Source organism: Sminthopsis crassicaudata, chromosome 6, assembly GCF_048593235.1.
Source record: "Sminthopsis crassicaudata isolate SCR6 chromosome 6, ASM4859323v1, whole genome shotgun sequence".
NCBI classification, from domain to species: domain Eukaryota; kingdom Metazoa; phylum Chordata; class Mammalia; order Dasyuromorphia; family Dasyuridae; genus Sminthopsis; species Sminthopsis crassicaudata.
Window position 1 is genome coordinate 256,377,788 of NC_133622.1, and position 68,084 is coordinate 256,445,871.

At 59.7% G+C, this 68,084-nt stretch overlaps 1 protein-coding gene and 1 long non-coding RNA gene across 9 annotated transcripts; one reads left to right on the plus strand and one right to left on the minus strand.

The window, feature by feature from the left end:
* Positions 1-12,873: 12,873 nt before the first annotated feature.
* IGF2 (insulin like growth factor 2) lies at positions 12,874-38,234 on the plus strand. 8 transcript variants are annotated; one of them, XM_074274899.1, is made up of 5 exons: positions 12,874-12,952; positions 17,221-17,415; positions 26,017-26,173; positions 32,211-32,371; positions 33,473-38,234. In XM_074274899.1, the coding sequence occupies exons 3-5, from the start codon at positions 26,017-26,019 to the stop codon at positions 33,707-33,709; spliced, it is 555 nt and encodes a 184-aa protein (XP_074131000.1). In that variant the 5' UTR covers positions 12,874-12,952; positions 17,221-17,415; the 3' UTR covers positions 33,710-38,234. The 8 variants fall into 8 exon arrangements, with proteins under 8 accessions (XP_074131000.1, XP_074131005.1, XP_074131001.1 ...); XM_074274900.1 differs by lacking the exon at positions 12,874-12,952 and adding an exon at positions 16,575-16,731; XM_074274904.1 differs by lacking the exon at positions 17,221-17,415 and having other exon boundaries at positions 12,929-12,952.
* LOC141546804 (uncharacterized) lies at positions 37,445-42,057 on the minus strand. The gene is made up of 3 exons (XR_012483424.1): positions 42,017-42,057; positions 39,661-39,824; positions 37,445-39,061 (listed from the first exon to the last, which is right to left on the minus strand). It is a non-coding gene; the product is annotated as an uncharacterized LOC141546804 (long non-coding RNA).
* Positions 42,058-68,084: the final 26,027 nt, after the last annotated feature.

Sequence of the window (68,084 nt, forward strand, 5' to 3'; positions counted from 1 at the left end):
TGGGCTTGGTGAATTCCCATTCTAGCTAGGAAGGGAGACTCCTGGGCAAGGGGGTAGAAATAAAGCTCCAAGGCCCCTGAGGGCCTGGCACTGTGCCTGGCACTGCGGATGCAGACGGGCTGAAGGGACAGGACCTTTCTTTAGCCTAACCCCTAATGAGGGCACTGAGAAAGCAGGCGGGAGCCCCGAAGCATCAGAGGCCGGACTGCAAGACTGGGGTAGGCAGAGACCTTTCCATCCAGAGGGGAAACCGAGGCACAGGTGAGAGGGGGATTCCAGCAGGAGTATGAGCGGAGCTGGATCCTGAATCTGGCTCCCTGCAGGATGTTGCGCTGAGGCGGGAGTTCAGGTGCAGCCTCCCACACTCCCCGGCTGTGAGCATTTACCCTGTCTGCCTCAGTTTGCTCATCTGCAAAAACAAGGATGCTAATAGCACCTACCTCCCAGGCTACTGGTCAGCTGCGGCTGGACAAAGAGGGGGCCGTGGAGCATCGTGGTCCACTCTCCTCCCTCCCTCTATGCCCGGGGCAGGGGCAGTCTGGTCACTGGGGGGGGGGGGGGCTGCCAATCCTGAGCAGGTCTCAGGAGCCCGGAGGCTGCTCGGTGTTTGTCCCCTCACTCCCTGCTTCGGGGTCAAGGGAGGCAGAGTGCCCCAAAACCTTCCTTGCTGCTCCCTCCAGAGGTCCCATCAAGAGCAAGGAGGTGGGGAGCTGGGCGGAGGGATGGATAGCAAATAGAGGGATGGGAGGGTGGGCCGGTGAATGCAGGGATGCAGGGGTGGATGGGAGGGTGGGCCGGCAGAGGGAGGGATCCACCTTGCTAACCTGGTGCTGCAGCTCCGAGGGTGGACAGCAGAGGGCACCAGGATTCCATCTTTACTCCCCCCTCACTCCTAGCAGGAAGCACAGAGCCTGGGCTGGGCCGGCGGGGGCCCCATTTGTGGGGGTGACGGAGTCACTGACTCGGGGCTCTGAGGGATCCCCCAGAAAGCCTGAGGCCGGAGCCCGCTTCTCAGCCTCCTCCAGCCCCCCAGGCTGGGCTCATTCTCCCGCCCCTCGCCCCCAGGCCTCCCTCTTAGGTTGGGGTGTTCAGCTTGGGGAGGGGGCTGGGAGAGGGGAGCGGCCTGGGGTTGCGAGGCTCCCCCTGCGGGGCCGGCTCAGGAGCGCCCGGTGGAAGTGGGCAGCACGGGGTGGGGGCGGGAGGGCGCAGGGAGCTCCAGGTTTGCTTTAACCCCGGGGACCCCCAGGCAAACCTCATCTGCCTTGGGATTTATTTGCTGAAGCCTCATTGTAACCATCTCAGCCGTGAGGCGCGAACTGCCCGTCGGGATCGCGGGGAGGGTCTGGGGCCTGCAGGGGGGGACACTGAGGCTGGGAGCACTGGCCGGGCGGGGGCTCAAGCTCCGGGGGCTCCGGGCGTCCCTTGGGGCCGTGCCCCGCGTCCAGCAGGCACCTGATTGACCCTCCTAGGTCCCAGAAGGGAGGGTCCCCCAGAGGAGGGGGTGCCCGGCACTGTGCCAGGCCCTCAGGGAAGTGCCCAGAATTGAATCAAATTGACTAGATGGCCTAGAATGTGTGGCTGGGAGCGGGGCGGCCATTCACTTCAGTCCATTCCTCGGACAGCAGGAGAAACTGAGACCCAGAGACCGGACGTGTATCAGCATAAATCCCAGGACCCCCAGAGCCTCTTTCAAAGGGCCCCTCCCTCTGGGCCCACTGACAAAGAGCAGCCCTGTTCCGAGGGAGAGGTCAGCCCAGAGCGGGCGGGGTGGGGGAAGGATGAGCAATGATAACAAACAGGGGGAGCGGACCCCTGCCCTCCCCCCCGCAGGACGTCAGCTGGTCTCCGGCCGCCCCCGCGGCATTATTGTTTCTGGCCCCGGCCGAGGGAACAGTCCTGCGGATTCCTTCGAAAGTGGTGTCTGGTGGGCTGTGGGGCCCCGTCCCCCGCCCCCCCTGCAGCTGGGAGAGAAGCGGCCCGGCCTCCCGAGGTCCCCTTGCCGGGCCGGGTATGTGGGCTTGCCAAACAAACAAACAGGCCGCTTCCTGCCGCTCTTTCCCTGGCCTCTCTCCCCTCTCCCAAGGCATTCTGGGGGCCCTGTTATATAAGGTCCTTTGGGTCTGCCCCTGCTGGGCCCCTTCCCATACTTCCCATATTTCTCAGCCTCAGTGTGGGGGGGGCAGCCGGAGCTGTTCTGGGAAACCCCCCGGGGAACCTGGAGTCTGAGCCTCGAGCCCTTCCTGCTCTCAGCCCCTTCCCGGGTCCCCATCGAAGGCCCTTCTCGTCAGGCCGGAAGGTTGGGACGAAGCCCTGAAGGGCAGGCCCTGAGTCCGGCGGCTTGGGGTCTGCCCTTGGCTTGCGCCCAGCACCGTGCCCCCTTGGGCCGTGAGAGGGGCAGAGGCCATCGGGGGCTCCGAGAGCCGGGCTTTGAACCTCTGCTCTGTACTCTCTTCTCTGGACCTCGGTTTCCCCATTTGTACACTCTCTGCCTGGCCCAGGCCCCTGGTCAGTGTGTGTAGTTCGGGGCAGACGAGGGCCCGGGCCATTCCCAGGGCATTGCTCCCCTCTCTGGTTCCCCCTCGGGGCTCTCCCCTGCCTCCCCTCTGCACCCCCCAGCCCAGAGCCCGACACCGGGACTCCCGCCAGGTCTCCCCCTGGGGTTCAGCAGCGCCCGTGGGCCCTTTCTCCTGGTTAAGGGTTAGGGTGAGGCTGGGCTGTTTGGGGGGACACCAGAGACCCCCAGCTCTGGGTGACTAGCTTCTGTGCTCCAAGGGGCCTCCCAGCTCAAATGGTCCCCGGTGGGAGTTCTGAGCTCCAGCCCAGAGTTTTTCGTCCTGGTATTCGGTGTTCTGAGGGCCTCCCATTCGGTTCTAGGTTCCGAGCTCCTGTCCAGCTCTGAAATCCCCCGCCTTCAGCTCTACATTTCTTCTTGGGTCTGAATTTGGCATTCGAAGGCCTCTCTGGGCCCCGACATGCCCCGCTCTGGGGACTTTCCTGGGGCTTCCTTCCCATGATCTGTCCAGATCATAAGATCAAGAGAAGGTTCTAGGTTCTAAGCTTTCTCCCAGCCAGGGTGCGCCACATTCTAGGTTTGTGGGTTATTCTCCTCAGACTGGGCTCCCTCCCGGGTTTCCTCATGGTGCCCTCAAGATCATGGATGGCATATTTTGTGTGCCAGAGGCCAGAGGGCAGCTGCAAGTTGGGTTCTAAAACCCAAGGGACTTTCTGTGTGCCTAGAACAGAAGGAGTCGGAGCCAGGTTTGGAAGGAAGGAAGCCGGGGTTCTAAGTGACCGAGGAAGGGAGGGGGGGTCTTGTCCAAAGGTCAGCCAGGAGACTGGGGCTGCTGGGGCACAGGTGGGGAGGAAGGGCAGCGAGAGCGCTGAGGGAGGAGGCCCGAGAGCGAAGGCTGTGGAAGGTCAAAGGGGTTTGTATGGAGGCAGTAGAGGCCGCGGGGTTAGAGAGCAGGGGGTGACCCCATCACTTGGGCAGCGGAATGGTGGGTGAACCCCAGCAGGCTTGAGGGTGCAGGACATGGGCACAGAACGGGCTTCCTCCCGGCCCCCAGAAGAGGTGATGGAGAGGAGGCTGGGTTAGGGGAAGGGACCAGCAGGCCTCCCTCCCTGTCCCCTGACCCCCACTCATCTTTCCAGGGAAGCGATCTCTGCCTTGGGGCTTTAGTGATCCTGCTGGGGCAGGGAAGCCCCACGGTTGGCGCAGGCTCCCAGACCTGAGCGTCGGCCCCACGATCCTAGTGCGCAGGTTTCCCCTGAGCTGGGGGCCGAGCGTGGCCCTAGGGCGCAGCCAGACTGGGCAGACCACCAGGAGACCCAGGGAGGAGGCTGGCCCACTGCCCGCCTCAGGACCCTGGCTCCAGACACTGGCGCTGACCTGAGCTTCCTTTCTTTAAGCTGGCACTACCCCACGAGCTGTGCCAGGCTGCTTGGCTCTGGGGAGCTGGCTCTGGGAAATGATCATCCCTCTGCCCCTGCCACCCAGGCCTTCAACCAGGGCCCTTTCAGCCTTCTCCTTTTCCTCCTTCATGCCAGTTCCTGGCCTTGGTCCTGGGGGCACCAGGTTGGTCTTCCTGTCCTCTAAGATTCTCTCCAAGGTCTCGTCTCAGGGTCTGAGGAGGAGGCTCCCCTCCCTGGGTCTTCCCAAGCAGGAGCTGGGCACGGGGGGCCTTCTCTTCTCCCAGTCCTGGGTCCCCTGACCAGACCCCACCGTCCTGGGCACTCTCCCGCCCTCCCGGTCCTGACACATGCAAACTTTTGTTTGTGAAGAAAAGAGCTGTGGCTCCTCCTTTAATCAATTTTTTTAAAAATTAAAATAGCCCCCTTTCCTTGCCTGAGTGTTCGGCCCCAGACTCCGCGGGGCTGCCTGGCTTTGGGGTCCCCGCTCCCCACTCTGAAGGCCGAGAGCTCCCCGCAGTAGGAGCAGCCGTGGCCAGCCCGGAGGCCCGTCTGCCAGGGGTGGTCCCCCCTCCCTGGCCCCAATTTAACAGGTCTCTCCAGGAAAAGGAAGAAAGGGTGTTTTTTAATTAAAACCAAGACTCGCTTTCTCTTGAAGCTTCTAAATCACAGCGGCCTCCGTCTGGGGCGCCCCCAGGCCCCCGGGGCCCGGTGTTTACACGGGGAACCAGTTAGGATCTGTGGATCTTAGCACCTCGTAAAATGCCTATTATGAAATTTCTGTGCAGAGCAGGGCTAGGGAACAAGCAGGGGGTTCCTGAGGTCATGGGGCTTAGCCCTGGGAACGGCCTGCTTCCCCTCCCCCAGCCTACCTCTCCTTTTTTGGGGGGCCTTGCATGAGCTCTTGGGCCCCTCCCTGCCCCTGCCCCTCAGCTTCCCACCCTCATCAATGGGATGGATTATTCCATCCTTCCGTCTTTCCTGGGAGGGACACAGAGATCATCTGGGGCAAGGCTGCTGGTGCCCCACCTGGGCACAGAATGGGGAGCAAGGGCAGCCCTCCCAAGGGCTATAGGGCACAAGCACCGGGCAGGGCAGGGAGGTTCTGCTCCCCCGCCTTCAGAGGGGCCCTCTTGGGGTAAAGCACAAACCCCCCCAGCCCCAACTTGCCCTTCACACACTCAGTGAGACTCCCCTTTTACATCCTTGTCCTTTGCACACTCACCCCTTATAAAGCATCCTCACATTAGGCATGAACCCACACTTAACACCGTTCACCAAGATAGGATCAAAATGGGTCCAAGATTTAACCATAAAGAACGAGATCATAAATAAATTAGAGGAACATAGGATAGTTTTCCTCTCAGACTTGTGGAGGAGGAAGGAATTTGTGACCAAAGGAGAACTAGAGATCATTATTGATCACAAAATAGAAAACTTTGATTCCATCAAATTAAAAAGTTTTTGTACAAACAAAACTAATGCAGATAAAATTAGAAGGGGAGCAACAAACTGGGAAACCATCTTTACAGTCAAAGGTTCCGATAAAGGCCTCATTTCCAAAATATATAGAGAACTGAATCTAATTTATAAGAAATCAAACCATTCTCCAATTGATAAATGGTCAAAGGATATGAACAATTTTCAAATGATGAAATTGAAACTATTTCCACTCATATGAAAGAGTGTTCCAAATCACTATTGATCAGAGAAATGCAAATTAAGACAGCTCTGATTGGCTAAGATGACAGGAACAAATAATGATGAATATTGGAGGGGATGTGGGATAACTGGGACACTGATACATTGTTGGTGGAGTTGTGAAAGAATCCAGCCATTCTGGAGAGCAATCTGGAATTATGCCCAAAAAGTTATCAAACTGTGCATCCCCTTTGACCCAGCAGTGCTGCTACTGGGCTTATATCCCAAAGAAATACTGAGGAGGTGAAAGAAACCTGTATGTGTCAAAATGTTTGTAGCCGCTCTTTTTGTTGTAGCTAGAAACTGGAAGTTGAATGGATGTCCATCCATTGGAGAATGGTTGGGTAAATTATGGTATATGAAGGTTATGGAATATTATTGCTCTGTAAGAAATGACCAACAGGAGGAATACAGAGAGGCCTGGAGAGACTTACATCAACTGATGCTGAGTGAAATGAGCAGACCAGGAGATCGCTGTACACTTCAACAACAATACTGTATGAGGATGGATTCTGATGGAAGTGGAAATCTTCAACATAAAGAAGATCTAATTCAGTTCTAATTGATCAATGATGGACAGAATCAGCTACACCCAGAGAAGGAACACTGGGAAGTGAGTGTGAACTGTTTGCACTATTGTCTTTCTACCCAGGTTATTTTTACTTCTGAATCCAATTCTTCCTGTGCAACAAGAACTTCAGTTCTGCACACATATATTGTATCTAGGATATACTGTAACACATTTAACATGTATGGGACTGCCTGCCATCTAGGGGAGGGGGTGGAGAGAGGGAAGGGAAAAGTCGGAACAGAAGGGAGCGCAAGGGATAATGTTGTAAAAAATTACCCATGCATAAGTACTGTCAATAAAAAGTTATAATAAAAAAAGCATCCTTCACACTCTCACCCTTCACAAATCATCCTTTGCACACTCTCCCTTACATTCATACATTTATATGCTCCTTTATACATTCTTCCTTTGCACCTTTGCCCAACCAACCATCCTTTACACACTTGCCCCTTACACACCCTCGTGCCCTGTAAGCCAAGGGCAGAAGGGGCTGGCGTTTGCCTTGCTCTGCCCTCCCCAGGGAGCACTCACACCCAGTAAGCTCCTCCCTGTCAGAGGGCCCTGAATTGCTGGGAGGATGGCAGGAGGTGGGAGGTCCGGAAGCCCCCAGGGAGCCAGATAAAGCAGCACAGGCTCCTGGACCTAATCACCTGCCCCAGAATCATTAACCTCAGCCTACATTTGCATATCATCCTGATGGGGACCTGAGGGGGGGCTGCCAGGAGGAGGCTGGCTCCCTGGGGCTCCGACCACACCCTCAGGGCTGGAATGTTCCAGTCTCAGTCTCCAGCCTGGCACTGAAGGGCCCCTCCCCCCATTCCCCTGAACCTCTCTAGGCCAGCCAGGGGCTATTTGCATGGCCTCCCCCCAGACCAGTCCCCTCCAAGCCCCTTCTTTCCCTGCCACCAGCCATCCTCCTGCAGGAAGTCCTCTGGGTTTGCAACCTGCCCGGCGCCTGTGGGGCCCCTTCCAAAGGAATTCTGCTTCCCAGAATATCCTGCCATGGAGACCCTCCTCTCCTAGTGAAGGCAGACTGGGGGGGGAGGCACCACGGCTGGGGGGAGGGGGCTGAGGGAGCACTGGCACTTCCTGACCACAGGCTCGGGCTCTCGCTGACTTAGGAGAAAACTGGGGAAGGCATTGCTGCCACAGGAAGGGGGGGCTCCCGCTCCTGAAGACCCTTGTCCAGGGTGTCAGGAGCTCTTCAAAGGGTGTGAGTGTGTGTGTGTGTGTGTGTGTGTGTGTGTGTGTGTGTGTGTGTCTGTATGTGGGGGACCCCCCAGGGCCCTCTGCCCCACCAGACCCCTGGCCCCCCCGCCCGGACCTCCCGGACCCCAGTTAGCTGTGTCCCCTTCTCTCAGGGTGTCAGACATGGGGGGGCGCAGCAGCCAGGGAGTCTAACCTGCTCGGAGGGCACAGAGGCAGGCAGCGATGCTGGGGCCCAGCCGTGTGAGGGGCCCGCTGGGCCGGCAGTCCTGGCTCTGTGACGCCTCCCTCGCCGTCTCCCCCCTCCCCAGACTCGGTTTTCAGGCAGGCTGAGGGTGCAGCCTCTTCCCTTTGCGTTGGGAGCCGCTGTGACCAGCGGTCCCTCTGGGGGTCCTGGGATCTGGCTCCTGATCTCAGTTTCCCCTTCTGAGCCACCGGGGTCAGCCTAACTGCTCTCGTGGGGCCTGGCTTGCCCAAGGGGGTGTTAGGGGGCCGGTGGGCTTGGGCTGCTGGGACTTTGGGAGCACAAGGTTCACCACCAGGGGGCAGTCTCTGACCACTGTAACACGGCTAGTGGACAGTTCTGGGAAGCCCAGGCTGTCCTCAGCCCCTGACCACCCGCCTGCCCTCAGGAGTGCCCTGCGGCCCTGCCCATCGCCCCCCACTCTCCTCCCCTCTTCCCCGTCCCCAGCAAGAACCCCACCCTCAGGAGCCAGGGGCAAGGCTGATGGGGAAACTGAGGCCCTGAGAGGGCCACCCCTCTTTCTGGCCCAGCCCTCTCCCTTCCTCTGAGCACAGGCCAACAGCATGCCCAGGGGAAGGAATTAACTGAGAGGGAGCTGACTCTGCCTCTCTGAGGGCACCAGCCGGAGATGGCCGGTCCTCGGGCCCTGGGCTTGGGGGCAGAGGGATGTCCTGCTCCTCCCCCATCCCAAGCTGCGATCCTGCCAGAGTCCTTCATCTCAGGACCAAGTCTGTGTCCGGTCCATGGCATTAGGCTCCCAGTCTACACTCGGTGAATGTTCAGAGGAGAGCTGAAGGATGGGAAGGGCGCTGAACTAGAAGAAAACGAGACTCCAGGTCCGGTTCTGCCCCATGGAGGCATAGCAGATCCATAGCAGAGGGTTCTGATCCATAGCAGAGAGGAGGCCTGGTTCTGATCCATAGCAGAGGGACAGCCTGGCTCTGCTTGGACACAGGACACAGGACACAGGACGAGGGGCAGAGAGGGAGATCTAGGCTGGATGGCGGGAGCAGACTTCTTCCATCAATGCCAGAAGCAGCTGCTCCCCAGGACAGGGGTGCCGGATGCCCCCGGGCGGCTCGTTCAGGTGGGGGCTGTGCTCGGGTTCCGGGTCCCCTCCCAAGCTCCGGGCTTCCCGAAGGAAGGCGTCCCCAGAGCCCCTCACTTCACGGTGGAGAAGCCCGGTGGGCAGGAATTTCTTGGCGGTCCCCTGGCAGGATGGGGCCCTGAGCCCAGGCCCAAGGGTGCAACCTCCGTGCTAGCGGGGGCCTCTCTAGTGAGGGCAGGGAATCTCCCCCCCACCTGCCCTGGCCCTCATGGAAGGTCCTTTCCGGCCCAAGCTCCCCTGAGGAGACCCTTGTGGAGCTGCCACCAGGGGGCAGGCCATGGTCATGCTTCCTCTCCACCTGGCTCCTTGGGGTCCTGAGGCGCGGCTTGGGGAGCTCTCCACCCCCAGTCCCCCCATCCTGGGTGTTCACTTGGTTCCGTCCCAGCTCCATGACCCAGGTCTCCGCTCCCGGTCCGTCCTGCCCAGAGCCTCGGCGCTGACCACCAATTCTCATTTACTGAATGAAGGGCTGGGCCAAAGGCCTCTGGTCTCTTTGCTCTCCCCAGACTCTTTCACTCTGAGGGAGGCCGGGGGACCCCTTCCCTTGCACCTTCGGGGGAGGTCGGCCCCCTCATCTCCTCCAGGAGCTCCTCGGCTGGGAGCGGTGCATCCGAACCTCAGGCTAGTCTCAGCCGCACGGGGGCGGGAGGGCAGGGCCAGGCCCCTTATTTCTCTGCTTCCAGCCTCGGTTTCCAATAAGGAAACACGATTTATGACTCCTGCGCTGAGAATCCTGGGCTGAACAGAGTGCTGGGGACGCCTGGATCCCGCCGGGGACACTCTGGGGGCGACGGAGCCTCTGGCCCTAGAGCCGCTCCTCGGGAGACGCCACTGCCTGGGCGCAGATTCTGGCCTGGCCGCTGGCTCTCTCTGCCTGGCCTCAGTTTCCTCCCGCTGCCATGAAGAGAGAATTGATGCCTCAGTGGGGGTGCCCTCCCCTGGGCCATTTAAGGCAGCTTCCATCTCAGCCTTCCCTTCCCACTGGCACTCACGGCCCTTTCCCCACCCACTGCTTCATGTCTGGTCATCCCAGAGCAATGCGTGAGAGCAGAAGCAAGCTGAAGGGCATGGCCAGGAGGGAGAAGGGACTCGGCCAGTCCCTTGTCAAGCCCAGGCGGGGGCCAGGAGCCACACGCCACGCGGTGCAACCTGCTTGCCAGCCTTGCCACAAACCCCAAGATGGCAGATTTCCTGGGTCTGGGCCAGAGGTCAGAGTGTGCTCACTAACGCAGACTTGGACCCAGGAGTAACAAAGAGAACTGAGGGGCTTGTCTCACATACCCCTAGAGCAGGGAGCACCCCCACTCTGCTGCCCAACAGCCCCCAGACCTGGGGCAGAGAAAGGGCTCTCCTCTTACAGCTCAGGGGAGAGAGATTTGACCCAGATCACAGGAACCTGACACAGGCAAATCAGTCTCCCAGCTTCCTGGCCCAAGCCCCATCCCTTGTCCCTCAAAGCCCTTCCAGCCACCTGGGCCTCCCACCTGGCCATTGCCACAGGTGAACAGGTCATGTGCCTTCCCACACCCACATACAATCTCCCTCCAAAGCCCCCTGAACACTAGGTGAAAATCTAGGACCCAGTGTCTTCAATAAGGCAGCTGGACCAGGCGATCCCTTAGGCTCCTTCGGTCATCTTTTGACCCTCCAGAGCTCTGAGATCCAGCTGGGACATAGCTGGGAAGGTGCTGGACTGAAGGTCGGTGCAGCACAGGGCTTCAGATTCTGCCCTCAAATAGACAGAGGGCTGGATGGGAAGTGGAAGACCCGGGTTTGAGGACAAGCTCTTCTGCTTGCTATCTCGGTGCTTTTGGCAGATCCCCTTCCCTGAAGCCCCATTTCCTTGTTTGCCTCTCCTCCGGGGCTCTCGGGAGGAAAGTACTTTGTGATGGCCAAAAGCTAAGGGCAACGGGGGCCAGGATGCTGGTGCCCCAAAGTGTGTGAGGTGGGCCCCCGCTGCCTCCTCAGGACTGGATCAGCCTGCCCATCTGGGAGAGACTGGATTTATACTGAGCACGATGGCTGGGAAGGAAAGATGGCTGGCAGGGCTTTGCCACAGGTCTGTTATCTGATAACAGACAGACGGGCGGACAGACGGATAGATGGATGGACAGCTGGACAGACAGGTAGATAGATAGATAGATAGATAGATAGATAGATAGATAGATAGATAGATAGATGGATGGATGGATGGATGGATAGGACGGTGGATGGGTAGGAGGGTGGATGGGTGGATGGGTAGGAGGGTGGATGGGTGGATGGATGGGTAAGTAGTTGCACAGATAGGTTATATGGACAGGCCCATAGATGGATGAATACTGACATTTCCCAATGGAGAGGTAGACAGAAACTGACCCATATGTATGGCAGCAGAGAGGTGGTGGGGGGGAATCGATGGGTGGATGGGCAGAGATGGCAAGTCGCTGCCTAAGGCTCCTCTCTGTGCCAGACTCAGTTATAAACACATTGCTCCCCTGTGTTGCCAGGGAATTTCCAAACAAGGTTTTCCCTCCACCATGAAATCCTGAATCTAGGCCCAGAGACACCTGATGGTAGTCATCCATCACATGGAACTTGTGTCCACACTTGTGGGTCCTGGAAATGAACAGGACTCAGGACTAACCAGCTTTACACACTCACACTCACACACTTACAATCACACACATCATGGGTTGCAGGCTGACTATCGTTTGCCACGCTCTTTATACAAGCAATTTCACTTGAGTCTCAACCACCTCACTAGTTGGGCAAGCCCGGTCACTCCGCCTGCCTCAGTTTTCTCTTCTGTGAAATGAGTTGGACTAGGAAATAGCAAATTCTCCAATCTCTCTGCCAAGAACACCCCAATGGGGCCACATGAAGAGTTGGTTATGACTGAAAAATAACAGGGGTCCACTAAGAACGAGAAATTCCAAGGCTTGGGGTAGAGCTCTGGAATGGGGGCTCTGGGCTGCCCTTCTGTTGCCTTGGTGGGCTAGCCCCCACCCTTCCCACTTCAGCCCTGGTGAGTGCGCAGTGTCCAGCCACTTCGGGCATCTGGGAGGTCAGCCCCAGGGCCAAGCCCCGGCGGCATTAGCCCAGGACCCCCCATTGAACCAGGGACCGGCCCCCCAGAGGTGCTTTGGGGAGTCATGGCTCCTTTTGTTTTTTAGCAGAAAATCCCTATGCTCAAGCCTCTGACCAACCTCATTTGTTGTCACTCAGTCATTTTTCAGTCTCGTCAGAGGGTTTGCCATTTCCTTTTAAAGGTCATTTTACAGAGGAGGAAGGAAACTAAGGGGGAAAAGGGTGAAGTGACTTGTACAGGGCCACTCAGCTAGAAAGTGTCTGGGGCTGGATTTGAACTCGGGAGACTCGCTGTGCACTAGGGTGCCCTCTAGCAGCTTGTCCAACCCAACTGGGACCTCTTTAAAATCTTCTGGGACCCCTAGATGAAGGGGATGGTTTGGTGTCAGGTTGAGAGCAGGGGGATTTGTGAAAAACACAAGTAGGAAAGGCCGACGAAGAAACGGACAGTGGGCAACTTTTTCCTGAGAGAGACTTTAATCATCACTTTGGACCACAGGTGGGCAGTGCATTTGGGTCTTCCTGCTGCCAGCTGGAGGAGGACAGAAGGAAGGGTTTCTCCTAATCAGGCAGAAGGGAAAACCAGGATTTCAAAGGTTCCTATCTGAGCTGCCTCGGTGGCCACACCCTGATTCCCAAGCATTCCCAGGGTGGAGAATGGGAGCCTGGGGAGGGGCCCTGGTTCCACTTGGTCTGGGTTTTAATCAGAAAAGTCACTTCCCCCTTCCCCCCAGGTACTGACCTGTATAAGATAGAGCCAAAGCAATAGACAAGGAGTTCCCTCCCTCCTCTCGCCCCGGGACTCTGGGGGGGGGGGCACAGATCTCCACCCCTCTTCTCCAGTGAACCCCTCTAGTCCAGAGCAGGGTTAGTATTTACTTCCTGACACTTTGTTTTGGAGAAAAGAAAAATTATTGGCCATGGAGAGAGTGGAAGGAGATGCCCTGGAGTCTGGGGATTACTGGTGACCCTCCCTCTGCCCTCCCTTTTCCAACCCCCACCCCAAGCCCATCTGGAAGGGGAGGGGAAGCTCAGGTTTGCAGATAAAAGCAGGGAGAGTCTAAGAGTCCAGCTGCAGGAAGACCCTTGAGACACTGCACATAAGGCCACTAGGACTTGAGTCCTGGAGACTTGGGGAGGCTTGAAGGTGAGCAGGGGGCCCTCTGGGAAAGGAACCATTGGCAACTACCTGCCCACACATCCCACACCTGGGAAAGGCCTTCCACCGGGCCTGCCCCTTTCTTCCTAGCTTTGCTTTAATCTCTGGCAACAGTTACCACAGAGACTTGGGTATCTTTTGGGGTTGTTTCTGAGCTTCTCCACATGGCTCACCTGTGTGGGAGGAGGAAGGGGAAGTGGTACAACTGAGGGAATGGAACCTCTGCGGTGGAAGGAACCTTCCTGTGGGGGCAGGGCAGGGGGCTAGCATCCTCTTTTCTAAGCAGGAGGAATTCGTGAAAGTTTGGAGACCAGAGTCTCTGGGACTGGAGGAAAATCTGGGAGACAAGAAAGGGACAGGAGGTCAAAATGTGGGGACAGGAAGGGAAGAGAAAAGGCTTCGAGAAAGGTCACTCACAAAGCACGGAGTAAATGCCCATTATGTGCCAGGAACCACACTAAGTGTCGTGAAGGGCAAGAATGAGAAGAGGGGAAAAAAAGGGCAGAAAGTCTGGAGAGGGGAAGAAGTAGAGAACAAAAGAAAGGGAAGGAAGGATAAGAGAGAAGGTTGTGATGGGCAGAAGGAGAGGAAGTCAAAGGGGACAAGACAATGGAGAAAGTGAAGCTTTGTGGAGGGGGTCGGCAGAGAGGTACAGAGTCAGAGATGAAAGGAAAAAGGGAGAAATGGGAGAGAGGAGGAGGAAGAGGAGGAAGAAGAAGAAGAAGAAGAAGAAGAAGAAGAAGAAGAAGAAGAAGAAGAAGAAGAAGAAGAAGAAGAAGAAGAAGAAGAAGAAGAAGAAGAAGAAGAAGAAGAAGAAGAAGAAAAGAAAAAAGAAGAGAAAGAAGAAAGAGAAGAAAAGAAAGAAGAAAGAGAAGAAAAGAAAAAAGAGGAAAAGGAGGAAGGAGAAGGAGGAAGAAGAGGAGGAGAAGAGGAGAGGAAAAAGGGAGGGAGAGGAAAGTAAGGAAGGGGAGAGAAGAGGAAAGAGAGGAGAGAGGGAGAAAGACAGACAGACAGACAGGTAAACAGAGTGGAATGGGAAAGAGGAATGAGATGGGGAAGAGAGAGGAGAGGAGGAAAGACATTCAGAGGAGGGGAATAGGAAAGGGAGAGGGAAAAGCGTGGGGAGGGGGCAAAGAATGGGAGAGAGAAAGACAGTTTGAGACAGAGATATAGAGATAGGGTGGGATAAGAAAGGGCAAGACAAAGAGGAGGAAAGGGAGACAGAGGGAAGGAAGAATAAGAGAGGGAGGGTGAAGGACAAAGGGAGAGAGAGAAAAAACCAGGGAGGAAATGGAAGAGAGAGAAACTGTCACAGAAAGGGAAGACAAAGATAGGGAGGGAGAAGGTAATGGGAGAGGGAGGAGAGGAGAGAGAGAGAAAAAGAGCGAGCCCTGCTTGACCCCGTGTTGCTGCGGCCTTCCCAGGCTGGGGCAGCGCGCAGGGAGTTCCCCGACCATCCTGTACTCTCGGGGCGCCCCCGCGCCTCCCGCTCCCCACTCCCCAGCCTGGCTTTCGAAGGCTTGCTCGGCAAGACCGAGGGGCACTAGCTGGGCGGTGGCTCGGAGTTCCTCCCGCGACTCGCGAGCTAGGTTCTGGTTTCTGGGGTTCAGGGCAAGTCCTAATGGGCAAGAGAAGCTGGCCCAGGTGCCCCCAATCTTCGGGACTGGCTGCTGAGAAGACCCGAAAGACAATGCTAGAACCTGGAGTGGGTGAGGGGGAAGCTCCCCACTTCGCGCAGCGCTTTGGGGCTCGGGCTCCAGTTTGTGTCCCCACACTACGAGGCAATCTCAGGCCCTTCACCCCCGGCGTGGCCGCCCCCAGCCGCCCGGTCCCGCAGGACGAAGGGAGCGCGCCTCCGAGGCCGCGTGGGCTCCGAGCGCCGATCCAGGCAGTGGCGCAGGGCGGCGGGCGCGGCATATTCCGGACCCCTGGCCGCGGGGGGAAGGGGCTCCCGAGGAAACTGCCCGCAAGGGGCGAACTGCCCCCCGCGCCCAGGTCCCGTCCCAAGCCCCCGGCTGCCCGTTTCGGCCTGTTGGGGGCCCAGTCCCTTAGTGCTCCTCCCGGATCCCGGGCAGCTCCCTCCCCGGCGCACGATCCCGGGCAGCAACTTCCCGGCGCACTCTGCGCCCGAGCGGCCTCTGGGAACCAGCCGCCGCGCTGGTGCTCGGGGAGGGAGACCGCCGCAGGTAAGCCGGCCCCGAGCGGGCTGCCGGCTCCGGGGTTCCCCAAGAGTGTGACTGAAGGGAGAAGGGCCAAGAAGAGTTTGGAAAGAAGGCTGAAGCTGCGGGGTCTGCCGGGGGCTGTGCGGGGCTCCGTTCCCCTCCTCGGCTCCGAGATGCCTCCCCAGCCCGCTCACCCCCACGTAGATACCGCCCAGACTCCGGAGCCCCGGGGCCACTCGCTACTGTCCCTCTGCCAGCCCCTTAGGGGGTTCCCAAATCCCTAAGGATTTCCAGAGCTGGAGCTCCCCGGGGCCCAGTATCAGACCGTGACTCCTGTGTCAACCTCCCAGGCTCCCCCTTTCCCCATCCATGGATCTTCCCCAAGTGGGCTCAGCTCGAGTCTGGGGGCCCAGAGCAATGAGTGCGGAGGGGAGTGAGCAGGGCAAAACCAAGAGTCGGAGGTGACAAAAGGGGGGAAAGGCCGCCTAACTGGGGGAGCCGCTGAAGGGCTGGAAAGGAAAAGGCCCAAGTCGGGTCAGGGAATGGCCTTCTTTTCCAGGAAGGCAGAGGAGGGCAGGAGAGAGCCAGGCAGAGCGAGAAAGGGAACTAAAAAATTCCAGCAACGCCTAGAGCCAAGGCAGCTTTGGGGATCTTGGGGAAATCAAGGCAGCAAATTAGGGCAACACTGAGGGTTCCCAGCCTGCTGTAGCTATAGGAAGCTTCAGGAGAGGGCCAGGCCCAGGGGAAGGGAGTTCGAGTCTGGTCCTGGGGGGGGATTCATTTATTTTGGGTGAAGGCGCTGAGGCCCCGGGAAAAGAAGACTTAGGGCTGCTCTGATATCACTGTCCTCTTGTCTGCCTCCGAGGCCCCAGTAGAGGGCAGGATGATGAGTTTTGGGGGTGGAGATGGGGTGCGGGGATAAGCACCTCCTTGTAGCCCAGGGATCCCCAGATTCTATCTCGCCCTCCGTTCTGGGATTCTTTCCTTTGCTGGAGAGTCGTGACCCTTCAGCTTTTGGCTGCTCAGGAAACACTGAGGTTGCTTTGAGCTCTCAGCCACAGGGAGTCAAGCCCGACTCAGAGCCACAGCTCGAGGGAAAAAAGGGCTTTGGTAAGGAGCCCCGGGAGAGGGGAAGCGACTGGGGAATGTGTCTGGCCCCACGGGGTGCAGCCAGCGCCCACCTCCCGGGACAGGCAGAGCCTGGGGAGAAGGCCCAGTGCGGGCCGTGCCTCAGGAGCAGATTTAGCAGATTTAGCAGATGCCGGGGGAAGGAATGAAAAGGAAGTGTGGCCCAGCACCGGGCAGATGCAGTGAGATGGGGGGGGGGGTCGGAGAGGGAAGTCTCTGCGAGCAGGGTCCTGTGGGAGACCTGGGAGAAGCTGGAGGAAGGGGAACGTCCCTGTGAGGGAGCGCAGTTCCCGTGGGAACGCAGGGAGTACATCTCCAAGCAGACACTGGCCCTGCCCTCCCCAGAACCGAGCTGTGCTTGAGACATTTGGGGTACGGCTTTCCACAGGAGCAAGCCTAGGCTAGTGCCCGACCCTTCTGTGTGGCCCACAGCCCTCCCTGGAGATAGGCGGCCCTGCAGCCCTGTCCAAGGCAAAGGTGGGGACGGGAGAAACTGACTGGGGGGGAAGTAGAGGCAGGGATGGGGAGGGGGTGAAGCCAGATATTCTCGGAGCGGGACATTGGCTTGACTGAGTGCCCCGCCGAGATCCAAAAAGAGGCAACCGGCTCGGGCTCTCCTGGGTGGAAAATGAGCTGCGTTTTATGGGGGAGTCACCTTCTCCCTTGGAGACGTGTCTACACAGCCGAGTCGCCAGAGCCCTTGCGTCAGTATCCCCCCCAGGGACCCGTGGTTCTAGCTTTGTGACCCCAGGGGCCTCAGCCTTCCCCTCAGGGAGCTCAGGGGCATCCTTATCTTCCAGGAGGACCCCAACTCCACCCTCAGCCAGAGCGCCATTCCCCAAGCGCTTTGCAGCCCTCCTTCCCACTCACTTCCATCCCGTACTCCAGACTCATTTCCATCCCCTGCTCCCCACTCATTTCCATTCCCTTCCTCAGACTCATTTCTATCTCCTGCCCCAATCCCAGCTGTTCGCGAGGCGCTTTTAGACACGACCTCAGGTTTGCCGCCGCAAAGGGAAAGTTCCGAGGCGCCCGGAGAGCCGCTGCGCGCTGCCCCCCTCCGCCCGGCCTCTGCCCCGCCGCCGCCGCCGCCGCCGGACCCGGCCGCCCGCTCCCGCCGCCAGCCCCCCAGCCTCCCCGGGAGAAGCCAGCGTGGCCCAGGTCAGTTACACAATCCCTAAGGTAACTTTGGCCCTGCTTTCGATCGCGGGCGCGGGGACTGCCTGTGCCTGGTTGAATATTTGCCTTGAAAGCGGAGCCTGGACTTTGCCCCGCTGCCCTTCCAGTCCATTTCCTCAGAAAGGCTCTTTTTGCGGAGGAGCAGGACGGCGTCCCGAGGTACCCCTTCCCCGCGGCACCCCCGGGGCCCCCCCGCGCTTCTCTCCCCAGGTCTTCTAGGATTTTCTGCAGGGATAACCCCCGACTCGCCCGCAGCCTCGCTTCTCTCTCTAGAGGTCAAGCCAGCGTGACCCCGGCCGCTCGAGGTGCCTGCGGCCAGGAGCCCCGGGGCTCCCCCGCCGGCCCCCCGCCCCCGGGACCCGAGCGCCGTCCGCGCAGCGAGGCGTGGATGGTCTCCGTCCCAAGCGGGCAGCCCGGCTCCCCAGCGCGCGCCTCGCCGCTCCCTGTCCCCTGTCCCCGAGCTGGGTCCCCGCGCCGCCCCTCCACAATTCGCACACACGCACACACGCACTCACACACTCACACACACATACACACATATTGCGCTCTTATTTGTCGCGGAGGAGGACAACGAAGCAGCAATTAAGCGTTCAAAGCTTGGCCAGGACAGCTCCTCGCCCCGACCTTCGCAGAATCTGGGGTATGCTTTTTCCTGGCTTGGGGGATAGCGGGGGCTCTGGCTGCGCAGGGATTCCCATAATTTCTGGGGGGCCCTTGTGTGCCGGAAGGCGGTCCTCCGCACCCCGGCAGCTTGTCCTCTCACCCCCCGGGGGCTTTCCTTTGTGTCTTCACTAAGAAGGGATTAGCTGGGGGCGCTCCCGGCGCTGGGGGGCTAAGGGGAGCGGGCAGTTTCATTTGATTGTCCGCAAAGCTTGTGTGCGTGTGGGGGTGACCCGCGTCATTTTCGGCCCGGTTCCTCTCCCCGCTCCAGCGGGGGACGCCCCGGCTCCCGGCTCCCAGCCTTCTCGGCTCGCCCGCTCAGTCCCGAAGCTGCACTTGTCCACCCTCCCGGCCGGTGGACCGAGGGTGGACGGTCCGGGCGGCGGCTGCAGCAGGTTCGGGCCATTATTTGGCTTCTCTCTGGAGGCCCCAAGCTGCCTCTTTCTCCGTCCCCCTCGTCGGCGTCGGGGAAATTGGCTGCGAGAGAAATCTCCGGGCTTCTTTTCTCTTGAGAAAAAGTTAGCGGCTGCTGCGCCCAGAGCTGGGGACCTTCGGAGCCCCTCGGGAGCAGCCCGGGGGGACTCCGGAGCTGGCCCTCGGAATTGCCGGAGGCCACGGAAGAAGGGGAGCGGTATCCCGCGTCCTCTTCCCTGCCGTGAGCCCGGTCACCCGGCCGACTCGGGTCTGCGCTCTCTGCGCGCTGCCCGGCTCCCCGACTTCGCGCCCCCGGACCATCTCGCCACCATACACAGGCACACGCCCCGCTTTGGCAGCTTAGGTGCCGAGCCCACAGCCACGCGGACAGAGCGGGGAGACGCGAGGCTCCGCTGGGAGGTTAGCGAGCGGCTGGGACTCTGCCTAGAACGCGCACGTTCACAAACAGGCAACCAGAGAAGGTAAGGCCAGAGGGTTGTGCTAGCTCCGGCGCGGCCATGGCTCTAACGCGTGCGCTTACCCTCCGGCGCCTCGGAAAGATTCCGGGCTGGCTGGCCTGGGGAGGACCAGAGGCACGCGGCTGGAGCTCCGGGGGCGCTCAAGCGGCCCGGGCTCTGGCGGCGCAAGAATCTCGCGTTTTAGGGAACCTTTGCTCCGCTCCAGCCTCCACCTGGATCATTCGGTCAGAAGCGGGTGGGGCGGCAGCGGGAGCAGCAGGAAGGACAGGTGGCGTCTGGGGGAGACGGGGCGCTCGGTGGTGGCTGCGCTAGCACCTTCCGGGCCGCGCCGGCCGCCCCTTCCGAGGCGAAAGATGGATTGGGGCTAGAGTGGGACAACTCCGCCGCCGATCCGGGCGGGGTGCGGGGTCGGGAGGGCAAATCCGGGGCTACAACTTAAAGTCGAGGGCAAATCCGGGGCTGCAACTTAAAGTTCAAGAGTTTTCTTGTGGGAAGAAGGCGCATCCTTTCCCCGAACGCTGAGCTGGGCGAGGCTCCCGAGTTTGGGCACCCAGGGACTGACCGAACTATTCCAAGTTTGTTAGCCCCCTCCTTCATACCCCATCATCTAGAGCCTCTAAGCTGAGCCGACGCTGCCAGCCCTCCAGCCAGCGCCACTACCCGCTGGCGACCTTTCTCGCCAGCTATCCCTGCTCCACCCTTCTCCAGAGAAGAGAAAAAGGAAAAGAAGGGGGAAAGAAAGGAAGGCAGAAAGGAAGGAACGTAGGGAGAAAGGAAGGAAGGAAGGAAGGTAGGAAGAAACAAAGGAAGGAAGGAAGGAAGGAAGGAAAGAAGGAAGGTAGGAAGAAAAAAAGAAGGAAGGAAGAAAAGAAGGTAGGAAGAAAAAAGGAAGAAAGGAAAAAAGGAAGGAAGAAAGGAAAGAAGGAAGAAAAGAATGGAAGGAAGGGAGTAAAAAGAAAGAAGGGAAAAAAGAAAAATGGAAAGATGGAAGGAAGAAAAGGGAGAGGAAAGTAAAAAGAAAAATGAGAGAGAAAGAAAGAAAAGAAAGATAAAGAAAAAAGAGGAAGAAAGGAAGAAAGAGAAAGACTAAACTTTGCGTTTTCAAATACGCTAAGGAAAAACCTTTGACAATTTCTTTCCTTCTCTCTTTGCTCTCTTTTTTTCTTCTCTACCCTATTCACCTTCCCTTCTTTCAGTTTTCTTTCTCTTTTTCCTTCCCTTCCTCTGTTCTGTCGCTTTTTCTTACTCTTTACTTTCCCATTCCCTTCTTATTTCCTAGTTCCCTAACTTATCTTCTCCTTTTTTTGTTTCCTTTTTCAGTTTTCCCCTTTCTCCCGCCTTTCCTTTCTTTCTTTTTCTTTCTTTTTCTTTCTCTCTTTCTTTTTTCTTTCTTTTCTTTCTTTCTCTCTCTCTCTCTCTCTCTCTCTTTCTTTCTCTTTTTCTTTCTTCCTCCCTTCTTTTCTGGGTCTTTCTTTTTTCTTTTTCTTTAGTTCTTTATTTATCCCCTTTCCTTTCTTTTCTTTTTCTTCTCTCCCTGCTTTCTTTTCCCCATTTCATTCCCATTTTTTATTTCTTTCATTTTTGTATTGTTTTATTTCTTGGCTTTCTTTACAAAATTCCTCTCCCCGCTTTTTTGCCCCCCCCCCAGCTCTGGGGGCCACCTCCCCTTGCCCCCTCCGCCCCCCCTCGTTGGCTCGGTTTTCGGGGCGGAGCCGGGGGGCGGAGCGAGATAACCCTCTTCCAAGCCATTGGGTCGGGCCTGCCGCCAGTAGTGACATCCAGCGATCGGAGCGGGTTCTCCCAAACCGTTATAAAAGCAAGGAGGGAGCACCGGTCTGTCTGTCTCCTCCTAGACGGAGCAGGTAGTCGGGGATCCGCAGCGTCGGCTCACCATCTTCGCGTCGCCGCCGCCCTTCCATCCCATCCGACGACGTGGGCGCTGCCCTCGCCTCACTTTCCATCCTGCAGGCGCGCCCGGCGCCCCTCCGTCCATCAGCGTCCTTCCCCTCTCCCCCCTCCCCTTCCCCCTCCTTTTTTTTTTTTTGCTGCTAATTGGGGCCTCTGTGCGGAACGCCAAACTGCCTTTTCCTTAACTACCTCAGCTTTCATCCCATTCCACCTCCCTTAAAGGGAAAAGGCAGGTTCCGCCTCCAGAGGTCTCATCTCCTTCCCCGCCCTCAGTCCGCCCCACGGTATCCCCCAAATTGCAGCCCAGTCTCTTTGGAGCCTGACTCCGGAGGCGGAGGATTCAGGCTCTCGGGGCGTCCCCCCGACGTGGGAGGCAGTTTGGTCCCCTTCTCTTGCCCTTAGCTTCAATCGCTTAGTCTTCCCTTCCCCGCCCCGTGCCCCCTTCGCCCTTTCACCCCGTTCTCCCTCCTAAGCGCCCCCCCGGTCCTCCCCGCCCCGCTCGTCCCGCCCCCGTCTGCCCGCACCCTCAGTCCTCGCCCTGTCTGTCTCTTTTTCTCTCTCCCCTCTGCCCCCTCTGGCTTCGCTCGCTCGCTCGCTCGCCGCTCTCGCTCACTCTCTGTCGCCCTTGCCCTGTCCTTCCGTCTGACTGTCCTCTGCTACTTCTGTCCACTGTTCTTAAAACCCTCTCCACTATCTCCCCAAACTCACCCAAAAACAACAAGTCAACCCGCCCCGCCCCAAAGCCCGTCCACTCGATAAAAAAAAAAAAAGACAAAAAAAAACCCGAACTACGCCCCCAATATAAAAAGCCAGAACCAGCCTGACCCGAATCCAAAATTAGACCAATGATGAGATTTCGTCAGCGAGGGAATATGGCAAGAGGAGTCGCTTCAGGGTTGGCGGACGCCAGCGTCAGCCCCCTCCAACAGTCCCGCAGCAAGGAGGTGGGGAGTAGCAGGAGCAGCTTTGAGGTAAGCCCCCCAGACGGCAGGCTGGCCGGCCCCGGGCCACGCGGCTGCTCCCCGGCCCCCGGAGCAGGCGGCCGGCCGACCGGCCCCTCCGTCCGGCTGTCTGGCCCCCGTCCCTTCCCCGCCGCGGGACTGGTGAGGCCCGGGGACTGGCCGCCTCGCGCGGAGGTCCTCGAAGAGACAGCTCGGGACCGACGGGGCGGCTGGGGGAACTCCCTTCCTTCTCGAAGGGCGTGAGTGCGCGCCCAGGGGCTCTCCCCCCTTTCTCCTGGCCGCCCTGAAGCTCTGGCTTCTTCTCGGGGTCTATCTCGGGCTCGCGGAAACTTGGGGCACACTCGGGAGGGGGCGAAAATCGGACCGCGTGAAGGACCTGCGGGAAGGGTGGGAGCGGGGGGGGGGGGAAGCTCCTTGTTGTGCGTAAACAGCTCCCCCTCAAACGTGTCTCGGGGCTGTAGTGCAATGCCAGGAGTGTCCGCAAGGGGACGCCCAAAGGGCGACCCAGTCTGGTCCGTAGGGGGCCCCCCCACATGAACAACAACCCCCCCACCTCCGCCATCTCTCTAAGTCCCGCTGGCTCCAACCCAGAGGTGTTGTTTGCACCCTAGGCGGTGAGGGATGGGGGCGGAGCTCCTGGAGAATATGAGTAAGATGACTGGGGGGGGGGCCTCAGTTCACGAGGCGACCCTAGTTTGCAGAAGTTCTTTTTGGGAGGGGCTCGAGGCTGGTATGAACCTCCCCCTTAGATGGGCGGGGCAGGGTGGGGCCAAGCTCGACTTTGGTGGTATTGAACAGGCAATTTGTAAGAACCCCTCCCCCGAAAATCTTGGGGAGGCGTGGGGGCTCGGGGGTCTGTTAGAGACTTAAGAGGCGTGGTCAGTGCCCGGGGGGCTGGAGGAGAGATGGCAGTCTGAGAGGAGGCTCCCAACTCGAGTTCGTGGGTTGCTAGTGTGAGAAGGGAGGAGCGAGGACCGAAAGGTAGGGGCAACTCTGGAAAGCTTCCCTCTAGACCTGAGACTTAGAGCTTAGCCCTGAAAGGGGTGGGGGACATAGAGAAGGGCGGGGCAGAGGAGGGAGCCGAAAAAAAGAGGCAGGGAGAAAGGGGGAGCAGAGGAGGGGCAAGCCCATCGATTGAAGAAAGGAGAAACTGAAGGCTGGGACCGATAGAAAGGGAGGGGATTAGAGACCAGATTTGGAGGGGGAGGGGGCGGGTAATCGGGAGAGAAAGAATTGAAAGGAGAAGGAATAGATCCAATGGGAAGCGGAGGGAGGAAGGAATCTACCTGCAGCTCCCCTCAGGAAAGAGAAGGTATCGAGGGGAGGGGCCCCTCGCCCTTCCCAGCCCCCTTAGAGCAAAATGAGCCCCCGCTAACTCTTGGCCTATTCCCGGATTGTGATGGGGGGGGGGGCTGGCAGTGACTGATGGAAAGTATGTGAGGAGGGGGCTGGCACTCCCTGAAATAGAGGATATGGGGAGGAGGGTGGAGTGACATTTGCTAAAATTGGGGGGGGGAGGAGAGGGGGAGCACTGGGGAGGAGCGAAGCAATGCAGCAGCCCAACTGGACGCTCTTTGGGACAACCCCCCCCGCCGCCTCCTCCAGGCACAGGTGAAAGCACTTCTGGAGGGTGGGGGTACTTGGGGGACATTTTCCTTCCTCCAATCCCTCTTCTCTCCACCCCCTCCAGCCCCTCCTCCCTCCAGCCCCTCCCCTTTTCCCTCCTCCCCTTTCCCCCCTTTCTCCTCCCTCCTTTCTTCTCCCCATCCCCCCCTTCCCTCTCTCTTCTCCCCTCCTCTACTCTCTCCCCTCTTTTTTTATGCAATGCAATCCCACGCAATGCAATAGATTTCAATGGAATCGAGAAGCCCACAAACATTTACGAAGTGCTTTCCGCTCTTAGTGAGAGCAGGTAGGGAGCCTCCCTCCTCCCTCCCTCGGTGGGACAGCCGAGAGCATCCCGGCTCCTCCTCCTCTAGCTGCCTCCCTCTCCCAGACTTTGCCCTGCGGGGCTCAGCTTTGGGAGGCGGCAGGCCCCCATAATCGGGCCTGCCCTCCTCCCCCAGCCCCGAGGCCGCCAGCGCCCCTCCCTCGCTGGCTGCGGGGGGCGGCCCGGCCGCGCTCCCGCGTGGCCGCCACCTCCGCCCTCCCCAGCACTTAGCCCTGGCTAAGCTGTTTCTGGGGAGGCTGCCTGAGGAATTTCAGAAGCCGGGGAGGGAGGGATGGGGAACAACAAAGCGCGAGGAGGAGTTAAGTGAGGTTACTCCAGCCGACTTGCCCAATCCTTCCCGAGAACTGGCCAGCTGTCTTCCGAAAACTTGGGCAGGCTTGCGCTCCTCGCAGCTCTCACCCACCCGCCCCTGAGTGAATCCAGCCCTTCCGGGCCCGGGCCCAAGTCTTGCAACAGCCTCTGGTGGCCGAGGGGCCTCGCGCTCCCCACTCACCTAAAGTGCCCACGAGCCCACGGCGGGGCAGCCCATTCGCGGCGCTCAAGGGGGGCTGGGAGGGGCTTAGGAGGAAGCACAGACATTGCCCGGGCGAGTGGGAGTGAGTGTGCGCCCACGCTCCCGCTCTCAGGTGCTCAGGGATAAGGCCCTTCTCCCCCACTGCCCCCCTTCCTTCTCTGATATTTTCTCTGCACACTCTGTGCTCACACCTCCCCAGGGAGGCGCATAATGTAAGAACGATTGCCCCCATTTGACATAGTGGGGAACTGAGGTTCAAAGGAGGGAAGTGTGAGCCGCGAGGGTGTTTAACAACTGTCTTGAGACTCGGGTGTTGGTGTTCCTCCGGCTCGCTGGGCTTTTCTGCCTGGCCGCCTTGAGGGGCTTCTGCGGGGTGGGCTGCCTAACATTTCCCCGGCCGAAAATGGGGCTCCCAGGGGCAGTTTGGGACTGAGCAGGGAGAAAATCCCGTCAGCTCCCTCGTGGAGGCCACTCGTTGGCTTGGGGAACAGCTCGAGTAAGTGTTGGGGGGGAGAAGAGAGCCCCCCAAGAGTGCAGGGGATCTGCGAGGTAACTAGGAAGGAGAGGCCTTTTTGCCCAGAGGCAGGCCGGCCAGGGAAAGGCCCCTGGAAGCTGGGCCCTGAAGCGTTACTTAGGGTCCATTAGGCAGCACAGCCCCCCAGGGGACAGGCGCCCACTGATCTCGCAGCTCGGAAGCCTTGCGTCTTGGGGCTGGGAGGGGAGGGGGTGGACCCACTTGGGCAAATCCTTGAGGACCCAGGTAATGGTGATGTCATCTGGAAGGGTTCCAGGGCGCCTCTTAGGGACCCTGATATCATTGGCCGAGCTGAAGGGCGGAGCTAGAAGTGGGAGGAGACAGGGGAGGGACAACTGGGGGTGTGGTTATGGACGGGGCGGGGTTTGGGGGGCTGGGGGCTACATAAATGTGTGAGCACAGATCAGCTCTCAGTCGCGGAGATCCCTGAGAGCGGAGCAGTCACCCTCCGAACCTTCTGCTGGGCACTGCTGGAGAGACAGCCTTATTCCTCCGAAGAGCTCACGGTACATCCCGGGAAGAAGCCTCGGAGTCTGGGAGGGCTTGGGGCAGGCTGTGATCCTCCAAGCTGGAAGGGACCTTGGAGGCATCCTTCCCCTTCATCCCCCGCCGGGGCAGCCTCCCTCCATCCCCCGCCGGGGCAGCCTCCCTCCATCCCCCGCCGGGGCAGCCTCCCTCCATCCCCCGCCGGGGCAGCCTCCCTCCATCCCCCGCCGGGGCAGCCTCCCTCCATCCCCCGCCGGGGCAGCCTCCCTCCATCCCCCGCCGGGGCAGCCTCCCTCCATCCCCCTCCGGGGCAGCCTCCCTCCATCCCCCTCCGGGGCTGCCTTCCCCAGCAAGTGGGATCTAGCCTCCACTTGAATATCTCTAGCAATGGGCCACCTCCCAAAGCAGCCCCTTCTCTTGGGAAGGGGACTTTTTTCTAACATCAAGCTTCCTTCAGCCACTTTGCCTCTTTCCTCCACCAACCGGGCCAGCGGGTCAAGTTTATTTTCTCTTCCCCCCTTTAAAGGCAGCTCTTGCTTCTCTCTTGTAGGATCCAAGCTTCGGTCACGGGGACTAAGGCGCTCTCCCCCCTTCGGGCCGGTCGGGGTGGCCAGCTGCCCCTACAGTCTTGCTCGTGGAAGTGAACTAATCTCGGGCCGGCTTTTTCTCCACAGATGGGTTTCCCAATGAAGAAGATGTTGCTGTTATCACTCACCTTTTTGGCCTTTGCCTCGTGCTGCAACGCTGCTTACCGCCCCAGTGAGACCCTTTGTGGTGGGGAGCTGGTAGACACCCTCCAGTTTGTGTGTGGCGACCGCGGCTTCTACTTCAGTAAGTGGCTCTCCGAGGATGGGGGGAGGGTCGAGGGCAGGCTGGGGAAGTGTTCTGGAGCTAGGCTGGAGGGCTGGGTGCCCGGGGACTCCCCCCCCGAGGCTGCCCTCTCCGAGGGATACTCCCTCAACGTAGGCTCGCTGCTGGGTCTGGGTGGGAAAGAGCCGCTCTTCCCTGAGATGGGGGCTGGCTTCCTGCCTCGCTCCTTAGCCAGCTCTAGCGAGCTCCCGCCATTGGCCAAGCCCTTTCTTCGGCTCGGGGCAGGGGGCAGAGGAGAAAGGGCGTTCTTCCCGGGGGCTTCCGCCTTCAGTCCAAAGCAGGATGCGCCCACACAGAGATCTGGCCCTGCTTTGGATGGGCGAGGCCGCCCGTTGATGGGCACGGGCTCTCTCTGTGAGCTGATGGGGAGGATGGACTTCAGGTAGGTGACCTTTCCCATCAGTCAACTTGGAACTAGCTCCGGCACTCGGCTGACGAGGTGAGTGCTTTTGCAAAAGAAATGCGAATTGTATTTAGATGAACGCCGGGGCTTGGGAGTGGGGGAGAGCACTGGGGAGGAGCGAAGCAGGACCGCAGCCCAATTGGAGGCTCTTTGGGAAAGAGACAGAGAGGGAGACAGGGAAGGACAGCAAGGCTCTGGGAAGCCGGGGGACTCTGTGGGCGTGGGGGACGCCCCCCACCGAGCCCGCGTGGGCTCCGTCCTGGCCCGAGCCGCCTAGCCCTCGGCTAGGGGAAAGTTAGTCCCAGGAAAATGGGGTTGGGGCAAGCTGCGGGATAGCTTAATGCGGGGGATGGTTCGGTTAGTGCGGGGGATGGCTTAGTTAGTGCGGGCGGCCGGCTTAACTGTAGGTAGGCGCTGAAGCTCTGCTTGTGTAATGAATGTGAAGGAAAGCAGGGACCTTCCCGGGGCGGGGGAGTCGGAGGCCGGGAGGCTCTGCGCAGACGTTCAAGTTAGAGCGAACTGAAGCGCTGGAGAGAAGCGGCGCTTCTCGAGGGCGGGATTGGCCAAGTCCTCGCCCTTCTCGGGGCTTCCTCCGACCCGATTCCCCCAAACGAGGGGCCTTAATCGGACCCCAGGCCGCGGCCGTAAGCCGCTGAATAGAAATCCCTGCGGGAAACTCCGCGGCGGAGGCACCTTCTTGTCTGCGCGGCTGGCGCCCCGCGGAGCTGGGATAGAGATGCAGGAATGGGAAGAGGCCGGGGAGGCTCCTGCCGGGAGAAGGCGAGGCCGGCGGACTTCGACTCGGGAGGGGCGCTCCCTCTCCCCTGGGCTCCGCCTGTCTCTATCTCGGGCTTCCTATCACTCTGTCCCTCTCCCGCTCTTTGTCCTCCTTCTCGGGTCCCCAGATAGAGCAGCCTCCGCGCCTCCTCCGGTCCCCAGTTCCTTCCGTCCCTGTCTCTTTGTCTACTCCCTCCGTCTCAGTCTCTCCATCGGTCTCTTTGTCGTTCTCTTTTCCTGTCTCCATTTCCCGGTCTGCCTATCTCGGCCTCCCCTTATCTCTGAATGTGCTTCTATCTGGTCTTTCCTGAGCTCTGCCTCCCTGTCTCCCATCGCCTGGTGTCCAGGCTTTCCCTGAGCCTCCTGCTCAAACGCCTCTCAAGGACACTCTCCTTTCTTTGTCTCGGTCACTGTCTTTCTGCCTGTCTCTCCTTCCTTTCTTGTTTTCCCTGGCTGCTCTGGAAAGGGAAGCGATCCTCCAGAGAGGAATGGCAATTGCTAGACTCTCTGTCTCTGTCCCTGTCCCTCTGTTTCTTTCTTTCTTTCAGATATACACGCACAATCTCCCTCTGCTTCTATTTCTCCCAATCTCTAGCTGTCGTTCCCTTACTCTCTCTTTTTCTGCCTCTCTATCTCTCACATACACACCTTCTCCCTCTGTTTCTCTCTCCCAATCTGTCTTTCCCTTTCTGTCTCCCTCTCTTTGTCTGTCTCTGTCTCTCTGTCTTTCTCTGTGTATCTTTTTTGTCACACACACAGTTTCTATCCCAGTTTTTGTCTCTCGATAATCTCTAGTTGTATTTCCCTGTCTCTGCCTCTCTGTCTCTATCTGTTGCTGTCTCTGTCTGTCTGTCTGTTTCTCCCTCTCTCTGTCTCTGTCTCTCTCTCTTTGTCTCTCACATACACACAGTCTCCCTGTTTCTCTCTCTTCCAATCTCTGTCTTTCCTTCTCTGTCTGCCTCTCTTTGTCTCTGTCTGTCTCTGTGTATCTTTTTGTCACACACACAGTTTCTATCCCTGTTTTTGTCTCTCCCAATCTCTAGCTGTCTTTCCCTGTCTCTCTCTGTCTCTCTTTTTGTCTCTCTCTATGTCTCTTTTTCTCTTTGTCTATCTCTGTCTTTCACATACAGTCTCCCTCTGTTTCTCTCTCTCTCCCAATCTCTAATTTTCTTTCCCTGTCTCTTGTCTCTCTTTTTCTCTCTGTGTGTCTCTTTTTCTCTTTGTCTATCTCTGTCTTTCACATACACAGTCTCCCTCTGTTTCTCTCTCTCTCCCAATCTTTACCTGTCTTTCCCTGTCTCTCTCTCTCTTGTCTCTCTATCTGTTTTTTTGTCTCTCTGTGTCTCTTTTTCTCTTTGTCTATCTCTCTCTTTCACATACACAGTCTCCCTCTGTTTTTCTCTCTCTCCCAATCTCGTTTTCTTTCCCTGTCTCTCTCTGTCTCTTGTGTCTCTATCTGTATTTTTGTCTCTCTCTGTGTCTCTTTTTCTCTTTGTCTATCTCTGTCTTTCACATATAGTCTCCCTCTGTTTCTCTCTCTCCCAATCTCTACCTGTCTTTCCCTGTCTCTCTCTGTCTCTTGTCTCTCTGTTTTTTTTGTCTGTGTATCTCTTTTTCTCTTTGTCTATCTCTATCTTTCACATACAGTCTCCCTCTGTTTCTCTCTCTCCCAATCTCTAGTTTTCTTTCCCTGTCTCTCTCTGTCTCTTGTCTATCTGTTTTTTTTTTTTGTCTCTCTGTGTATCTCTTTTCCTCTTTGTCTATCTCTCTTTCACATACAGTCTCCCTCTGTTTTTCCCTCTCTCCCAATCTCTAGTTTTCTTTCCCTGTCTCTCTCTGTGTCTTGTCTCTCTGTTTTTTGTCTCTCTGTGTGTCTCTTTTTCTCTTTGTCTATCTCTGTCTTTCACATACAGTCTCCCTCTGTTTCTCTCTCTCCCCCAATCTCTACCTGTCTTTCCCTGTCTCTCTGTCTCTTGTCTCTCTGTCTTTCTCTCTCTGTGTGTGTCTTTTTCTATCTCTGCCTTTCACATACAGTCTCCCTCGGTTTCTCTCTCTCTCCCAATCTCTACCTGTCTTTCCCTGTCTCTCTCTGTCTCTTATCTCTCTATCTGTTTTTTTGTCTCTCTGTGTATCTCTTTTTCTCTTTGTCTATCTCTGTCTTTCACATACAGTCTCCCTCTGTTTCTCTCTCTCTCTCTCTCTCTCTCTCTCTCTCTCTCTCTCTCTCTCTCTCTCTCTCTCTCTCTCTCTCTCTGTCACACACACAGTCTCTGTCCTTGTTTATGTCTCTCCCAATCACTAGTTGTCTTTCCCTATCTCTGTCTCTGTCTGTTTCTCTCTGCGTGTCTCTCACATACACAGTCTCCCTCTGTTTCTCTCTTTCCCAATCTGCCTTTCCTTCTCTGTCTCCCTCTCTTTGTCTCTGTCTCTTTCTCTCTCTGTCTCTGTTTCTCTCTATCTCTCTTTTTCTTTTTCTCTCTGTGTTTCTGTTTCTCTCTGCCCTCCCCATCTGTTCTCTCCTATGGGGGATCATGCAAACGGGACAGAGGTGGTGTTGGAAGTCCCAGCCCTGAGGTGCAGTTTTCTTCTTTGTAAAATGAAAGACCCATGAGACTTGGGAAGGATTTCTGAGGGGCCAAATGGGAAGCAGCGTTGATAGCGGGCATAGAACCTTCTGCTGCTCCCTGCCCCCCCCTCCACTTTCCCTTAACGAATAGGGTCCTGCTGCATCTCTAGGAATTTCTTGGGCAACTTCGCCTCCCTCGCTGAGGAGGCAGGGCGTCCTCTCCAAGGACCGTGGGCAGCCCTGCCCCCCATCCTGGCCAAGTCTCTCCGGAGCGCAGCCCCGGGGGGAGAGGGGGTATGGGCAGGGAGTCCTGGAGAGCAGGGCCAGCCGCGCGCTCTCAGGCCGGGTAGGAAGCAACAAGCGGCAGAGAAAGGAAGAGAAGCCGAGAAGGGAGGCAGAGAAGGGAGGCAGCCCCGCAGGAGGGGGTGGGGCGGAGCGAGCCGGGGCTTCTTTATAAACAGCTCCCGTTTCCTCCTCCCCACAGCTGATAAGAGTCGTGCCCGCGCTGCGGGTGCTGACGGGGCACATTCTTGGGTTCCGCGGTCGCACACAATAATCCCGGGCGCGGGGCCGGGATTTGGGGGGCAGAGCGAGGCTCCGGGCTTGGGCAGGGATGGCCAAGGAGTCCGCGGCTGAGACGGGCAGCGCAGGCGGGGGGGGTGGTGGGGGGGGGGGCAGGGCTGGGAGTGTCTCCCCACTTGATCGATCAGGATCTGCGTGCGTGCGCGCGCGCAAGTGTGAGCGACACGAGACTCGGCCTTGCTGCAAAAGGGACCCCTAGCAGGCAGGCTCCCTCACTTTTTTCACCCCCAGTGCCCTCTGCACCCCAAACCTCAGTCCTTCCTTATCCTTCTCTGAGCGTCTCCCCCAGTGCTTAGCACAGTGCTCTGCACACAGTAGACGCTTAATAAAGGCTGCGGGGTTGGATCGAGTGATTTAGCGCCTGCTGTGTGCACAGCACTGGGCCAGGCTCGCTATTGCGGGGATAAAGAGTACAAGGCCTCCCCTGGGGGCTGCACAGCCCCCCTCCGCCCCCCCTCCTTCCCCTTCCCCTTGCTTGTAGAGAGGCAGCCCCCACCTCTGCTCAGTGTTAGTGAAAAAAAGGAGCCCCCATCTCTTCCGCTCCCTCAGACCTGGCCCGGGCCTCCCGTGTGGGGAGCGCTTCCCGCTTCCCCTTCTCCTTAAGGAGGAAACTAAGTCTGGGGGGGCAGGGAGGGGAAGGAGCTAGCCAGGGTCAGATGGAGGGAGAGCAGCTTGTCCCCGGACCTGAGGGTGAGGGAGAGGATGGGGGGAGAGATGGATTGGGGATTGTTTAAGGCGACTCACTCCTCCCCTCCCGTCTTCTTCCTTGCCCTCCTTCACCACTGCCCCAGGCTCCTCTCCCGGGCGGGCAGGGCCAGCCAGAGCCAGGTGGGCCGAGGCAGGGCGGCAGCGCCAGAGAGCCAGGGTCCCCTCCGGGGCAGCGCAGCCCCCTGGGCTTGCCGGAGCTTCGTGGGGGGGGGGCTGCGCCTCAGCTCAGACTGGTCGTGGGGAAGCAGCGAGGCCAGCAGCGGGTACAGGCTACCTGAAGCTGGCCAGGGGCTTAGCAGGCGCCCCCGGACGCGGCTCTCCCCAAGTTTCGCCTTCCTTCTGTGCCCTGCCAGGGCCTCAGTTTCCCCCACAGGCGACTTCCTGGGCTGGGGCCGTGGGGGCTTCACCTCTAGTTGTCCTATGGGATCCTTAGCAAGCCGCTGGATCTGTTTCATCTTCTTCCTAAGGTGGAGGCCAGACCAGTGGCTTCCTCTGGAAAATGGGGGGCAGCGTGTCCCCCGGGCTGGGGGCACGTCCTTTGGAAACCTCCACTCTGTTCTATTCTGTGGGTGACACCTCCTCCTCCTCCTCCTCCTCCTCCTCCTCCTCCTCCTCCTCCTCCTCCTCCTCCTTCTCCTCCTCCTCTTCCTCCTCCTCCTCCTCCTCCTCCTCCTCCTCCTCCTCCTCCTCCTCCTCCTCCTCCTCCTCCTCCTCCTCCTCCTCCTCCTCCTCCTCCTCCTCCTCCTCCTCTCTCTCAGAGCTTCCAAAGAACTTGGCCCAGGACTGTGCACTCAGCAGGTGTCAAATGCATGCTTGGCCCATTGACCCTAGAGCCCTAGGGATTTGGCTGGTGGCAGCCGGTACCAGGGGCTGTCTCCCCTGGCTCTCCCCCTCTCTGGGCCTCCAGCCTCAGTTTCCCCTCCTGCACTTTGGGCTGACGGGCTCCCCCTTCCTCCCTGCAGGTCTTCCTGGCAGGCCTCTGAGCCGCGTGAGCCGCCGCCTGAATCGCGGCATCGTGGAAGAATGCTGCTTCCGCAGCTGCGATCTGGCCCTACTGGAGACCTACTGCGCCACCCCCGCCAAGTCCGAGCGAGACCTGTCAGCCTCCATGATGGTGCTCCCGGTAAGTGCCCGGAGACTCCTAACCATGGCCAGAAGCCAGGCGCAAAGAGAGGGGGAGCAGGGTCCTCCCAGCTCCAGTCCTCAGGCCCCGGGCACACGCCGGCCTCCTCAGGCCCCGGGCACACCCCGACCCCCACAGGCCCCAGGCACGGTCCGTCTCCCTCGCCCCCCTGCCAGGAGGAGCGCCAGCCCCCTTGCCAGGGTCCACGCCTGAGATGCGCAGAGGAGCCCCCCGGGAGGCGGGAGGCCTGAGCTGCCTTCTCAGGCCTCCCGCCTCCCGGGGGGTCTGCCCCCTCTTCCCCACGCTCCCCCCCTTCCAAGCTGTCCTTTCCCAAAGCTTTCCCCTTCCCAGCACTTTTCTCTTCAGCAAAGGCCTGAGCCTGCACCTTGCCCAGGGAGCTCCCGGTGCCCTGTGGGTGCCCGCTGTGGCCTTTGCCAGCCATGTTCCTCCTCTGAGTCTGACTTTCCTCTTGCCAATGGGGACAGGGGCCTTTGGGGATGGTTGTGAGAACAAGAATGAGCAGAGAGACGTGACTAGTGTGAGTGGGCGGCCGGGGTCCCAGAACCCCCCGATGGGCCCCGGAGCCACCCAGTGGGCCCCGGAGCCTCCCGATGGAGAGGTCCGGTCCTCTCAGGGCCAGCCCAGAGTGGGGCGGCAGATCTGTCCACTGACTGGCAGGGAGGAAGATGGCGGATCTGCTGATCTCCCGCTCTCTGAGGCTTTCTGGGAGTCGCGGGCGGCTGCCAGGCCGGCCACGGAGCCATCTTTGGCCTTTCCAGTTCTCTCCGCTTGTTCTCACAATCGTTTGGGGGGTCTCTGGGGGGGTGGGCTGGGCGCCAGGAAGGCAGGCCCTGGGTCTCTGCCACTCACCCCGTGCCCCTCACCCGTGCAGTCCCCACCAAGCTAGGAAGCCCCGACCTGGGTCCGGCCTGCTCCGGGCCCTGTCCTCCGGGCCTTCCGTAGCTCCCGAGGCTGGTCCCGGCGCCACGGGAAGACCTGCTGGTTCTGACCACCGCTCCTGGCTGGCCCCTGCTCCCGGGCCTGGCGCGGCTCTTTACGCCAATTCTGCTCTCTTCCTCCCTCCTCCCCTCCCGCCCTCAGGAAAACTTCCCTAGATACCCTGTGGGCAAGTTCTTCAAGCTTGACACCTGGCAGAAGTCCGCCCACCGCCTCCGGAGGGGCCTGCCTGCCCTCCTCCGTGCCCGCAGGGACCGCCTCAGAGCCCAGGCGCTGGAAGCGATCAGAGAGGCCCAGCAGCACCGTGCCCTGATCAGCCTGCCCAGCGAAGACCCCCTGCGCTCGGTCGCCTCATCCGCAAAGGCGACCCGTCAGCAGTAACGGGCGGCGCCCTGCCGCTCTGCCCCTGGGATTGACCTCTTCATGCTCTCTCTCCTTCTCTCTCCACTAATTTGGCCTCTATTGTTCCAAAGCTTTCTTAGTCTTCCCTCCACCCGCCGCCTCCCCCCTCCCCCCATACCAAGGGGCTCTGAGGGGCTGCCCCCGGGTGTCCCCGGGGGCAGCCCCCCACCCCGGCAGCGCCTTTTCCCCTATCACGTCTGGAGGATGTCTTTGAGCCCAAACCCCCAAAGCCCCGTGGGCTCAGCAGCGTCCCCGCTCCGGCAGGGCCCCTGCTCCTCAGTCAGATTGGCCTTGGACTGTGGCAGGGCGCCCAACTACAGCGGCCGGAGCCGGGCCCCAGAGGGAGCTCCTGGCACCCCGTGTGCCTGGAGCCCGCCACCCCCCCAGACGTGAGGGATCCCCCAGCCCCCTCCCGGGCATTCTCCCAATTGGCACGTTCTCAAAATCGGCTCCCAGACCACCGCGGGTCTTTGAACCAACCTCATGCTCTGCTCCTTTCCCACCATCTACCATCCCGAGGAGGAACCCCAGTGCAGGCGCAGGTTCCCCACCGCAGTCCGGGTGCCCGCTGGCACCCGGTACCACCCACAGATAGGGAGAGGCAGAGAGGAGGCTAAACACAGAGAAAGGAGCAGGCCGGGCCCGCCAGGGGCCCACAGCGAGGGCGCCCACCACCCTCGCCGCCGCTCACCTGACCCAGACCCTTTGTCATCTCCGCCGAAGAGCTGCACCTGGCTGGTCCCCGGACCCCGGTGCGCCTCTGGCAGCGTGTTCATGGTGCTAAAGTGAGCTGGCCGGACAGGAGGGGAAGGACACCTCATCCCGGAAGCCCAAGAGCGGGCCCTGCCCGGGCGGGCAGCCGGCTTCTCCCTCGGAGAACGGGCGCAGAACGCGGCTCTTGCTCCCCGCTTCTGGGGCGCTTTGCTGGGCAGGCTCTTTCACACTCACACCCACACATACACTCACAGACACACAATCACACACACTCACAGACACACAATCACACACACACACTCACACACTCACAGACACACAATCACACACAGACACAATCACACACTCACAGTCACACACATACTCACAGACACATACTCGCACACACACTCACAGACACACAATCACACACACTCACAGACACACAATCACACACACACTCACAGACACACAATCACACACACACTCACAGACACACAATCACACACAGACACAATCACACACTCACAGTCACACACATACTCACAGACACATACTCGCACACACACTCACAGACACACAATCACACACTCACAGTCACACAATCACACACCTCCAGGAAGAGCTCCCAGAAACCAGCAGACACCGGGCGTGCCCTCAGCATCAGGGAGCCAAGAGCCTGTTCCACCCGGCGTTCTCGGCCGCCCTGGCACGGGCTCCCCTCTTGCGCTTCCCCCTTCCCCCTCAGAGCTCCCGCCAGCCCCCTTCTCTCACACAGCAGGTAGCTTTTTTTCCATAACTTTCTCCAGTGCCGCTCTGTATCATCCTGTACCCACAAAAATCGGTCTCTGGACCTCTGTTTTCCCCCCTCCCGCCCCCACCCCCAGCGCCTCTCGTCCCCTCCCCCCACCCTCCCCTGGTCCAGCCCCTTCTCGAAAGGTTGTGGGCCCGGCCAGGTCGAGGGTGGGCCGGAGGGAGGAATCCCACCTTTAAGCCTCATTTTCTTAAGGCTGGGATTCCTCCTCTTAGGGCAACCCCAAAAGCCAGAGCTGGGGGTGGCCGAGGCTCCACCGTTTCCGTTCGGACTATTTGGCCTCCCATTTGGCCGGCTGGCCTGCGGGTCCAGCAGGCCCAGGCTGAGGAGGCATTACCTCCTGGGGGTGCGCTCCGACCTCCCTCCTCCTGGGGGGGGCAGGCCGGGGTGAGAACCAGAACCTGCCCCTCGCCTGGGCTTCCAAATCCCACCTCCCAAAGAGCCAACCAGTCGCCCGGCCTTCCCCAGCCCGAGGGGAGGCCGGCAGCCCCCTCTCAGCCCCTTCCTCTGTCACCGTGCACCATTGAGCCAATACATGCCCCGAACAGAACGGCACTCAACCACAGACCGTACAACAGCCACAAACCTTGGGGAACATCAGCTCCTCTTATTTATTTCCTAACCGAGGGATGTAGAAGCAGGCGAGGAATGAGATTGGTCCAAAGCGGAGGTGGGAGAGGCGGCTCGAGGCTCCCGAAGGTCCCCGGCCCCCGTCCCCCCGGGCCGGGACCCTTCGGCCGCCACCGGCCGTCTGAAGCTTCCTCCCAGAGTCCTTTAGCTCCTTTCCAAAGAAAGCTCCCCGCTCACAAACGCAGGGCCGGGGAGCGTGTGCAGGAGCAGGGCAGGGTGGAAGCAGGGGGGAGGGAAAGAATGGGGTGTGGGTTGGGAGGGGGATGGTTTTATTTTTTATTTTTATTTTTGGAAGAGCGGGAAGTCAGAGAGAGTCATGAACGAGTTGCACATTGCAGGTCTAAAACCCAGGAGAGCAAATTTTCAAATTTTATTAACTTTTTTCTCACTGGGGTATTTTTTCCTTCTCTTTTTTGTTTCTGTTTTGTTTTGTGTTTTGTTTTGTTGTTTGTTTGTTGTTGGGGTTCTTTTTTTTTTTTTTTTAAGGCAACGTAGTTTTGCTTTAAGGCAAGCACCAAACAGCTTGGATAGTTTTTGCTTTGAACCAAAAAAATAATAAAAATAAAAATAATAGTTAAAAAAAATTTTAAAACTATAAAAAAACCCAAAAAAAGGGGAGGCTTAAACCAAGCCCAAAGATACTCAGTGTTATATCAAGGGTCGCCTGGCCCCTTCTAGAGTATCCCTGGTGCTGCCTCCTCATATATTTGCATATAATCATTTTTTTTTTCTTATTATCCCTGTTAAGCTGAGAGCCAGTCCTGGAGGGGGGCTTACCCCACCTCCAAGATACCAGGAAGGGGATGTCTCCTGCAGGGACAGCCCAGGCCTCCTCCATTGCTGTTCTTGTGGAGCAGAGGCCCCCAGAGATCTGCTGGAAATTCTTCCTTCTGTTTCTTTTCTTTTCCTTTATCGCTTTCTCCAGCGCTCTGGGCCGAGAGCCCGCTTGGGTGCCATGTGGATCTGTGTGTGACTGTTTGGGGAACACTGTTACTGTCCTGAGGATTGTAGGGGGGTGTGGACAGTGAGAGTGGGGAGGGCCCGTCCCTTGGATGGTCCTCCCAAGCCAGGAGCCAGGGAGCAGAGCTGAGCTCCTGGGGGCCTGCGAGGGGGCTCCCCTGTGGCCAGGAAGGTTCCCACTGTCCGGAAGGAACGTGGCCTCCTCCTGTCCACTCTGGGGAGGCTGCTCCAGTCTCTGGTGGAAGCGCCTGTGGGTGGGAGAGATCACTGGCTTTCTCAGCGTTTCGCCAGCAGGTCGCCTCGGATCCCTAGTCGAGGGCTCTGGTGGCCAAGTCTCCGGGTCCGAGGCGGAGGACGGGGCGACTGACCCGAAGCTTTTTCCGACCCACGTTGGTCTTCGGGTCAGTCGCTCTGCGGGACACCTCCCTCCTCCAGCCAGCTTGGAGACCCCAGATAACCATCCCAGGGGCTCCTTAGAGGGAGAGAATTTGGGACGGAGGCTAACCCCCAAATAGACGGCAGACACATTCTAAGCAGCCTGGATGACAGGAATGGTGGAGAGTAATATGAATTATTAAAGTCGAAATCATCTCAGCAAAATCTGGGCATTAATTGGGCAGCAATTGGCTTCTAAAACCTGATTACAGTAACAACCCAACCATCTGCTGAGACGGCTACCATGTCCATCAAAATTTGGACCATTGGAACTTCAATTGGGCACCTTTGGGTTATCAATTGGCTTCTGAAAACCCAAGAAAATCCATTAAAAAACCAACCAACCAAACTTGGCTGAGGTAGCAGCAAACCGGGGAAACGAGACCCCCGGCGCCAATTGGCTTTCGAAAAGTCAAAGACAATTTTGAACAAAAGCAATGTCCACCCTCTGCTCTTGGGCAGCCTGCGGGCCCGGGGCAGCAGCTCCACCGATTCCCAGCATCCTCCGGCCAACGAGAGGCTGGCCAGTCGTTCGCGCGCGTTCACCACCCATCGCCACCGCGAGGACGCCTTGCCGACCAGAGAAGCTTCCCGGCCGTCACAGCACCCCAGAGTCACGGCGCTCTCCGCTGTCCTGACGTCCCCGGACCCCAGCGACAGAACCATCCTGTCTGATCCCCCCATCTCCACCCTGGTCTTGGGCCGGTTTTCCCAGATGCTTCTGGAAGACCCGAAGGGAGGATCCCTTCCTCTCCTGATTTTGCCATCGTCACTCGAAGACCACTGAACTTGGGGGTTCAATACATGTTATTGGCTTCTGTTTTGTACAACAGGGGGTGGGAGGGAGATATTGTATCGGGGCTGATGGGTTCATTTATGTATGCTCAGCTTGGTTAATCTGCAAAACTTTCTCTTCTCAAGTTTTGTAGATGTTATACTTTGCATTATCAATAAAGCTACCAGTTATTCTCACCTTCGGGCCTGGCTCCCCTTTTTCCTTCTGGGGAGGAGGGAAATGGCAAGGGGGAGGCGCAGGACAGGATGGGGTCCCCTCGGTGGGAAGGGGGCATCCAGAGGCAGGTCCCTGCAAAGTGGCCCAAGCCTTTGTTGGGCTGGAAGCTGCGGGGGGGAGGGGGGGGTGAGTGGGCCATCCTCGAGCTTCTCTTGGGCAGCTGTGCTGGCTTTTACCAATCACCTTCTAGGCTAGGGTGTCTTTCTCCCACAGTACCCCAAAAGCCCACTCCCCTGACTGCCAATCCACCTGGAAAAGGGTGGGAGGGGCCCCTGAAAACCCAAAATACAAATGGCCCTGGGGTTCCGTCTGGGCCGGCCTTGGGCCCCCCCGAAGACGAGGAGAAGAGGGTGCTTCGAATAAAAGCTGCGCCATGACCCCAGGACCCACCAAGTGGGGCTGGAAGGCTGGGGGCGGGAAACGAGGGCCGCCATTTTAGGCCAAGGCCAGTCTGGGAGAAAGAAAATGGCGGTTTCGGCGGTGAGGCGGGGGCAGGAAGGAGAGGGGCCCCGGGGCCTCCTGGGGAAGGACTCAGCACCGGGTACTTGCAAACCACTGACAGACCGGAGACAAGATGGATGGTGGGGGCAGGGAGCTGGGGGCCCCTGGAGTGCCCAGCTCTTCAGGAGAGGGTCCACAAGGAGCACCAGGTCCAGATGGCGGGGGATGTTGAAGGCCTGATGGATGGATGGGAATTTGAGCAGGGAGCCATGGGAGGCTCTTGAGGGACATGACGGGAGCAGGTCTGTGCTTTAGGAGCATTCCTCTGACAATTTTTGCAGGATGTCTGTGGGGGGAAGGGCTGAAGGTCATGGTGGAAGGAGGCTAGGAGGAAGGGAACCTGTGGGCAGGAGAGGACCTTCCCCCCAGCTTCTCCCTCTGCCCTCCTCCCATCTCCCCAACACCCAAATAACAGCCGCTACCCGAGGGCAGAACCCACAAAGTGGCCGGGGGTGGGGGCAGCTGGGGGCGAGGCGGCGCTTCAGAGGCTCATGCAGAGCTCAGCCTGAGGATTCTTGCAGCACCAAAGCCGGGGTGTCCAGCCCTAAACTTCACCCTGCCCAGCCACTCTCCAGGTGCTGAGGGCACCGAGAGCTTCTGTTTCCTTCCCGACCCTGGGCCCCGCGTCCCTCCCCCACCCCGGGCTCCTCACTCAGGTCCGCACCCCCCCATTCGTCCTGGCCAAGGGTGCCCCCCCCCGGCCAAAGCCGCCCGCCCCTCTCTCGGCCGCCCCTCATCCCCAAGGCCTCCTGCTCCTCCCTCCCCACTGGCGGTCACGGGGAGCCCCCTGCCACTTCCAGGTCCTCCCTCTACCGTGATTGCCCAGCAATCCCTGTCCTTGGGCCAGACCCTGGGGCCCAGACCGTAGACTCCCAGACTCCTCACTTTTCAGTGGCTTCGGGGCTTCCCTCAGTCTTCTCTCCTTTCTGATCCCGACCTCCCAGTCTCCGGCCTGGTCTCCTCAGTTCCCCGCCAGGTAAACCACAGGCACTTATTAAGTGCTTACTTACTAGCAAGTACTAATGGTAAGCTGGGGACTGGGCCAAGGGCTGCGGATACAGACAGAAGCAGAAAGACAGTCCCCACCTGATGGGGAGGAGGGAGCAAGGTGGGGCTCCCGACCCAGGGCCCGTGGGGCTGTGGGAAAAAAGACCAGAAAGTCAGGTGCCCAAGCAGGAGGGGAAGGGAGCCCCGAGGTGGAGCCCGCTAGCAAGAGAAGGGGCCCAGCGAGTGAGCCCGGGGGAGGCGCTCCCCCCACCCCACGCCATCTCAGCTGCAGAGACAGTCGCGGTCTTGGGCTCATCCTCAGTCACACCGGCCACTTCCCTGCTCAGTGACTCTTTACCAGTTTTCATTCTCCGTCTTTTCCTGTGTTCGCTATTAACCTTGTTATTCTTAGTCACCAGGGACCCCGCTCCCCGGAACCACTATTGTCACCTCCCTTCCCTCTCTCACCTCTGGAGAGCCGCAATCTCCCCGGATCTATTCCTCAGCATCCCTGCTAAGCCCCAGTCCCAGATTCCCCCCTTCATTTACCTCCTTCACTTCTGGGTGTTCTGGGACCAACCACCACCCTCCCCCACTGACTTGACGGCACCAACCAAATGCCTGACTGATCAACTGACTAACTACAGGACTGACTGACTGACCAGCTACAGCACTGACTGACTGACTGACTGACTACAGGACTGACTGACTGACCAGCTACAGGACTGACTGATTGACCAACTACAGGACTGACTGACTGACTGACTACAGGACTGACTGAATGACCAGCTACAGGACTGACTGACTGACTGACTGACTGACTACAGGACTAACTGACTGACCAGCTACAGCACTGACTGACTGACTGACTGACTACAGGACTGACTGATTGACCAACTATAGGACTGACTGACTGACCAACTATAGGACTGACTGACTGATTGACTCACTACAGGACTGACTGACCACAGGACTGACTACAGGACTGACTGACTGACCAACTACAGGACTGACTGACTGACTGACTGACTACAGGACTGACTGATTGACCAACTATAGGACTGACTGACTGACCAACTACAGGACTGACTGACTGACTGATTGACTCACTACAGGACTGACTGACTGACTGACTGACCACAGGACTGACTACAGGACTGACTGACTGACTGACTGACTACAGGACTGACTGACTGACTGACTACAGGACTGACTGACTGACTGACTGACTACAGGACTGACTGAATGACCAGCTACAGGACTGACTGACTGACTGACTGACTACAGGACTGACTGAATGACCAGCTACAGGACTGACTGACTGACTGACTACAGGACTGACTGATTGACCAACTATAGGACTGACTGACTGACTGACCAACTACAGGACTGACTGACTGACTGACTGACTGACTACAGGACTGACTGACTGGCTGACTACAGGACTGACTGAATGACCAGCTACAGGACTGACTGACTGACCAACTACAGGACTGACTGACTGACTGACTGACTGACTACAGGACTGACTGAATGACCAGCTACAGGACTGACTGATTGACTGACTGACTGACTACAGGACTGACTGACCAACTACAGGACTGACTGACTGACTGACTGACTACAGGACTACAGGACTGACTGAATGACCAGCTACAGGAGTGACTGACTGACTGACTACAGGACTGACTGATTGACCAACTACAGGACTGACTGACTGACCAGCTACAGGACTGACTGAGTAATTGACTGACTACAGGACTGACTGATTGACCAACTACAGGACTGACTGATTGACCAACTACAGGACTGACTGACTGATTAACTACAGGACTGACTGACTGACCAGCTACAGGACTGACTGAGTGATTGACTGACTACAGGACTGACTGATTGACCAACTACAGGACTGACTGATTGACCAACTACAGGACTGACTGACTGACTGACCGACTACAGGACTGACTGAGTGACTGAGTGACTGACTGGCTACAGGACTGACTGATTGACCAACTACAGGACTGACTGACTGATTAACTACAGGACTGACTGATTGACTGACTACAGGACTTACTGCCATGCTTCCTTCCCCTCCTGCTTGGGCACCTGACTTTCTGGTCTTTCCCCCCACCCTCAAATCCAAGACTGACTGCCCAACCAATTGCCTGACTAACTAACTGTCATACTGACTGACTGCTCAACCAACTGACTGACTGACCACCTGATCTACTGACTGACCGACCGCCTTACTGACCAACTGACCGCCACTCTCTGAGCCTTCTTTCCCCACCCCCATTCTGCTTCCCTCAACTGACCCCTTTCCTGCCCCTCCTCCAGATCCCCCATAATGCCCTTCCTCACTTGTGGGCCCAGAACTGGACCTCATTCTCCTGCTGAGAACTGCCCCCTGCTGAGGGCTCTCTCTTACTGTAGTCCAAGACCGAAGTGACTTTGGGGCTGCCATGTCCCTGGCCAACGTCTCCCCAGTATTCTTAGAGCCCCCCTCCCCACCTCAGAGCCTGATCTACCCAACTTAACTCTAACTAGAATTTCCAGCTGGAGGGCAATCATCCCTCGCCGGGTCAGGGCACTGCTGCCCCCAGAGAGGAAGCCAGGGTCAAGGTCAATAAGGAAAGAGCCCATGGGAGTATGAGGTTCCCAAGGCGGCCTTAATTGCCAAGAGTCCAAGTCTCTGGACCAGGAGGGACCACGGAGATCTCCGGTCCAACCTGGGTGTGAATGAGAAGGGTTCCCAGCCTCTGGGGAAGACCTCCAGGGAGGCAAAGCCCAGGGACCTTTGGGAGCAGCTTTGACTGTCTTGTGTTTGGCCATCTAGGCGCCACGTCCGACTGCATGTCTCTTAGACCCGACACGCAATCTGTCCAAAATGGCGCCGTCCCCTTCTGTTTCCCTCCCTTCCCTCTCCCCCCGGGCTTCTCTCCTTCCCAGATCCCCACTACTCTCAGAAGCCTCACCACCCTCCACCCCCAGCCAAGGGTCAGCCTCAACCCCTCCCTCTCTCTCATGCTTCCCCCCCCCCAAATCCAAGCTGCACCCCCCTCTATGCTTTCTCCCTTCTCTAGTTCCACCCAGCCCCTGGTGCAGACCCTTGTCATCCCACTCCTGAATTACTGCAGTCCCCCACCTGACCCTTTGTTCTCCAGGTCAGACACCCCCAAGTAGCCTGGGCTTGGGGTCCCCCCACTCTTGCCCTGTTCCACAGTTCCCTGGCCCCCTGCCCCATCTGCCTCCTTGCCTGGGGATCAGTCAATCCCAAAGTACCCAGGGAGGGTCTTCAGAGCCCCCCGGCCCAGTCCTCTGAGCCTCCTCCCAAATGAGCGGGGAAAGGGCCCGTGAGGGTCACACAGCAGGCAGCGCCAGCCCTGGCAGGCCCTCCGGGGGTGAGAGGCCGGGGGGAGCACAGCCCCCCCTTGCGGGCCCAACCTCCCTCATTAGGGCTGGCCTCGGTGGCCCAGGTCCATCCCGGGCCGCCGGGCCAGCCAGCAAAGACCTGTTTGTGCCGTTTGTGACCCACATTCGGCCCTTTTTTTTCCAAACAGAACAAAGCAGAAGACAACGGAGCCCCACCCCCACCCATCCCACCCTCTGCAGACAGAAACAATCTGTTTACACTGGCAAAGCAAAACACCGGCTCCCTCCTTCCTCCCTCCCTCCCGCTGGCCGGGGCTCCCAGCGGCTCCCGCCCCAGCTTCTCCTCAAGGCCCGAGAAGCCAGCCCCGGGGCCCATGTGGGTGGCTGAGGGGCCGGATTTCAGGCCCTGGGAGGGGGCGCAAGGGCCCCATGCTCAGCAGGGTGGCCACGATCCCGCCTCGATGTCCCTCTGGGCCGGCCGGGGAGGCCAGGTCGCTTGGCAAACATTTCGGGCCGGGTTAGGGGGCAAAAGGAGAAAGTCAGTCCTTGGCTCGGAGGCAGCCTGGGCCAGTCCCTGGCCAGCTTCCTGCCTGCCCGCATTTGGATTGGGAGGCTCTGGATTCCAATCCTGGCTTTGCCTTTCATGTTCTTTCCCAGGGGCCTCAGTTTCCCCCCCTGTAAAATGAGTGGGTTCTCTTCTCTCCTCAGGGACTTCCCTCCTCTCTCGGGAATCTGAGCCCCCTCTCTCTCCCCTCCCCCACTTCCTGCTCCAGATGTTGTAACAGAGCGAAGGCAGCCCGGGACAAGTGCCCCCCCTGTTCCCCTTCCTCTGCCCTCCCCCTTGCAAAACGGCACCTGCCTCCCCAGATGGGCCTTGGCCCTCGGTGGGCTCTTGGGGCCACTCCACGAAGCCCTTTTCTGGCTTCCCAGTCGTTCTCTTTGCCTCCATCCCACCCTCTGTTACCTTCTCCGTCTCTTTATTTCTTCCCGGGAAGTGAGGCCCAGTGTCCGCAGCCTCCTTAGAGAGGGAAGGGTCAGAGGAAAGGGGACTTGGCCAGGCTCACGCAGCGGGCCCTCCCTGCTTCCTTCCCACAGTCATGGGGCCGGCCACACCAGGTCAGGTCAGAGGGACAGGACCTGGTGTTGACCGGGGAGGAAGAAGATTCTCCATTAACTCAGGCGGGGGTGGGGGTGGGGAAGTCCCCTCACTGGAGGGCCGGCCGCTAGACCTCTGGCCGGACTGGGAGGACGGGGCCAGCTCGGCTTCAGGGGCCCGCCAGGAGGGAACTGAGGCTGGGGAACTCTGGGGCCAACCCGGGTTGGGCGGGAGGAGCGGGATGGGGGGCACTCCCAGCACTCCATGGAAACCCCACTGAGAGGCTGGGGAGCCCCTCCCCTCCCCCAGCAGCCGAGCCCCAGAGGCCGGGGCCGGAGGTCGGCGAGATTCTGCAGATCCGGGCCCTCACCTCCATCAGTACCAGATGTGGCCCAGAGCAGGAATTCGAGCTATTTCATGGCCCGGGCCCAAGCCCGCAGCCCCGCTGATAAGAATATCTGCGCTCTCCTCCATGCTGGGCAGGCGGGGCCCATAATCGGGGAAGAGAGGGGCTGTGGGGGGGCAGCCTCTGCTGGTCCCCCGGCCTGGCCCACACGGGAGGCCTTAGACTCGGACCAAAGTCCCGCCTCAGACATCAGCGGGCTGTTTGGGTGAGCCGGCTAACCTCAGTGTTCTCATCTATAAAGTGGGGCTAAAGATGGTGTCGGTCAATGGATAGAAAATGCTTCCACAAGCTTACGCGCGATGAAGCTCCTCATGGGCTTGAGAAAGATGGCCCAGAAAAAGTTGGAGAACCACCCCCTGCAGGCAAGTCCCAATCCCACAGCTTTCCTTCAGAGGACTTCCCTCCAGGGACAGGGAGCTCACTACCTGTCAGGGAGGGCTGGCTCTTCACGGGGCAGCCCCCCTCTTGGAAGCTGAAACTCCCTCCCGTTGGTCTGCGGTCACATCCCGGAATCTGGGGGCAGCTCATCTGAAAGCTCCGGCCCCACCCACTCACGTCCCTGCGTCCACGTGGGCACCTTCCCATTGTCCAAAGGTCACGGGGAACCTGCCTGACGGGATGCCGGGCTCCCGCTGCGTCTGGTGACCACCTGGCAGCACCACTCAGTCCCCGAGGCACTTTGCACATTGACAGATGGGGGGCAGTGGGCGTGCGGGCCACACAGCGCCGTCCACAGGGGCAGCCTTCGGGGTGCCACCCCCCACCTCCCCCATGCCAGTCACCCACCACATCCACAGGGGCAGCCTTCCTGGGGCTCGGTGGGCCGTGCTTCCCCTGTGCGGGCTGTGTGCAGACAGGTTGGAGCCTGCTCAGAAGCCAGGTCGGCACCTGAGGGAAGGGGAGGGGGAGGGGAGGGGCACAGAAGCCCCATCTCTTGCCCACAATCCCTGCTTTCCCAGCTGGCCTTGCACTGCTTCCCAGCTCTGGGGAGTCTGGGGAGTCTGGGGTGCAGGGGCAGGTTTCCTCAGAGCAAACAGCCAGTTAATTATCCAGTCCTACTCTGTCCCCCCAATCCGCTCTCAGGGCTCTCCCTGGGAGCCCCAGGATCCATGATGAAAGCATCTCCAAGGCCCCGAGATCTTCCAGGACGCCACCCACAAGATCCCGGGAAGGCCCCGGCAGCTCCCAGGCCTGGCCGAGCCCTTAACGGAAGGAGGAAGCCGAGCAGCCCGTCCTCCGGCCTCACTGACGACTATGGTGAAACAAACCTCTCTGGACTTGGTTTCCCCCTTAGTAAAAGTTTCCCCCCAGGACCATTTGGTCGGTTTGCCGGTCAGCACTGGGCCAGGTCCCAGACAAGAAGAAGGCAGAGGATCCCCAGGGAGCCCCCTCTCCTGGGCAAGCACCTAAGCCAACGGCTTCCGTGGCATCAGGAGGGTGGCAGCGGCTGCCAGGACAGTACAAAGGCCGGAGGGGTGTGGAAGGTCCCATGCAAGCAGTAGCCGGGAGACCAGGGAGACGGAGACCAGGGAGTGCGGCGGCCAGTTGAGTGGAGACCGAACAGGGAGGAACCTCCAGCAACCCCTGCCTTGGATCTCGCAGAGCACACTGTGGCAGGGGCAGAAAAATCCCTTTGATGGACACAAATTGTATTTGGGATTGGGGGTGAGGAAGAGTAGAGTCAAAGATGACAACCCGGACTTAAGCCTGGGGGCCCCATGCCCTTGGAGGGTGGGAAGAACCAGGGCCCTGGGGCTGCAGATACTGCCCACCTTGGGGCAGGCCGAGGACAGGATGGCCAAGAGGCAGTGGGAAGGGTGGGGTCAGGCAATAGTCCTGCCCCCGGGGGGCGCTGATTAGCTCCCAAGTAGCTCCCAGGGTGAGAGAGTGCCCCTGGGATGAAGAGCCAGGACAGAACCTCGGGGACTGAGGCACTGCCAACGGAGATCCACTCAGAGGCTGAGGAGGAATGGTCAGTGGGGAGGAGGAGAACTTGGGCGACTCTTGGGGAGCTTCCCTTCTGCTCTAGAGAAGAGGCTGGGACCTGGCCCAGGGGCCTCCACTGGACACCCCTTGGGCCCTTGCAGCCAGCTGTCCATCTCCTTGCTTTGTCCTGGGGGAGGCCACCCAGAACCTCTGGGACTCCTTGGGAGGTGGATCGTGGGCCTCCTGGCTACTCACCCGAGAGCCTCCTTCCCTTGAGCCCTCTCTGGCTCCCCTACTCCCTGACTATCTCCTCCAGGAGCTTCTGCCAACATGTGGCTGGTCTCGGGGAGGGAATGAGCTCACTCTCCCAATCTTCTCGGTTGCACAACTCGGGCCTTTGGCCTGCAGACCAGACCTAGTCAGACCCGGTCCTTTGTCCGGATCCGATCCCCGTGGATCCTTGGGGGCACCGCTAGGGTCAGTGGATGGTTTTTGGAAGTTCTGTGAGTGTCAGGATTCCCTTGTTGTAGTTTTACTTGATGCAAATATTCACTCAATTCTCTTTAAAATTGTTTTCTTTTCCTGGTCCTACACAGATGCTAATTTTTAAAAATACACATTTCTTTGTGAGTCATGTTGGGAGAGAAAAAAGCAGAACAGGGGAAAAAATGAGAGGAAAAAAGCAGAATGGGAGGAAAACTAGAGGAAAAAAGCAGAAGGGGGGGAAAACTAGAGGAAAAATGCAAAACAGAGGGAACGAGAGGAAAAAAGCAGAATGGGGGGAAACGAGAGGGGAAAATGGGGGGAAAAGAAGAGGGAAAAAAAAGCAGAAGAAAAAGGGCAAAAGTGACCATAGTATCAATGTCATTCTTCCAACAATATTGCTGTTACTGTGCCCTTCCTGAGAAGGGTCCTGGGGGACCCCAGACTAGGAGCTCCAGGACACACACAAGGGGAAAGACTCTTGGTCAAAGGCCTGGGCAAGGGAAGAAAGTGGAAGCAGTGGGTACATGGGACTCCAGGTGAGGGGCAGAGGCAGAGGCAGGGACAGGGGCAAGGAAAGGGGCAAAGGCAGGGGCAGGGGCAGAGGTGCCCAGAGAAAAGCCTTAGTCTGGTTCAGATGTAACAGATTCCCTGGTTCCTCCTTCCCTGGCCGACATTTGGCCCAGGCTGCCGTGCTCAGGGCTCTGGTCCTGGCCCCAGCCCCTTCTCCCGCGGGGCACCAGGCCGGGAGGCCCAGTAATCCTGGTGGAGCACACAAATCTCCAATCCCATGGAAACCCGGCTGGCTGGGCAGGGCCGGGCAGAGATCGGGCTCTAATACCCTGTGCAATTCCAGGAAGCTCATTCCAAAGGCCTGGACATGAGCGGCCGAGGGGCCTCAACGTGCCGCCTTCAGGCCGGGCTGTTCCCGGGCTGGCGTCACCATGGGGACAAGAGGATTCCTAGAATCAGGGACCATTTTGTTCTGCCAAGGTTGAGACCAAGGGGCAGTGGGGGCAGCGCCAGGGACAGGAGGCAGACAGCAGGAGCGACCAAGCTGGGCGCAACCGGCTGATGCCAGCCCACGTGGGATGCCCACTTGGCCCGGACAGAGGCCGGGTCAGGAGTGCACAGGGTCCATCAGAGATTGGAGCTAGGAAAAAACCCTTAAATCTCCCCTTTTACAGATGGGTAAAGTGAGGCTCAGGGAAGGGAAAAAATTTTGGGGTCATAAGGGGCCACCCAAGTGTAGTGAGTGAGGAGGACAGTCTGATGGGCACTTTTGGAAGATTCCTTTTGTGGGTGAATAAAAGTTGGAGCAGGGCTGAGAGACTTTCCCACAGCAGAGGTCTGGGGTAAGGGGAAAGAATCTGCCCTGGGGTGGGGGCAGGGTCAGAGGAGGGAAGGGAGTGGGGACAGAAGCTGGAGAAGATAGAAGGAGGAAGAGAGGGAGGCTCTGAGGGGACCTCTGGGGGACCTGGCAGAGGAGGCCCCAAAAGTAAGGAGGAAGCTTGGCTTGGAGGAGGATTCTGGGGAAGATGAGGAGTTCTGTTTGGGGGATGTGGAGGCGAAGGTGTTGAGGGAACCTCCAGTTCTGGCTGTCCAATGAGCACTTGGGTTAGGGAGGCTGGCGGGCCAGAGAGAAGTAAAGGCTGGGAGATCATCAGCAGGGGGGCAGACGGGCCGCCAGGTGATGCCGGGAAGGGCCCAGGATGGAGCCCGAGGGACGTCCAGGGCCAGAGATTGTGACTTCCATCCAGCAAAGGAATCTGAGGAGCAGTGGTCAGAGAAGGAGGAGAGAACCCGAGTGTCCAGGAGAGGCTGCTGTCCTAGGAGATGTGGGGGAGTCGAGAAGGACCTGATGCCCCATGTTCTCGGGGCCCCCCTGGCCCCGATGCCTCACATTGTAAGGCCCCCAGCCCCGACACTCCACGTTCTTGGGGCCCCCTGGCCCCGATGCCTCACATTGTAAGGCCCCCAGCCCCGACACTCCACGTTCTCGGGGCCCCCCTGGCCCCGATGCCTCACATTGTAAGGCCTCCAGCCCCGACACTCCACATTCTTGGGGCCCCCCTGGCCCCGATGCCTCACATTGTAAGGCCCCCAGCCCCGACACTCCACGTTCTTGGGGCCCCTTGGCCCCGATGCCTCACATTGTAAGGCCCCCAGCCCCGACACTCCACGTTCTCGGGGCCCCCCTGGCCCCGATGCCTCACATTGTAAGGCCTCCAGCCCCGACACTCCACATTCTTGGGGCCCCCCTGGCCCCGATGCCTCACATTGTAAGGCCCCCAGCCCCGACACTCCACGTTCTTGGGGCCCCCTGGCCCCGATGCCTCACATTGTAAGGCCCCCAGCCCCGACACTCCACGTTCTTGGGGCCCCCCTGGCCCCGATGCCCCAGTTCTTGGGGCCCTGCCATTCTCCTAGATCACTTCTCCTACTGAAAGCTAAGCAGGGCCTGCTTGGCTGGGGTCCCCTTTATCTGACTTCCACAGGTCCCAGGGGGCCGGGGTCTTCCACGGGGCTGAGATGGCAGCTCTGAGCCCTGTGCTGGGGTGGGGCGGCCTGTGGGCCCGGATTGAAGCCCGGCCACGGCTCTGCTTCCTGCTGGGGAGCCTCGGGGTCCTCATCCCCCTGCCCAGAGTGGGGCTCAGGGGCAGCCGGGCCTTGCCTCCCATGGGCCGGACTCAGTTCTGGGCTTCAGCCTCTGCTCTCCCCCCAATTCTGGTTTCCACCAAACTCGTGTTTGTGTCAAAGGGAAATTTAATCCACATGTTTCTGGTTCCCGGACGCAAAAGCTCATCAGAGTCTTGTTTTGGCGGAGGGCGGTAAGGGCTGAGAGACGAGGGAGCCGGTCCTTGGAAACAAAGGCTGCCCGCAGCCTGGCCCCCCACGGGCTGGACACCGCGGCCCCAAGGCTGCCCCCCCCCCCCCCCCCCCCCCCCCGCTGCTCTGCTCACTTGGAATGGCCGAGCCGGGATGGAGCTGGACCCATCCTCTGCCCTCCCTTCTTCGGGAGGAGACCAAGAGCTGGGAAGAGAGGAAGAATGGGGGAGAAGCAGAGATAGACAGAGGGAGCCCCAGAGCCCTGGAGGCTGACGGAGCTCGGCCAGCCCCATGTTGGCGGCCCCAGGTCCCCTGCTGGCCCGGCCACTCCGGGCCCGGCTCTCTCTGCTGAGGCAGGAGGAGGCCTGGGGATGGGCCCGGAGCCCAGGGGAGACCCAGCTCTGCTTCCTGGCTTCGGGTCTCTCCTTGTGGTTTGGGAGGCCGGGCGGCACAAGCTCAGAGAAGGGCGGCCTTCACCTTTAGCCTCCTCCTGCCTGAGCCTCGCTGTGGCCGCTCAGTCCCTATGGGCCCCCAGGAGAGCTCCAGCAGCTCGTGCCCCCTTAGCTCGGAGCCTTTCTGCTCCTCCTCAGGTTCACCCCGTGCTCCGTCTCCCCTCGGCCTGTCCAGGACGTCAGACTCCTCTCTCCACCGTGCCCGGCTTCCTTCAGAACCCAGCGGGGGCACCACATCTCCACGGGGCCATTGGCGAACCACCCACCAGCTCACGCACGCGCAGGCTCGCTCACTCACACACACGCGCATGGCACAGCTCACTCATGTACACATGCATACATGCTCACACACACAGGCCCGCTCCCCTCCCCTCCCAGGGCCAGGCCCGGAGCGGAGCCTCCACACGGCCGGTGAATTGGAGGCTCCCTTGGCACTGGTGCCGCCTCCTCCCCCAGAAGCCCCTGGGCACCTGGTGGGGAGCAAGGTGGGAGCAGAAACCCCCTCCCCGGGACAGAAAGCCCCCAGCGGGCAGAGGAGGGACATGGGAAAGGCGGAGCAAGCTCACGGGATGTAAGCTGGAGGAGAGTCTGGACGGTGTGCGAGCAGTCTCCCATTTCCTCCTCTGCGCAGTGTGGGTGTCAAGGTCCCAGAGCAGGCCCCCCTGCAGACCTACGGCTGTGCCCCTGCCAGCCTCAGACCGGCACGCTCTCCAGCCCCTTCTGGCCGACCACGAGACCTTCCCAACCTAAGCAAGGGCTTCTAAGCTCCGCTTGAATTGGATTATCTTCCAGAGAGGAGCTCGCTGGAGAGCCACCTCCTCCAGGAAGCCCCTGGAGATTCGGTGGGCTGAGGAGATGAGGGCTACGCTCCTTACCCCTCTTCTCCCCCATCCTGCCAGCTCAGTTAGAGAAAAGATATGCCAAAGGAGATCAGACTGTAAGACCAGAGTCCCTTGCCCACCAAATCTCACCCCTTTTATGTAACCCAAACGAGTGTGACAAGTCAAAAGGAAACTAACAACTAGGAGGGAAACTGAGGCAAGTTTCTCTGATAAAGGTTTTGCGTCCAAGACCTAGAAGTGCTGCATTCAAATGTGCGAAAAGAAGAGCCATTCTTCGATTAAGATGTGGTCAAAGGGGACAAACAGGCAGCTGTCAAAGGGAGAAAGCGAATGGCCACGTGTGAAAAAAAGGCTCCAAATCACTCGTGATTAAAGCAATGGTGTGGGAGGGAGGGAGAGGAGGAAGGAAGGAAGGAAGGAAGGAAGGAAGGAAGGAAGGAAGGAAGGAAGGAAGGAAGGAAGGAAGGAAGGAAGGAAGGAAGGAAGGAAGGAAGGAAGGAAAGCGAAGGGAAGGGAAGGGAAGGGAAGGAAGGAAGGAAGGGAAGGAAGGAAGGAAGGAAGGAAGGAAGGAAGGAAGGAAGGAAGGAAGGAAGGAAGGAAGGAAGGAAGGAAGGAAGGAGGAGGGAAGGAGGGAAGGAGGGAAGGAAGGAAGGAAGGAAGGAAGGAAGGAAGGAAGGAAGGAGGGAAGGAAGGAAGGAAGGAAGGAAGGAAAGGAAAGGAAAGGAAAGGGAAGGGAAGGGAAGGGAAGGAGGGAAGGAAGGAAGGAAGGAAGGAAGGAAGGAAGGAAGGAAGGAAGGAAGGAAGGAAGGAAGGAAGGAAGGAAGGAGGAAGGAAGGAAGGAAGGAAGGAAGGAAGGAAGGAAGGAAGGAAAAGGAAGGAAGGAAAGGAAAGGGAAGGAAGGAAGGGAAGGGAAGGGAAGGGAAGGAAGGGAAGGAAGGAAGGAAGGAAGGAAGGAAGGAAGGAAGGAAGGAGAAGGAAGGAAGGAAGGAAGGAAGGAAGGAGGAAGGAAGGAAGGAAGAAGGAAGGAAGGAAGGAAAGGGAAGGGAAGGGAAGGGAAGGGAAGGGAAGGGAAGGAAGGGAAGGGAAGGAAGGATGGAAGGAAGGAAGGAAGGAAGGAAGGAAGGAAGGAAGGAAGGAAGGAAGGAAGGAAGGAAGGAAGGAAGGAAGGAAGGAAGGAAGGAAGGAAGGAAGGAAGGAAGGAAGGAAGGAAGGAAGGAAGGAAGGAAGGAAGGAAGGAAGGAAGGAAGGAAGGAAGGAGAGAAGGAGGGAAGGAAGGAGAGGAGAGAAGGAAGGAAAGAAGGAAGGAGAAAAGGAAGGAAAGAAGGAAAGAAGGAAGGAAGGAAGGAGAGAAGGAAGGAAAGAAGGAAGGAGAGAATGAGGGAAGGAGGGAAGGAAGAAAGGAAGGAGAGAAGGAAGGAAAGAAGGAAGGAGAGGAGAGGAGGGAAGGAAGGAAGGAAGGGAGGGAGGAAAGGAAGAAAGGAAAGAGAAGGAAGGAAAGAAGGAAGGAGAGGAGAGAAGGAGGGAAGGAAGGAAGGGAGGGAGGAAAGGAGGGAGGGAGGGAGAGAGGAAGAAAGAAGAAAGGAAGAAACTCATGTGTACACAAATATTTATAGCAGCTTTTCTCATGTGGGCAGTCTTGGAAACTGAATTCCCATCAGCCCAAGGGCCATTCGTAACCCAGAGGCCCCGGGACAATTGCCTCCCTCCTGACAGAAAGAAGGGCACAGGATGGAGATGGAGACAGTGTGTAATGGGCAGTGCCCGCTGTGGGCATTTTGTTGCTCGCCTCTGGACGCTGGGGAGTTGAGAGAGAGCCCATCTGGGGAGAGAGTGACAAGTTCAGGATTCCTCCTGAGCAGAGAGGGAGGCTCCCCCGCAGAGTGGCCAGGGGTGCTGGGGACCCCAAATCTTGGTCCCCACAAGTAGGGCTAATCTCAGAGATCAGCACCAGACCCCGAGAGGGGCCCACAAGGAGATCGCTCCCCAAGGCACTCTGCTTCCTGGGTCTGGCGAGCGCCCGCCACAGGCGAAAGGACCAGAGCTCCCTGGCTTCCGCCACGTCCAGGCAAAGGCACCTCACTGTAGCCAGAGGGTCTGAGTTCGAGTCTCTGTCGCCTAGATCCTGTGAGATCTCGGTTCTCCGTCCCACGAAGGAGGCAGACTCCCTGCCCGCCCGCCTGAGGTTCTGTTCTTGCAGGAAGGCCAGGAAGCACCCTGAAGCATGATGGGGGCAAAGGACAGATCCAGGAACGGCGGGGCCAGGTGATGGGGCTGGCCTGCTCACCCAGGCTGGTAAAGAAGTCTCCAGAGTTGAGCCTCAGAGGAAGAGGAGGCTTTGAATCGGAGGGGGAGAGAAGGAATGAGCATTCTACTGTGTGCCGGCACTGTCGTAGGCACTGGAGGCCGAGTTGGCGCCTGCCCTCCAGCTGCTGCTTTTATGAAAAGGGGGAGGGGGGAGGGAATGGTTTGAGATCTGGGGAAACCAAACCTGGGGGCGAACACTGCTTGGCTGGCCTGGACCCCTCTCCAAAATAAAAGCCCCGGGAGGAGCTGGCTGGGGGGGCGCAGGGGGAGGCTGCAGGATGGGCGGCCAAGCTGCTTTAAGCTGGAGGGAAGGATGTAGGGCGTGACAGGTAGGAGGCACAACTTGGGCAAGAGCAGGGAGGCGGAGATGACTAGAGGCCCAGAAAACAGGGGCCCCTTTGTCTAAGTGGGCCTCGAAGGATGGCCGGGGGGCCCTCAGGCCTGAGAGGGCCAGCCTGCCTGGTCAGAGTGGCCCGGAGGACCAGCGAAGGTCAGGGAGGCCGGGGAGGCTTCCTGGAGGCCGAGGCCTCTGCAGTCTCAGGGGAGGGGCGACAGGCTGGGAGCGGGGCACAGGCGATGGGCACGTTTCTCCCAGACCACAGGTGGGCAGCGGGGGCCCCGGGGTTCACCCTAAGTCAGAGCCAGGATGAGAGCCAGGCTCCCTTCCAGGTGTTTGATAAACATTCTCTCCATGATTCTGAAGATGCAAGGACATCCACCCCATTTTACAGGTGGGAAAACCAAGTCTTGGGGTCACCCAAAGGCTTCACTGACCTGGGTCTGAGGAACCTGTGAGGTGCCGCCTACCAGCCGGGAGGCCCGGGTGAGGGGCCGAGAACATGGCAAGCCGCCTTCCCGACAGCCAGGGGGCACTCTGCCAGGCTGGGCTGTTGGCGCCAGGACGGGGTGCCGGCGGAGGGTCAGTGTGTGCGGATGGCAGCAACAGGCTTGCCCACCCACAGGCCTCCATAGATTCTGGGGGCCGGAGGAGAAGCGAGGGGCTTGGGGCCAATGAGCCCGAGGCCGGGGGCGCCACGGAGGCTGCAGGGGCAGGCGGGAGGAGGGAAGGCAGTTTCGCCCCAGCCCGGGTGTAGCCCTGGAGGATTATTGGAAAGGAAGGAGTGGGGAGGGGGTGGGCAGGACGGATGGTGAGGATCATGGAGGGCGGGGCTGGGGAATCCTGGCCTTCTGTGTTGGAGGCCACGAGAGCCAGTCTAGGCCTGGCCACATCCTGGAATGTGACCTGCGGGCTCCTGGCCCGGGGCTGGGCCTCTGCTTCTGGGGCTGCCCCGGGGAAGCCGAGCCAGGGGAAGGCGGGAAGGAAGAGGCCATCTGGGATGAAGAGAAAGTGCCCTTCAAAATAGGCCTCCATGGCCGCCCCTAATTAGCCATAGGCTCCGAGCCAAAGTCCCCATTGTGTGGGCCCGAGTCCCCAGAGCTGACTCCCCCCTGCGACCGGCCAGGCCCCGAGGGGCCGGAGAGAGCCCGGAGCTCCCTCCCTGGCCAGTGAGGAAGGGGCTTGCCAGCGGGGGCCGGGGCCCTGCCCTCAGAAGGCTCCCACTCCTTATCGAGGGCCCTGATAAAAGGGGTTAAACAGTGTCTCGGCCCAGATTCCTGGGACGCTCCTCTCGGACTCTGCCCCGAGAGCTCGGCCGCTCCTCTCGCCAGGGCCGGCCCGCGGCCCCCTGTCCCCCCTCCCGGCTCTCCTCTGCGGGTGGCCGCCCTGTCAGAGGGCAGGCTCCTTGCGGGCAGGGCTGGGCCCGGCCTGGGTCGGCGAGCAAACCCGCCGTCATCCGCTCCCTCGGGACCTTCCAGGCGGGCGGGCGGCCTTCAAGGCCCTGCTGGCGTCGGGTGGTCTGCCAGCCTGGCCAGCCCTCGGAAAGGAGGGAGCTGGGCCGGTTCTTGCCAGAGCCACGCTGGCTTTCAGCGATCGCTGGGCCTTTATTGGGACACTGGTCCTCCCTCGGGCATCCTGCTGGAGTCTGAGATCGAGCGTCCCGCCTTTAGCCGGTCCAGGAGTTTCTCTTCCCTCTGAGCCTCCCAAGCACGTCTGTCCAAGGGCTGGGACCCCAAGCATGCTGGGAGATTGCCACAGAGAGGAAGTCCCTGAGACTGGATTTGAACTCAGCTTGCCGGCTCCACGCCCCAGGCCCTTTCCACCGCTTCCATAAGTGGCCTAGCCTCCAGAGCCACCTTCGGGCCGCTGAACAAGACCCCGGCCCAAGCCTTGTGCTCCTGCTCCTGCCTCAGCCCCCTCAGCCCTCCTCTGCACACTCCCCTCCCAAGAAAAGCCAGGGAGAGCCAGAGTGGGGGCTGGGGACAGGGGACTTGGGAGAGGGCGGCGGGGGCTGAGGCGGCGAGTCCCGGGTCTGGCCTTCCCAACAGTCCAGCCCTTGGCTACATCTTGCCACTTCTGCCTTGTAAGCGGCTCTTCTGTGAGCCTGACACCCCCAGGTTTCCCCTGACTCCTGGACTGTGGCAATGACTGCGGAGGGGTCCCCCGTCCAATCCCGTCCTCTGCTCGGCCGCCTGAGAGATCCTCCTAAGGAGGGCACGGCACCCCTACTCAATAACTTCCTGTGGCTCCCTAGTACCATCAGGATGAAGGCTGGACAAGGAGAGCTCCCAGGACACTCCCGAATTCCCACCTGGAAAATGGGGACCCAGCCCCCCAAAAAGAATTATACGTGACCATGGTCAAGCCTCTTATCTGGGGGGTCTCTGATTCCTCCATAAGAAGAGATTGGCTCAGGGAACTTCTAAGATCCTCCTGGCTCTGATGTCCCTTGTTCTAGGGCCCTGGCTCTGATGTCCCTTGTTCTAAGGCCCTGGCTCTGATGTCCCTTGTTCTAGGGCCCTGGCTCTGATGTCCCTTGTTCTAGGGCCCTCCTGGCTCTGATGTCCCTTGTTCTAGGGCCCTCCTGGCTCTGATGTCCCTTGTTCTAGGGCCCTGGCTCTGATGTCCCTTGTTCTAGGGCCCTGGCTCTGATGTCCCTTGTTCTAGGGCCCTCCTGGCTCTGATGTCCCTTGTTCTAGGGCCCTGGCTCTGATGTCCCTTGTTCTAGGGCCCTCCTGGCTCTGATGTCCCTTGTTCTAGGGCCCTCCTGGCTCTGATGTCCCTTGTTCTAGGGCCCTCCTGGCTCTGATGTCCCTTGTTCTAGGGCCCTGGCTCTGATGTCCCTTGTTCTAAGGCCCTGGCTCTGATGTCCCTTGTTCTAGGGCCCTGGCTCTGATGTCCCTTGTTCTAGGGCCCTGGCTCTGATGTCCCTTGTTCTAGGGCCCTGGCTCTGATGTCCCTTGTTCTAGGGCCCTCCTGGCTCTGATGTCCCTTGTTCTAGGGCCCTCCTGGCTCTGATGTCCCTTGTTCTAGGGCCCTCCTGGCTCTGATGTCCCTTGTTCTAGGGCCCTGGCTCTGATGTCCCTTGTTCTAGGGCCCTCCTGGCTCTGATGTCCCTTGTTCTAGGGCCCTCCTGGCTCTGATGTCCCTTGTTCTAGGGCCCTGGCTCTGATGTCCCTTGTTCTAGGGCCCTCCTGGCTCTGACCCCCTTTCTACCTTTTCAGGGTCCTGCTCTATCATCTTCTGAGTTCACCTCCCCAGCTCCTGGCTCTGCCCTCAGGTGTTTGCATTAAGGGATGGCACAAATCATCCTGGACTCCCCTTGGTCTCGGATGCCCTGCCCCCGTGCCCGTCCTGGCCCAGAGGAAGCCAGCCTGGGCTGCAGTGAGGTCCTTGCCTTTCCTGTCCCCTCCAGAAGCTGCTTTGTCCTGGCACGGGGTCTGACGGCCCCCAACACCCTGGGTGACGGGGAGGAGTTGGCGGGGACCTGGGGGAAGCCCCATTGTTTGGGAGAGAAGGAACTGACTTCAGCCCCTGGGAGGAGGCGCCCCACCCCGGGTTTCCTGCTCCGGCTGGGGGGGCTCAGGAGAGGAGCCAGGGCTCGTGGAGCTGGCGGTGGCCTGGGACTCAGTGGCCTGCGCTGTGAGGCCTCCGCCCTGCCTGGCACACAGTGGGCGCCATTATGTTGACTCAGCACTCTGACTGCCAGGAGAGACCCCCCTCATCTCCCAGCTGAAGTACAAGGCCTGCCAGGGGTTCCGGGGAGGGGAGGGCCCCAGGACCCACTGGGGCTTGTCCTCATTTAACAGGTGAGGAGCCCGAGGCTTGGAGGAGTAGAGCTCGACACATAGTAGGTCCTCCCAGCTCACAGCGGCAGCAGTGCCATCATCTCCCTCATCTCACAGGCAGAGAAACCGAGGCAGGCCGCACGGCTGCGTTCGGGCTCCCAGGCCAGGACGCGGGAATCCCGCGGGCGAGCTCGCCCCTCGCCCCGCAGCGTGGAGCCTCGGGAGGGGCCGCTCCCCAGCAGCCCTGGACACCCAGAATTCTGCGGGGGAGCTCCCGGGCCTGGTCCCTCAGCCAGGAAGCCCTCCCAGTCTGAGTCAATCATTCATTCATTCAGGCAACTACTGACTCAGGGCAAAGAATTGGAACTTGATCTCATGCATAAGGACTTCCTGTCTTATCTGGGAGATAACCCCAGACAAAGGAGCCTCAAAGCCTGGGAGGGGCCCAAGGAGACCAAAGCTGTCCCCTCTCCTGGCCTCAGTTTACCCATCTGTAACTTTGGGGGCTAGACTGAGGCCGTCTAACGACATCTGCCGGAGAGGGGGCGGCTCTCCGATCTGGGGGCAACGGGATGGACTTGGGCTGCTCACACCCAACGTGGTCTTGCTGGATTAATACCAGGGTGATGGGAGGGAACTTCCCATTGGCCTGTGGGAGAGGGGCTTCTGAGGGCTCCTGGGAGCTGCCCCAGAGGGCGGCGGCCACCTCAGCCTGGTCTTCGGGGCCCCCGCAGGCCTCCCCTCCCTCCCTCAGCTTGGCTAGCCCCCAAGCCCTAAATACGCGGCCCCTCTGCAACCTTGAGCCAAGAGCCTGGAGGAAATCCTCTCTGCCACTGTTTCTGGATGGGGCGGATCAACTTCTTCCCCATGGGCCTGGAACCCCCCCCCCATCCTGAGCCGGGCAACCTTCCGGCCCAAAGCGCCCCCATCTGTCCCCAGAGGGTCCCCTCGACTCGGGCCAGGGGTCCTTTGTGCAGTCACTCCTTCATTCATTCACTTCCTTTGGTCTGTGGGTTAGACCAGGTGACCCCGGAGCTGTCCCAGTCCGTAGTCCCAGAACCCCTGTGGGGGTGGTCCTGGGGAGAAAGGGGCAGCCTCCTCCCGCTGCCCCGGAGGGCACGGTCCCTGAGGCTTGGGCCGGGTCCTGACAGGGTGGGGGTGGGGACAAGCCAGACTTATCTGGGGCTGCCCTGGGGGGGACAGATTCAGGGCCCGAGGGGCCCAGTCACGATGTGGTCACAGGCCACATCCGGCCTCACGCCCAGAGGGCCCCCTCCCCCCAACTCCTTCCTCCCCGCTCTCTGGAGAGCAGGACTGACCAGTGGGGGCCACAGCGGTCTCTCTGCAGGACCAGATCAGGGCTGGGGGTGGGGGGTGTCAGTGTGTGTCTGTGAGCGTGTGAGCGTCGGTCTGTCTGTCTGGGGCCCGGCCCGGCTCGGCTTCCTGTCTCTGCCCTGGGCAGTGCCCCCCGGCAGACAGGGGTGACCTCACGTCTGCTGGACGAGGAGGCCGCCCGGCCCAGCCCCCGCCCCGCTTCTCTGGGTTTGCTCCAGGCCCGGGGCTGCTGCGGGGGAGGGCCGGGGAGGCCTGGGAACGGGGAAGGGTGGGGACAGCCTGGCACCCAAAGCGGAAGAGGCCCGGGCCCTCCCCTCCAGCGTGAGCCACTCGGGGCCTTCGTTGCCTCCGGTCAGACCTGAGGCTCCCGGGTGCCCCGGCCCTAGCCCCGGTCCTGGGAGAGAACCCCCGGCCGGGCGCTCTGGGCTCTGATGGCGTGGGCAGGGCCAGTCCCTCGGCCACCGGCTCCGAAGGCCGGCCTCACTGATGTTTCCTTTGGGATTCCCTGGGAGGGCTGTGCCCCCGGCCCTGGGGTCACCCTGGTGGGCACCAGCTTTGTGTCTCCCCCATGGAGACAGTAGGGCTTGGCCCAAGGAACGAAGGGGGGCTGGCAGGAGTGGGACACCAGGAGCATGGCAAGCCGGGAAGGCTCAGGAGAGGACTGAAAGTAGCATCCAGAACAGAGAATGTGAGAGCTGGGAGGGAACGCGGAACGTGGGGCGACGGGGCTGGGAGGGACGCGGAACCCAGGACAAGGCATGACCCCAGAGCTCTGGACGTGTCCTCCAGCCGCCCATGGTCTGCCCACGCCAGGGGCCCCTCCTGGGTCAGCGAGGTCCTTCTGGGAGGGCCCAGGCTGGTGGGCGTGGTGGGGCCCGGGCCACGGCTCCGCTTTTCGCGCTGCCGCGGTGTGAGAGCCGTGAGGCCGGCTTGTCTTTTGCTTCTCCTTCTGTCCCATTGCCGGGGAGGCGCCCGCCCCAGAGGGAGGGAGGGCGTTTCAGGCCCGAGTGCCAGAAGCGGAGGCAGAGACGGCTGGCAGAAGGGAGCGCCGAGCCGGACGGCCGAGCCAGGGCCACGGGGAGCCCCAGAGCGTCCTTTGGAAGGAGAGGACCACGCAAAGGCTAGGAACGGGCAATTGTCAGATGATGGAATTAAAGCCCTCTACGGGTTGTGAAGAAATGCTCCGAATCGCTATCGGTGAGAGAAATGCAGGCAGCTCTGAGATGTCCCCGCCGCCTCTCAGACGCCAGGATGACAGGAGGGATGTTGGAGGGGAAACTGGGTCCCTGGTGCGTTGTTGGTGGAGTTGTGAACGGTTCCAGCCATAACGGAGAGCGCTTTGGAACTTCCGCCCAAAGGGCCATCAAAGTGTGCATGCCCTTTGACCCAGCGGTGTTACTACTGGGCCTGAGTCCCAAAGAGGTCCTGAAGGAGGGAAAGGGAGCCGCGTGTGCGGACGCCCGTCAGCCGGGGATCCAGCTCAGGGGATATCACTGTCCCAAGGGGCCCTTCCAGAAGGAACGCACTGACCAAGGGGCCCCGGGGGGAGCGATGGTCCAGGGGGGAGGCTCCTGCCGGAGGGGCTGCGGGGGCGCCCCGGCTCCGGGGTCATTCCCTGCTGCGTTCTAAGTGACTGGGCTTTGGAGGCGCGGGCCAGCTCCAGGGCCTCCTGGGCCTCGCCCCCCCTCACCTGGAGGGCCCGGCCTCAGCCACAAGAAGCCTCCCCAAGCTCATCCCGGACATTATTGGGAGGATCCGGCCGCTGTACGTGGGCTCTGTCCCGGCCCCCTTGGATCCTAGGCTCCTGGAGGAAGAGAAAGCCCCCTGCCTTCCGTCCTCCTAGGAGGCCCCCGCTTCTGCCCCAGAGGCCTCTCTGCCCCGGGCTCTGCCTTCTGGGCCAAGACCCGTGCCAGCTGCTGCTTGTGGAACCACTGGTGGCAAGTCCCGGAGCCCTGGGGACGGGAATGAGAACCTGCCGAAGCTGCTCTGGGAAGGGGGCTCGTCCCGGAGAATTCTGGAGCCAGGCCATCTTGTCCGCCCACTGCACCGTGCAAGGGGGGAAACTGAGGCAAGCCGGGGCAGGAGGGGCGAGTGCAGGCCGCCGGGATGGCTGAGGCCGGGAAGGAGACCCCGCCAGCTCTGGGGTCCCCTGGGCCCGGCCAGTGCCAAGAGCCTTCCCTTCAGCCCTGGGAGCTGAGAGCCCCCTCCCCCAGCCCTGGTCCCAGGCCCAGGAGGCCTGTAATTTCCTACCTGGTAATTAGCATCAGGGCTGGGGCCTCTCTGGTTCTGCTTCAGCTGGAGGGTCCCCCCCCCCACCCCGGCTGTTGGGGCCCCACACCCGCTGGCCACAGAGGACGTCCTGGGGCTCCAGAGGGACCAGAGTCCTGGCCTACTGCTTGGCCCAGCTGGCTCGCCCCGATGTTCCAGGGAAGCGTCCTGCCCTCTCTGGGCTGGAGAATGAAGGGAAGTCTTCCTCTTGTCCACAGCCCTTGGGGAGCCAGACCCAGGCTTCTGGGCTCCTGGTGCCCCGGGCACTGAGCTGGTCCCCAGGGAGGCAGCGGCAGCTGCCCAGACCGGGACCTGGCACCCCGTGGTGGGACGGGCACCCCCAGCCTGTGCCCGCCCGGCTTTCAGGTTTTGTTCTGTGCTCTGGGCTGAGTACTCGCTCTGGCTCCGGTGTGAATGGCCATCACCGCCTCGCTGCCTGTCCTCCTCTGAGCCGACAGAAGACAGATCTGCCAGCTCTGCCCTTGCCCTCTGGCCCTTGGCCCCCCCCATCCTTGAACCCCTGGCCCTTATCCCTCCCTCCTTTGCCCCCTTGGCCCTCGCCCCCTCATCCCTTGCCCCCTGGCCCTTGCCCCTTCCCTCTGCTTGCTTCTGGGGCCTGCAGTCAGGTCCGGGCCCGCTGCACCCCAAGGACTTGCCCATGAGCCCCACAGGAGCAGACTGTGTTCCTCTCCCTACATGGGCCCCCAGAAGCGGGCACAGCGCCTGGCACGTTGAGAGCAAATCTCTCTTCCCCCGCAAGACTCCCAGAATCAGCCCGAGTTTCAGCCCCGACTTCTCCGGGGCTGTTTGAAAAGGGGGGGCAGGGGGCACTCGGAACCCAGTTGCTACGGGCTGGGGGCTGCCTGCAGAGGGCCTCCGTCCCCCTCCCCCTGCAGGTCCTTGGGGCCTTTTGAGGCCTCTGGTCTGCCGGCCTGCCCCTCACCAGCCCCTGAGGTACCTGGGGGGAGGGGGGACTAATCCGGGGCTGGCCCTGGCTCAGGGAATGTGAGCTCCCTTTAGGGGCGCCTAAGCCAAAGATAATGAGGAAAAAGCCTGGGGGGGGGAAGGATCCCATTGTCCCAGCTGCCTCCAGGGCTCTGCCCCAAGGTGCCCGGGAGAGAAGCCCTGGGATGGGGGCCTCTGAGGGCTGCTGGGAGGGAAGAGCCTTGGGGCAGCTGGGGGAAGGGGAGGGGGGGCTGCCTGCACCCCCTCCCCAGCGGAGCCCAGCCAAAGGAACGTCCCTGGTGGTGGGGCTGAATCTCCGCCTGGGATCAGTTCCCTGGGGAAGCCATCGGACTGCGATGCAGCATTATCTACTCCCTTTGGGTGTCTCATCTCATGGGACCTTCCCGGCAACCTTCAGGGATGTGAGGGGGGCTCTTATTATCTCCATTTCGTAGGGGAGGTTGGTTTAGGGACTCGCCCAGAGTCAAGCAAAGCAAAAAGAGCAGAGCGGGAGGGCGCAGCAGGGCAGCCGGTGGTCACCTGGGAAGGACTCGCTCTCCCGATCGGGATCTGACGGAAGACCGTCCCAAGGGCCCGGGGTCAAGACTCCGAGCGTGGACTTCGCCTTCTCCGCTTTTCCTGGCTCTGGCCGTGCTCCTGCGCATCGTGGCCAGTAGCATCCCCAATCTGGAACTCTGCCCGGAGGGCGACGGACGGCAGACCCTCTGAGCCAGCAGGGCCGTCCCCGGGCCGCATCCCAAGGAAACCATGAAGGCGGCAGAAGGGCCCACATGCGCCGAGATGTTGCAGCCGCTCTGTGGGGCCGCAAGGAGCTGGAACCTGAGAGGATGCCCATCAGTGGGAGGGGCTGGGCAAGCCGTGCTACGTGAGGCCCGGGGAATATTATTGTTCCATAAAAAAGATTGAAGAAGCCGGTTTTAGGAAGACCTGGAAAGAGTCGCACGAACTGATGCCGAGAGAAACAAGCAGAACCAGGAACACATCGTACTCAGTAACAGCGAGCATGGGCGCTGATCCACTGGGAAAGGCCCGTCTCCTCGGGGCTCAGCCGCCCGAAGCAACCCCAGAGACTTTGGGTGAAAACTGCCGCCTGCATCCGAGAAATTGCCGAGGAGCCTGAGCATCCATCAGCTCGGGCTAGGGTCACGTCTCTGATCTGGTTTTTTCCCCTCTTTTATGATTTTTCATTTTTGCTCTGATTTTTCGCTCCCAACATGATTCAAAAAGCAATGGGTATTAAGGAGAAATAAATTAGAAAGAAAAAGAGTAATTACTCTGATAAATGTGGAACTCCGGCTGGAAGAATCGCCCATGTTCGGTGCATTACTTGCTGTCTAGGAGAGGGGCTCGGGGGAAGGGGGATGAAAAATTTGAGCAGGATGTCACAAGGTGAATGCTGAAAGCTGCCTCTGCATGTATTTTGAAAATTCAAAACTATTATTAAAAATAAAATTTAAAAAGAATACATCGCCTGCCTTCTCAAGAGGTAAGAGAGGGCTGGAACGGAGGAGAATTCAGCTTTTTAGTTCTGAATAGCCATGAATTGCCATAAAAGGGCTGCTACAATTTTCTAGATGTATTTGGGAAGTATTTCATGGAATAAATAGAGCTTATTAGAAAAAAAGAGTCGTCACACGGACTGATGCTGAGGGAAGGGAGCAGAGCCAGGAGATCCATCAGTCCTGGCGGGCGAGGCTCTCCCCACGATGGGCCGGCTCCAGTGGCCGTGAGGTGGAGAGAGAGGCTGTGGGCACCGGCAGGGATCCCAACAGAGGATTTCCCCTTTTTTGTTGCTCTTCGCTGCACTTTGTTTTCTTTCTCACGTTTTTTCCTCTTTGATCTGATTTTTCTTGCGCAGCACAGAATTGTGGCAATCTGTCCACATCTATGGGGTTTAACCCATATTGGACTACTTGCCCTGTAGGGGAGGGGATGGGGGGGGGGAATTGGGACACAAGGTTTTGCAAGGGTTAATGTTGAGAAATTATCTGTGCATTTGGTTTGAGAATAAAAAGTTTTCATTTAAAAAAAGAAAAGAAAAGCATTGTGCCTTATTGAGAGAGCTGTACCAGGGGAGAGTTAGAGGAGCAGGTGTAAGTGTGACATCAGGAGGAGCAACTGCCCTAAGATGGAGGTGGTGAGCTCCCCATCACAGGGGGGATTTGAGGAGAGGCCGAGGGGGGCACCAAGTCCAGGTTCGACTAAATGGAATTTGGGCTCCCTTCCAGATCCAGAATTCCCAGCCAAAGTTTGCAAAGGAGTGGGGAATGAGCCGGCACTTCCGTGGAAGGGCCAGAGGCCCCCGAGCCTCTCCCGGCTTGGAGCTATCGCGAGGCCCAGACTCTCCATCCCCCCTCTAGAACAGGGTCTCTAGGGCCCACCCTTCCCCACCAGAATGGCCCCTTCCCCGCCATACTGACTCAATGAGACGCGGACTTCCATTGGAAAGCCATCGGTTCATTCATGGTCCTACGCGTGGCCGGGATCTGGGCTGGGTCTGGACGTTTCAGAAACACATGATTCCTTTTAGTTTTCGCTTGAAAACAAGTCTTGGAGGGTCCAGATGGTCCACGGGGCTTCCCAAGAAGACCTGGAGCCATCTGTCCCCACCCCCCACTGGTGCAGGTGGCCACCCTTGGGCTGAGGCCGGAGGCTGGAGACCAGTGCTCTCCTTCCTGGTTATTGTTTTAAGCTGCAAGATGGGGGGGGCAGGGAGAATAGGGGTGAGGGGCTGAGGCCAGTGAGAGGGCCGGGAGGCCGAGGTGGAGGCCAGCTAGGGCAGCCGATGTGGAGAAACGGGGAAGGAAGGCCATGTGCAACAAGCCACTGGGCCTCCCAGGCTCGGGCCTGAAGCCCTTCGTCCCCCCCAGTTCCAGGTGCTCCACTCCCCAACTCAACTCAAAGCCCATATGCCTTCCTGGACAACACACAGAGAATCCCCTCCACTCCCAGGGCAATGTTGGGCTGTGTGCAATTGTGTGGAAACCTGCCCCGGAACCTCGTGGAAAGGGAGTCCGAGAGCACAGCCAAGATGGCGGCAGTCAGACCACGATCCCCTGAAATTCTGCAAGAAAGGGGACGGAAAGGCCCAGCCCCTGTGACCCCACCCCCCATCACTGGCAGTACTCTCTAGGAAGTCAAAGTCCAGACGCTGCAGCCTCCGTTCCCTGGTTAGTGTCCCCGGCCCCACGACCGGCACCCAGGGGCCCTGAGATGCACGCGGCCGGGGAATTGAGTGAATATGGACCCAGATCATCTGCGGCACCTTCTTTGTTGGAGAAAGTGCTGGAGACGGCGCGGGAGGACTCTGGTGGAAGAGCCCATCCTAGGAGAGGAACGGGATGGAAGAGCCTTGCTTGGGGGGACGAGATCCGCATGAGAAATCGGACCCAAGATGGAGCCGGCAGCAAGCGGGCTCAGGGGGTGTCGAGAGCCCGGCCCGAGCTCCCTTTTGGTCTTTCCTGGTAGAGCCATTTCATCCCTGAAGCCTCCAGGGCTGGGATGCAATGACCAAAAGTCCGTCCCTCTGGGGGCCGTGGCCAGAGGCTGCGGGTCACCCAGCTTCTTGCTAAAGGTGCAGAGGGCTGGGATGGGGAGGCTGAGTCGCAGCTGGCTGGGCACTGCTGGGCTGGGGAAGCTGCCATCCCTGCCCTCCAGAGAGGCAGTTATCTGGGACCCAATGGACTGAGCCCCAGGCCTGGGCTCAGTGGGAGTCTGGACTCCACCACTTCGTTCCCAGTGACCCCAGGAGGGCTTCCTCTCTGAGTCAACAAGGAGGTCGTTTGAGGGGCTCCCCAGAGACTAGGAAGAGGCTGTCCCGGGAGGGCTCGGGACCCTGACTCGGGGCTGCCCAGACTCCCCGGGCCGGGAGGGAGCTCAGACGCCACTCCTCTCATCTTACCCAGAAGCAAATCGAGGCCTGAGAAGTCCGAGCCCCTTTGCCCAGGAAGTGAGGACCTTGGTCAGCCCAAGTCCTCTGACCTGAGAGCTCGGCCGGACCATTAAGCTGAAGCCTGAGCGAGGGCAGCCTGGAGGCTGGGGTGGGCCAGGGAGGGGGCCCTGAAGGACGGAGCCTCGGGGAATGGGAGCAGGGCGTGCTGGGGGGGCAGAGCAGCAGGCCGGGGCCTCAGCCCTCCGGGCCCTGGGCCAGGGCCTTCCGAGGGAGCTGGCCCGGCGCTGCCCTCCTTCTCCTTGGCACGGGCCCCGGGGCCAGCGGGGCCGGCGGCGGGAGGGCCAGGCTGCGGGCCAGGCGCGGGGGCCGCCACCCCGCTTCCCGGCCGGGTAACCCGGCAGCCCCTCGCCATTGCAGCAGAGCCGGCCGGGCTGCTCTGTAAACACGCATTCCTGAGACATGGGCTCATTGTTCTGGGCCCCGCGGCCCATTAACGTTGTATAATGATGACAGCTTGCAACCCTCCCGGCCGGCCCGGACAGCGGCCCGAGCCCCCCAGCCCGCGGCTCCCAGGGGCCCCGGCTGGGGGGGGGGGCGGGGGCCGGCGGCCCAATCCCAGCCGCCCTGGCGGGTCCCTGGCCCAGGCTGGCCCGAGTGTGGGTGGCTGTGCTGGGGTATTCTTATTCATCCTATCCCGTGCAGAGTGAATTAATTTCCTGATGTAGTAAACATTTCGGGAAGGCCGGGATCCGATTCCTTCCCATTCTCCACCCCCCCCCCATGCCTCTCCCGGGGCCCGCGGCTCCGCGGAGGGGGAGGAAGGAGACTGTAGCCAGCCCCTGGCCCATCGTGGCCCCCGCCGCCGCCAGCCTCGGCCCCTCAGGTGACCCTGGGCTGGCATCCCAGCGCCAAGGACACTCGGGAGAAAACAGTGTGTCCTCTGGCCTCCCCTTCAAAATAAAAGCCAGCCCCCCCTCCCATACAGACCCATGTGGAACGGATTAAGTCTCCAACACATCAGGGTGAGCATGTTTATCCAAAGCATTTCATAGAATGTCAGAGCGAGAACCCCAGAGATCATTAAGAGCGACGCAGAAAGAGACAGAACTGTCGGGAGACATCCTGGCGTGGCCACTAATGGAGGGCAGATCCCAGCACTCCCTGCCTGCCTCGTGGCCTCGGTTTCCTTGTCAGCAAATGGGGCTTCCCACTAGATTTCTGTTTTGACCCTCTAGGACTTTCCCATTCCACAGAAGAGAAGACTGAGACCCAGAAAGGGGAAGGGCTGGCCCAGGGTCCACCAGAGTTAGTGGCAAGAGCAAAGTCTTAAGACAGGAGGATCCCATGACTGGCAGAAAGGCTGTACTGTCTCCCTGGAGGTAGCAGAGCAGAGCTTCCATGACCATTCTGAGGGAGGGGGGCGCCCACTCTGAGCTGACAAGGAAGCCATTTGAGGGGCTCCCTAGGGCCAGATAAACTGTCCTCTGTAGGGCTCTAGGCTGCTGGGAGTCCTAAACCAGCCTCTACCTATGGGCCCCGGGAGAGACCGGGAAGCCAGCTGGGCTGAGAGGACCGGCCACCACGGGCATTCCCCCCCTCAGGCCTGGGAGATGGAGAGGGATCCCAGCCTGGGCAGGTGGCCTCCTGTGCCAGAGTTTCCCCTGGGGCCAGGGGGGAGAGAAGGGAAAGAACACAGTTTTCCCTCTTCTATGGTCCCCTTCCTCTTTCCCTCTCCCTGAAGATGCTCAACAACCCTTTGGTCTATCTCAGCCCCCTGGTTTTTCTCAGCCTCTTAATCTATCTCAGCCCCTCGGTCCATCTCAGCCCCTTGGTCTAGCTCAGAGCCTTGGTCTAGCTCAGGTCTTTGGTCTCCCTCACCTCATGGGTCCATCTCAGCTCTTGGGTCCATCTCAGCCCCTTGGTCCATCTCAGCCCCTCAGTCCATCTCAGCCCCTCGGTCCATCTCAGCTCCTCAGTCCATCTCAGCCCCTCAGTCTAGCTCAGCCCCTCAGTCCATCTCAGCCCC

What these genes read in the sequence shown, in the direction of transcription:
- IGF2 (XM_074274897.1), top strand. Translation starts at nt 21,740, where the DNA reads ATGATGAGATTTCGTCAGCGAGGGAATATGGCAAGAGGAGTCGCTTCA. An exon ending in GTAGCAGGAGCAGCTTTGAG is followed by an intron (nt 21,866 to 26,016) that starts GTAAGCCCCCCA and finishes TTTTCTCCACAG; the next exon opens with ATGGGTTTCCCAATGAAGAA. An exon ending in CCTCCATGATGGTGCTCCCG is followed by an intron (nt 32,372 to 33,472) that starts GTAAGTGCCCGG and finishes TCCCGCCCTCAG; the next exon opens with GAAAACTTCCCTAGATACCC.